General features: G+C 41.7%; 3 protein-coding genes across 10 annotated transcripts in view; 2 read left to right on the forward strand and 1 right to left on the reverse strand.

Moving 5' to 3' along the window:
• Positions 1–1,361: 1,361 nt before the first annotated feature.
• LOC110537139 (protein phosphatase 1 regulatory subunit 3B) lies at positions 1,362–37,509 on the reverse strand. Of its 5 annotated transcripts, none has more exons than XM_036937126.1 (2): positions 37,380–37,509; positions 1,362–3,616 (listed from the first exon to the last, which is right to left on the reverse strand). In XM_036937126.1, the coding sequence occupies exon 2, from the start codon at positions 3,567–3,569 to the stop codon at positions 2,724–2,726; it is 846 nt and encodes a 281-aa protein (XP_036793021.1). In that variant the 5' UTR covers positions 3,570–3,616; positions 37,380–37,509; the 3' UTR covers positions 1,362–2,723. The 5 variants fall into 5 exon arrangements, with proteins under 5 accessions (XP_036793021.1, XP_036793022.1, XP_021478617.1 ...); XM_036937127.1 differs by lacking the exon at positions 37,380–37,509 and adding an exon at positions 6,949–7,061; XM_021622942.2 differs by lacking the exon at positions 37,380–37,509 and adding an exon at positions 6,824–6,939.
• Positions 37,510–38,876: 1,367 nt separating this feature from the next.
• Positions 38,877–63,221, forward strand: LOC110537140 (G-protein coupled receptor-associated protein LMBRD2B). 3 transcript variants are annotated; one of them, XM_021622944.2, is made up of 18 exons: positions 38,877–39,015; positions 44,822–45,037; positions 45,679–45,794; positions 47,019–47,117; positions 47,339–47,506; positions 49,232–49,442; positions 49,563–49,637; positions 51,233–51,346; positions 55,034–55,211; positions 55,594–55,775; positions 55,988–56,121; positions 58,146–58,251; positions 58,342–58,439; positions 59,634–59,737; positions 59,833–59,879; positions 59,988–60,117; positions 60,557–60,683; positions 60,825–63,221. In XM_021622944.2, the coding sequence occupies exons 2-18, from the start codon at positions 44,864–44,866 to the stop codon at positions 60,886–60,888; spliced, it is 2,127 nt and encodes a 708-aa protein (XP_021478619.2). In that variant the 5' UTR covers positions 38,877–39,015; positions 44,822–44,863; the 3' UTR covers positions 60,889–63,221. The 3 variants fall into 3 exon arrangements, with proteins under 3 accessions (XP_021478619.2, XP_021478618.2, XP_036793023.1); XM_021622943.2 differs by having other exon boundaries at positions 38,942–39,089; XM_036937128.1 differs by lacking the exon at positions 38,877–39,015 and having other exon boundaries at positions 44,168–45,037.
• An 899-nt stretch (positions 63,222–64,120) lies between these two features.
• LOC110537141 (calcyphosin-like protein) overlaps positions 64,121–72,089 on the forward strand; it is a 10,437-nt gene continuing 2,468 nt past the window's right edge. The window contains exons 1-4 of one of the 2 annotated variants that reach the window (XM_021622947.2): positions 64,121–65,231; positions 66,739–66,880; positions 67,158–67,335; positions 67,447–67,656. In XM_021622947.2, the coding sequence (XP_021478622.1) occupies positions 66,744–66,880; positions 67,158–67,335; positions 67,447–67,656 (525 nt within the window). In that variant the 5' untranslated portion in view covers positions 64,121–65,231; positions 66,739–66,743. The remainder of the gene's footprint in view (positions 65,232–66,738; positions 66,881–67,157; positions 67,336–67,446; positions 67,657–72,089) is intronic. The other variant, XM_036937130.1, reaches the window with a different exon arrangement.

Consider the following 72,089-nt stretch of genomic DNA (forward strand, 5'->3'; position numbering starts at 1 on the left):
TTTTGCAACTGCACTTGAAGAAACTTTCAAAGTTCTTGAAATGTTTCATATTGACTGACCATGTCTTAAAAGTAATGGACTGTTGTTTCTCTTTGCTTATTTGAGCTGTTTTTGCATATGGACTTGGCCTTTTACCAAATAGGGCTACCTTCTGTATACCACCCCTACCTTGTCACAACACAACTGATTGGCCCAAACGCATTAAGGAAATACATTCCACTAATGTCCTTTTAACAAGGCACACCTGTTAATTGAAACACTTTCCAGGTGACTATCTCATGAATCTGGTTGAAAGAATGCCATGAGTGTGCAAAGCTGCCATCAAGGCAAAGGGTGGCTACTTTGGAGAATCTCAAATATATTTGGATTTGAACCCTTTTTGGTTACTACATGATTCCATTTGCATTATTTCATAGTATTAATGTCTTCACTATTATTCTCCAATGTAGAAAATAGTAAAAATATAGAAAAACCCTTTTTTTATGGAATATTTTATTGGCGTACAGAGGCCCATTATCAGCAACCATCACTCCTGTGTTCCAATGGCATATTGTGTTAGCCTTTTAAAATAAGCTTGGATTAGCTAATTGATCATTAGAAAACCCTTTTGCAATTAAATTAGCACAGCTGAAAACTGTCGGTCTGATTAAAGAAGCAATAAAACCAGCCTTCTTTAGACTAGGTGATTATCTGGAGCGTCAGCATTTGTGGGTTCAATTACAGGCTCAAAATGGCCAGAAACAAAGACCTTTCTTCTGAAACTCAGTCTATTCTTGATCTGATATAAAAATGAATAAATTATAAACCGGTAGACTAATAACTGACATCAACATTACTATTAAGACTAAGTGAGGTGTTTGTGTGTTTTGTTAATAAATGGCACAGTATGATTCTCTATCAAGTGTCTTTTAGATCTCCCAGTCTTGTTTCAGTTGGGAACTGACCAATAAAAACGTGTTAAACTAAAAACACCCTCAATAAAAACCGTCTAATTACAGAGCGCTGGTATAATGCCTATCGCTGTTGATCCTCCTACTTGTTGACACACCCACTTTCAGAAACTCCACATATGTATTTACCCATACTTGTAGCCATGTGCTACATGCATGCGCAGTTACAAGCCTGCTTGAGTTAGCGTCAGGCGGACAAGCAATATCCACTGTCGTATTACGGATGATGCCTGAGCTGGAATGTGAAGCTAACTGAAGCTGGATAGTTTTAGAAAACCCTGAGTAGATAGATATAGGTTGCTTCAAAGGATACCCGTTATCATTTAGCGATTTGTAATCATAAAGCTTTTCATATTACCCACAGCAATAATACCACCTCTGTACTTCAAAGAGTTTAAACTAACAAAATATTATTGATCTCTGAACATTTATTTCACATTTTCAAAATCAATATAATACAGCATCTTAAAAAGATAAAATATCTGACCTACAAAATCCATCCTAATACTTGTTTTTAAAAACATATCCAATGACATTTACATCAAGCAGCATAGTGAACACAGTAAAACATTTCAATTGGAGTAAATGAAAACATGAGCAGACAAATGTGCATTTCTTAAGTTGACTCCCAAATTAATTCCTACCATTCCCTCCTTTAAAAATGGAAGGAATTAATAACACAACCACACCAGAATGAACTTTGTACAAACGTATGGTGCAAATCCTGAAGTGACTTGAAGGCCCCTTTCCAATTCTGAGGTCTATTACTTAACAGACATAAAATTAAAGAACTCAAGAAATGTGACCTGAGAGGACATGGACATTTGGTTTCCAAATAGATTATTTAAAATCACAGAGTTTGACATCCATAATTAGAAACACTGTTCTTCCAATTATTCAGACATTTATACATGTTATGTGCATCACACAGATCATCATAAGTGAAAAGCTATACAAGTAGTTGTTTTTTGAACTAGATCAGCCATAGCTCTTTTCTCTTTCATGAGATAGTTGTTAAGCATAATCTCTTGTTTTGTTTCTTTTTTGTGATAAAAAATATATTTCATATTCAATAGGCTACATTGATATTATATTAATTAGTGTTACCAGTTAGTGTAATTTTCCTGTTGAGTCAACAATGGCTCATCTCAACACATAGAACAGTTACAAAAGATAGATGGTCCAGTAAAGACCTACACTGAGAAATTTCTGTTTATTAAACCGGTCATGCAATCAGTAAAATGTCCCGTCTAAGCATTGAAAATATGATCATCCACAGAGTATATAGCCCCCATCCAAAAACCTAAATATCCTTATAACACTCCCTTTCTTTTTCTTATTGCTTTTGTTCCACCGAGCATGGTAAGACTGGCCTCCTGTTGAGTGAATTTTAAAAGAAATTAAACATTTTCACAACTGATCTGGAACAGCCCTTTGAACAAAAACACACTCTAAAAGGATATTTTGGGATTTTGGCAATGAGGCCCATTATCTACTTCCCCAGAGCCATTTTTATGTCTGTGTCCAGTATGAAGGAAGTTAGAGGTAGTTTTGCGAGCCAATGCTAACTAGCATTAGCACAGTGACAAAGTCTATGGGTATCTGCTAGCAGATACGCGTAAGACTTCCAGTCATTGGGCTAACACTAGTTAGCAATTGCGCTAGCTAGCAACTTCCTTCAAACTGCACGAAGAGACAAATGGTATCTACGAGTTAACACGACTCTTCTTGCCAAAATCCTGAAGTATTCCTTTAAGAATGACTTTTTTTTTTTCAGTAGTAAGGTCGAATCTCCTCATATCCTGAATATCTTGGCCACTCTGGGCAGATCCCATGGGAGCACCTGGGACTACCGTAGTGATCGAAGTGAATTCCCAAATCAAAGGATTGCATCTGCTGGGTACTGCTGAAGCTACCCTGGCCATCACTCTTCAGAGCAGACCGGATAATCCTGTAGTTCTGGCCCTGGTTGCTGTCCCAGTATGTCTGCCCATTGACTTCATAGCAGATGGCAAACTCTACCTTCTCGTGTGGTATCAGTGCAGCTGGAAGGGAAACCTCAAAGGAGAAGGTATCACGGTCCGAGCCCGTGTATGTGTCCTTGACATAATGGCACTCCAAGTCGGTGTAGCTTTTCCAGGTGTCAAAGGTCAAACGCACCTTTAGAGACTTCTCGAAGGACAGGTTTTTTACCTTCACAGTTCCAGCCAATGCCCTCTTTTTCAACATGCAGTTTTCCAAGCAGACAAGCTCGGTCTCCAAACGCTGGCGGAAGAGCAGGTAGTCAGAAGAGGGCTGGGTGAAATCCAGCACCAGTCTGTCCTCATCTGTTAATTTGAGCGCAGTGCTGAACAGATCTGTGATGTTGAGTGGAATGTCAATGGCATCGTCGAACAGGGAATAAACCTTCACCTTGGTGAGGGCCAGGCCATTGTGGTCGGCAAAGGACACTCGCCTTTTGGGTTTCCCATTCTCCTCATGAATAGCGCCCTCTGATTTAATCTGTTTAGGAGAAGCAGAGGATTTGAACCTCAGGCAAGGGTTCAGACAGGGTCGTAGTGGTTTCAGTGATTTTGGGGTCCTGTAGCAGAAGTCATCGTTCGACAGGTAGAGCGGCATGGCAAATTCAATCAGCCTGGTAGACTTGAGGAAAAAGGCCAAATGCACTAAGGGAAGAAAAAAAAACATACCAGAAAGTTGTGGTGAAACAATTGTCATTCGACAAGTTACTTCAAACAATGTTTGCCAGAGAACAAATTCTCTAGTGAAATGCATACAGTATACTTGCTAAATTTGCACACAAAACATTATGCAACAGTAGGCTACATGTGTGGTCACAGAAACATAGCGTCTGACTTTCATTAAAGGAAATAGCTTATTTCAGCTGCTGACAGAGGTCCCGATTTATGTACAGCCATCACATGCCTCTGGTTGTATGTTGTATAAGATCAATTTTGAAGTTACCAAAAGGTATTCTCTAACCTTCCTTTTCAAGGTGAATAATCATGCCTTTACTATTTGTAGTCATTTGAAAAAAGGGAAGGTGATCATTTATAGCCTTCTGAAATGCTGTTTGTATTTTTCTCAAACAATCAATTAATTTGTTGTCTCCATACCTACATTTCATGTACTTGACACATTTGATTGGCTAGTCTTGTCTTGGTGGTGAAGCAGCAGCACCGTCATGAGTCCTCTGATATCTGACTAGGCAGCATACATTGCATTCGGGAAAGTTCACCTTTTCCACATTTTGTTACGTTACAACCTTATTCTAAAATGGATTAAATTGTTTTCCCCCTCAATCTACAGACAATACCCCATAATAACAAAGCGAAAATTGGTTTAGAAATGTTAACACATTTATTTAAAAAAATAACAAATACCTTTTTTTTTTTACAAAAGTAATTAAACTCTTTGCTATGAGACTCGAAATTGAGCTCAGGTGCATCTTGTTTCCATTGATCATCCTTGAAATGTTTCTACAACTTGTTTGGAGTCCACCTGTATTAAATTCAAATGATTGGACACGATTTGGAAAGGCACACCTGTCCATTTAAGGTCCCATAGTTGACAGTGCAGGTCAGAGCCAAAACCAAGCAATGAGGTCGAATGAATTGTCTGTGGAGCTATGAGACATGATTGTGTCGCGGCACAGATGCGGGGAAGGGTAACAAAACATCTCTGCAGCATTGAAGGTCCCCAAGAACAGTGGCCTCCATCATTCTTAAATTGAAGAAGTTTGGAACCATCACGACTCTTCCTAGAGCTGGCCGCCCAGCCAAACTGATCAATCAGTGGAGAAGGGCCTTGGTCAGGAATGTGACCAAGAACCTGATGGCCACTGACAGAGCTCAAGTTCTCTGGTCTGTAGGGACCAAGCTTGAACTTTTTGGCCTGAATGCCAAGCTTCACGTCTGGAGGAAATCAGACATCACCTGGCCAATACCATCCCTACAGTGAAGTATGGTGGTGGCAGCATCATGTTGTGGCGATGTTTTTCAATTAATCAATTTTAGAATAAGGCTGTAACGTAACAAAATGTGGAAAAAGTGAAGGGGTCTGAATACTTTCCTAATGCACTGTAGTTCCTGTAAACTTTGCATTAGCTATATGGTTGTTTTTGTCATACTACTTGGAGTTGTTTAGTATGTCTACTTTGTCTGTCCACATTGTTTACCTTTGAACAATGTGTGTGAAGGAACAAAGATGCGCTCTGAGTGATAGGCTTCACCAGCATTTACAGCGCACTTCCGGGTTTTCCGATCACAAGTAAAACCGATTACGAGTATCAACTGTGATAAAACGGATACGATAACGAGGAGATCGGCACAACGCTAGTGTTCACTTAAGACTACGGCAGCAGAGCGTTTTAGCAAATTCAGAGTGCAGGCTGACGTGGACTCAATCCTAGGTCTCCTTGCATGTCAGTGACAGAGCCAACAGTTTCTTCACTTGGTTGTGCTCATGGCCATTAGAAGATTATACCTATAGTCTGAAGTTGCAGGGAGAAACGGTGTGTGTGAACAGTGACAAACCTCACCCACAAAAGGCCCCAGTCCTTGACTCACAGCACTCTCCTTTACCCGCTGTCCTGTCTGCTCTGGGGCACCTGTGAGAGATTTCACCTCAAATGCCCACATTCATTTACTACTGTGGATGAACTGGGTCTCTGTCCTGCACTGTAATATTAGCGTCCACTTGAACCATTTTAGAAATCACTCAGTTTTCCTAAGTGCACCAATATTTCAACTTACATTTTTCAAAATACAAGGTAAATTAGAACATTTGGGAAAACGTTATTAAAAACAATTTTACATGGTATTACATTTTTTTAAAGTAAACATTTTAAATAGTGAAATACTTTTACGAGTGCGTCTGAACATTTTGATATTTAAACATACTAATATTATTCAATTTGAACGATCATATTCTATAATTGGATTGATAAGAGTAACACGCCCCCTTGGACTATACATTGTGTTTCAAAGCGATGTTACGTGCCGTCACCAACATGAAAATGGCTGCTGTGGCTTCTGTTACATAGTATGAGGACAAAAAAATGTTTTATTAAAAACTAGTAGCTAGTATTTTAATAATCTTCGATTTGATAGTCAGTGCGTTCCGACCTGTGGGGTTCTCCAGCTGTACTTACTGCTGAATACACAGGTCGAACCTATTCTGGCTAGCTCCTTGTATAGGGCTGGCTGTATGCCCCCATGGGTTCTCGAAAGCTTATATCTGACAGATTTATTTGGCTACACTACTAAACTTTAACCCCTTACATGGATTTCAAAACAGTAATGCTACCGATATGGCCATTATTTACTCAGTGTTACGCACATGTTGTCCTGTATTTAGTATTACGCCAGATTTAGATAGGTTTTCAGCGCTATTATTTCAGGGGTATATTCATTCCGCCCATTCGGTTGCAAAACGTGTCTTAAACGGAACCTAAGGAACGAAGCGGGGACGGAGCTAAATGAACTTGTCCAATAGAAGTTCGAGTTTTGCTCAGTTTGGTTCTTAAACGGTTTCCGTAATGAATATACCGCTGGTTTCAGCTTCTTTGAATATGGAACAAAAACGGAACTTAATGTTATAGGCTAGGTTATTAACCACTGCAAACTGGAGTGGTTAGTAACTAACACAAGTTATATTTTTATTCAGTCAAGAAACAAACTTACCTTGTGCAGTTTGTTAGAAATATTTGCAATTAATTAAGCGATAGGGTACGTCTACCAGTCAGAAATCACCATTGCACGGTCATCAGCGGTAAAAGCTCCTCTGCCGTGTCGTTTATATGTGGGCTACAATGTAGGTATAGAGATCACTTTTGCAGCAATGTTACACTATAATTGCTACAAATCAATTACCTGTCGCAACTTCACGAACTGTACCCAGTTTTAGTCATGCCACCGGCTCGTTGCTTTAAACGCCATACTGGGTTCATAGGGTATATAAATAAAAGAAAACATGCTTGTTTCACGTGAACGTGTACCTGTAACCAATCACAGTAGGCCGTGAAGGAATGCTCGGTGAATGATGGGGCACGTTCGAGACAGTGGATATATGGTTTTGTAGAACGACTGTGAGACCGTCAGTTCCGGTGACTTTTTCAAAGGACATTCTACTCCAAAATGAATGAGAAAAAAAACATCTCAATATAATAGCATTACACCAAATAACATATTGGTCCATATCAGATTATGCTGTTTTGCAATAAGCATTATCACCTGTAGCCCAACTGATCGTCAGTAGTGAAGGGGGAAATCAATAGTTACATGTTTATTTTAGTTTTTATTTTACCTTCATTTAACTAGGCAAGTTAGTTAAAAACAAACGTTTATTTTCAATGACGGCCTATGAACACTGGGTTAACTGTCTTGGGCAGAACGACATTTTTACCTTGTCAGCTCGGGGATTCAATCTTGCAACCTTTTGGTTACAAGTCCAACGCTCTAGGCTACTTGCCGCTCCATATTGCAGTATTATTTTGGATGATATTATATCGCTACTTGGACTCCGCTAGTATCGATTTGTAAAAATAGGTAGTGTTAGCTAGCGCTAGTCGGCTGTATCTGCTCCAGGACTCTGATATTTTTTATGTTTTTAAATAGTCAGCTCTTTTAGTTCCATTACTGATCAAAACGATTTTTCACGTCTCGCTGCAGCAGACATTTCGTGAGCAATATGTTTGGAACATCAAATCGCAGTATCGAATCACAATACATATACAATCTGTCACATACACGAAGGGAGTCAGGAAGCAGGTGCAGAAGAAGCGTTTAATAACAATGATGACAGGAAAATGAACATAACAAGGGATGCATACTGAACATGAAAGCAAACCAATACCACCTGATGACTGAGGCTAAATAAAGGGAAGGTAATCAAGGTGATGATGAAGTCCAGGTGTGCGTATTAATGGGGAGCAGGTGTGCATAATCAGTTGCCAGAACCGGTGGTTAGTAGACAGCGCTGGAGAGGGTGAGCGGATAGGAGAGCAGGTGGGGGTGTGACAGAATCTGAATAATTGCAATACATATTGTATCGGCACCTGAGATAACATCGTATCGTGAGGTCTCTGGCAATTTCCAGCCCTACTAATCAGTGGCTATAAATAAAAAGGCTGAAGGAGAGGGTTGCCCATCTGCATTTACACCAATGGGCTAGTCATTACCTAGTCCCAGATCAAACACTACAATTTATTTTGTTGTTAGTTGGCAATATATGACTTGATTGTCCCCCAAAAACATGTATTGAATGCTTTTAAACCTGTTAAACCCGATCTGTGTTACATTGGGTGTGTTTGAGCAGTAAGGCTAGACGAAAAGTAGACGACAGGTCAAGAAGTGAAGTTGGGGGAGGTGCATCTGCGACAGCTGAGAGTTGGACACTATTGTGGTTTACCAACAGCAAGACTCTGTGCAACATGGCAGTGTTGCCATTGTTTAAAAAAACAACATATTTGTAATGTCCAAATAAACACGTCTCCAAACCCCATATCACACACTTACAAACTGTAAATATACACTGAGTGTACAAAACATTAAGAATACCTTCCTAATATTGAGTTGAACCCCACCCCTCGTTTGTCCTCAGAACAGCCTCAATTTGTCGGGGCATGAACTCTACAAGGTGTCAAAAGCATTCCACAGGGATACTGGCCCATGTTGACTGCTTACCACAGTTGTGTCAAATTGGCTGGATGTCCTTTGGGTGGTGGACCATTCTTGATACACACAGGAAACTATTGAGCGTGAAACACCCAGCAGCGTTCTTGACACAAACCTGTGCGCCTATAAACTACTACCATACCCCTTTCAACCAATCATTAGGCTGTTTTTATTTGATCTCCGCAAACGTGACCAAAGAAGTGGCTGAAACAGGAACCAACTTTGGCATTCATGTATACAAATGAATGTGATATTTGAGGCTCTCTCTCATTAGTGGCAATTGTGCGTAACGATACCAGAATTCAGATATGTCATTGCACTATCGGCGCACACTATGCTTCATTGTGCCAATAAATCAACTTTTTAGTTTTTTTCAAATTGCTGGGGTCTTGAAGCTAAAATTGGGATCATGTGTGCTTTGCTAATAACCATACAAAAAAAAGAGCATTGTACGATACAGCGAAATTAGCAAAACAAGGAATTTGTGGTAAGTGCATTAAGGCCACCATCTTTATGCACCTCCGCTACTGATGGTAAAATGTACACACATTTATTTACAGTTTGTTAGTGTGTGATATAGGGGTTAGAGACGTGTTTATTTTGACAATACAAAGAAAAACGTGTATAAACAATCGCAACACTGACATGTTGCACTGAGCCTTGCTGTTGGAAAACCACATCAGTGTCCCACTTTCTGCTGTAATGGATGCACCTCCCTGACTTCCATCCCGCAGTCGGTTGCTTCAGCCTTACCACTCAAACAAGCCCATTGTCACTAAGCCCTTGCAGAGAAACTACATGATCAAAATCACATCACTTCATTGGTCTGACATCATATAGGGGGGAGGAGCAAGCTTCAAACTGGAAGTTCATCAAAGCACATGGTAAGAAAAAAAGCACATGGTAAGATCAGTGACATAGCTTTTTTTAATGTTTTAATGTTAAGGTTATAAAACTGTCATAACTAATGCACTGTGCCAAATTGTGATGTAAACATGCATACTATGTACTTGTAAAACAAAATAAATAAAAAAGTTGACAATATTATGTTTACATTTTCTAATTGAGTAATCTTTGTTGTCCCGCTTTACAAACTAAGGTAGGACAGTATTATAATTGGATCTATTTCCAATGGAGGAAAAATATCCAGTTTACATCAGGATTCCCTGTACTTAGGAGGATGTCTTCCCTGTAACGCAGTGTTGAGATTGCCTGCAATGACAACAAGCTCAGTCCGATGATGCTGTGACACACCGCCCCAGACCATGATGGACCCTCCACCTCCAAATCGATCCCGCTCCAGAGTACAGGCCTCGGTGTAACGCTCATTCCTTCGACTATAAACGCGAATCCGACCATCACCCCTGGTGAGACAAAACCGTGGCTCGTCAGTGAAGAGCACTTTTTGCCAGTTGAGTTTATTAACTAACATACAGTACAAGCAAAGAATTGGTTTTACCCCTGCTTTGGGCAACCACTCAACCTACTGCCAGTCAAGTCCATGGCAATGCAGACATAAGGATAACTAGATTTAGACACATTTTTACTCTCAATTCTAAGCTATGAAGTGTAAATGGTATTCATAAAGCTAGCCGGCTAGTTAAACATCCAAAAAACAATCTAAAACGAAAACAACATGTAAAATCTTCATGGCTAGCTAGCTAGCGAATTAGCCTGTTTGTCCCATTGACTTAGCATGGGTTGCGGTTAGCATGCTAATCAATTAGCATGAGCGCCACCTTGGACACAGTATGTATTTATTAACGTATTATGATATATTACACAAAGGGTGGGTCTAATCCTGAGTGTTGATTGGTTTACAACCGCATTCTAGCCAGTGTCTATTCTACAAGTTACCACAGGCTAAATCTATGCCATTATATGCCTATTTACTCTGTTCCATCTAACTGCGCAATCTACTATCTCATCAGCCCAGCCAGGGAATATATAAACTTGATCTCCACTATAAAAAGCATCTATTCATTATCTCACATTTCGTTCAGAGTAACATTTAGTTTTCAACATCAGAGATTTGTATAAACCTTGCTGCCTGTCTCTCCGATATTTGCAACATTATTTCAATATTCAAATTCGATCTCTAGCTGTCCTATAGTAATGTGGAATGTGTAGGGAGTCGGGATGAGACAGGCAGGCAGCTTTTCTCAGCCAATCAAAATCATGAATCAGCATATTTTTTATGGATATATATACAAAGGACTATCAATAGAAAACAGGTCAAACGAAACGAAGTGCAGCTAGTAGGCTCTTTCCAGCTTCAGTTTGAAGTTATTGTGTTAGCTCTGTTGTTGGCTAGCCCCTCTGAACAACAATGTCCTGACGAGAGCACATTTCCTACGGCAGGTGAAATCGCACATCATTAGCTCATTGTTATGGATGTATCCAAATAGATGTCATTAGAAAACAGCTTAGACAAACGCAAATGCAGCTACTTTGTTGTTATTCTGGCTGCACTGTTTGACATGACTGTAAGTTAGTTCTAGCTAGCTAACTATGGCTAAGGGATAAGAACGTTGCCAGCCAGTATGGCAATGGAACATTTAGAACGAACGACTGGGTCGCGTCCATAGATACAGAACAAAAAGACTGAACAACTGGGTCGCGTCTCTGCCAACCGAACCGATAGAACGAACGACCCGCTGGCTTGGGTAGCAACCCTAGATTTGTGTTGGGACTATATCTTGTGGAATAATGAAATAGTATTAATACATTAATCAATAACGTTTTTAATGAAAATGTGTATTTTAATATGTTGGTAAAATATGTATTTTGGTATGTTGGTAACAAACACTGTCTTTGAGGGCATTATCACTTCAATATTGTAGTGGAGCAACATATGAGAAGTGAATGGCCAACATTTCACTCCAACATGGGTGTTGATTTTCTCTCGCTACTGCTCAAAAAACGGTCACCATATTTTCCTAAATATTTTGAAACAACAGACTCATCACATGACCAATAGCTGAGCTCTGATTGGAGGATTCCTACAAAGGAGGAGTTGTCGATCAAGGGCGCGTTTGTAAATTCACTCATGCTATCTATGATTTCAGAGCACTCTCTTCTGAGTGTGCCAGAGCGCAGGCAACACCCGTCGAATATGACTGGTGTCATTAAAGTTGGCAAAAAAAACATCATTACATTGTTGCCAAGAGCACAGTTACATCATGACTAGACTGGGCACGTCGCGTGTGCGAGCGTCCCAAAATACATTTAGAAATCCATGTTATTCAGTTATTGCACCCACACTGCTCGTGCGTGCCAACGAGCGTCTGCGTTGCCAAGGGCTAAAATAGAAGTCATTCCTATTTCTGACGCAGATCGCGCTGCAAGTCCTGCCTCTCCCATCTCCACATTGGTTTATAGAAGCAGGTACCCACGTGCCATCTTCTCATTGGTTATACCCACGTGGGTGATTGAAAGACTAACTGTTTTGCCGGTTGTCGTGGTAGTACTATGAAAGTGTAGATGCCAATCACCATATAAGTTCAAAGGTGAAAAAGCCTGGAAGGAGGAGAGATGACTAGAAACGATTTGGTTGACCGTTTTATGTGTGGATTAATTGTCGAAGTTAATGTAATTGGTTCAGAGTTTGTTTTGATATTTTAACCTGCGTGTCTTGATCGCGTTTGATGTGGGGGGACAAAGTAAATTTATGCACGATGGCGCACACACGCAGCCGGTTTGGGTTCCGTGAAAACAGTCACCAACACTCTAGATAACATGAAAACAGACTAACCAGCTCTGCTAGGGCGAGTAAAATGGTCTGGAAGTAGCTAGCTAGCCAACTTGACCAGTTAGCTTGGTTGCTTGACTGCTGTTGTGAGGTCAGAACGCTTGGATCAACCCTACTCCTCAGCCAGACCATCCAGTGTGTGCTCTGAACGCTCAGAAGGGGAAATACTTTGAATTTATGGACAATCTGACAATGCTTTGAATTACAAATGCCCAGAGTGCCCTTTAAGGGCACTCCGGCACTACAGAGTAAATTTACGAACACATCCCAAGATTCCCCAGATATTAAAAGTTACTCATTTTCAATGTAAAATAGTAGCAACAACCATTGCTAGGCAATATTGCCTCTCAAAATTGCCAGTGTATCCAAGGGCCTTAACACAACTAAACCATGTTGCTTCTTACAACTCTGGTGTTAAAATGGCGCTGCTCGCTCAATTTTTAGGAGTTGAAAAATAATGTAGGTGTCATAGAAAGCTGTGATCCTCCTCTTTTAACAGTAACTGCTTTCAAATGTTTTTTCCCCGCAACTGCATTAAGAAATGTTGTGCAATGACTGGGCATGCATATTTCCCTTGCCGGGCTTTCAAATCCCTGGAGAGAAGAATATTATTTTCTTCATAGAATGCAACAAGCTGACCAATTGAATAGGTAAACTATTCTACTAAGGGTATTCTTATTTTGCTGTTGGTTGCTTGTGTGGCTGGCTGAGAAAAATGTAATGTGGACAACAATTTTTTTGTGTCAAATTGTTGTAGGTAAAATGTGCATAGCCATTGGTACTGGGGCTCTTGCCTGAAGACTGTTATATAAATATTCATACACATAGCTCATATAAACAAAGACATTCCATCGCAAGAACACATACACCCAGCCATAAGACTGACCCCCTCTGTTCTCTTCTTTCACGACCCCCTCTGCTCTCCGGTATCAGATTTCCAGACACACAAATATCTCCTTGTATAAACACACATCTCATCCCCCTCTACTGGCCGGTCCCAAGAGCAAAGGACTTTTGCTGTGCACCAATGGGGCCCGCTCTGGCTAGAGCAAGGCCCGCCTCCAACCCTCCGACCAGTCAGAAGACCGAAACGACAAGACTCCACCTACTTTATTCTATGTATAAAAATGAATGTAACCTTTGTATAAGGTCTCTTTTTCACCTGACTCCTTGCCGAGTTATGTGAACTAGATCCGTGCACGTAAAACTGCAGGACAAGATATCTTTGACTCATTAAAACTGTCTTTTGTTACAACTGAAATCCACTCTGTCCAGCGGCCGTGATTTGGTCTCAACTTTCCAGTATTTAAACACTAACAGAACTTGGTAGCGTGAGGATGGTTATTCTTGAATTCGATCTATGATAAGTTAGTGTGAGAGGACGAGACTGATCACGGCTCAAAAAATCAGACGGAAGAGTGAGCCATTCATCTTGCCTCAGGAAATCTGATCGGAGCGCTCTAAATAAGGTGAGCAGAGCCTGTTAAATCGAAATCTGCATATTGTATTATAGCCTAAACCAAATTTTGATCAGAAAGTACTGGGCGTGAGTATGAATCGTTGCCAAAAAATGTTTTACACAAGAACCTAAGGCATTGATTAAATATATCTTGTTTTGTATTAAAAAATAAAAATAAAAATAATTTTTTTATTTTTTTTATTAATTGGCCTATACTCAGTTATTTTAATAGGAATGTGTGAATTGTGATTGACCAATGTGTTAAATTCCTCCAGGGACCCTATTTGTTCTGAAATCTGCATAGAAAACTGTCCTAATTATATATGTATTGGGTTGTGTATAGAGGTGACGTTAAATATTGGCTGTGTTTTAACACGTAAAGGTGTGGTTATAGTTGAATGATAGATGAACCGAATCTGCAAGTAAAAATGTCCTATTTTGATACGTTCTGTACTATCGAATAAGGTCTTGTGGAGGTGTGGTTATAGTTGAATGATAGATGAACCGAATCTGCAAGTAAAATCTCCTGTTGATACATATAATATCGAATAGGTCTTGTGGAGGTGTGGTTGGATTGAATGAATCTGCATGAAAAATGCCCTATTAAAAAGCTGTGTATTATTTAATAGGTTATGTAAGAGGTGTAGTCGAGTAGATACAGGCTATGTAAGTTTGGCGTTCCACAAGACAGAGATCGGGAATGAGGTGGCTATTGCACATCAAACAAAACATATGAACCAGAGTTGACGTTCCATGATTTTAAGACCGGGGAAATTAAATTGAAAGAAACGTTTGTCGCGGAGTAAACCGCTAGGTTGGGATACGTAACTGGGCTATTATGCACACGTGCTGATAGACAAAGCTACCTTAGTAGTCGAATGGCCGTGCAACTTTGATTGACAGCAGCCGGGCTAAAACACTGATTTTCACTTTTTTCATTCCTGTTGATATTGCCTAAAGTTTAAAATTATTCTGACAATTGCTATAGAATCGCTGGAATTTACTGATATAAGTTCATAAAGGAACTTACTGAATTGTTTCTAGAAAGTATTTAAATAAGCCGCCGAGCTTAGTACAGACTTTGTTTGACAGATGCTAAAAGCTACACACTGATTTTTGTTTTTTTTATTCTATCCATATTTTCTAAAGAGATAGAAGTATTCTGACAATTGCTATAGAATCGCTCAAATTTACTGATATAAGTTCATAAAGGAAGTTACTGAATTATTTACAGAAAGTATTTAAATAATTCACTGAACAACTCTTAGTTTTCTAGAAATTCTATCTATCTTTCCTACAGAGCTAGAATTACTTTGAAAATTGTTATAGAACCGCATATATTCACTGATATATTGTTCCAAAAGGAAATCGCCGAATCATTTCTAGAAAATTACCTAAACAAATCGCTGAACAGATTCGAATTACATGCCGGAGAGGCACACACGTAACTGCAACCACATTACTGATCTGTGCGAGGGTGGAGGCGCATGCGAGGAGTCTGAGCTAACACCACAGTACGGGCTGGGTATACAAAGATAGAAATAAACACCACACAAAGGACTGACTAAAACTTAGATAAACGCATTATACACATTATCAGACGACTTAGATAAAATGTCTGCAGCCACCACGCCCAAACAAATGATTGCAGTAGAAACTCAAGACCAATGGGAGCAGCCAGATAACACTCAGATCGTAGCACAGATTGTCTCTCAGATGATCCAACAGCAGGCAGCCCCACCACCCCATTACCCTCCCCCACAGTGGTATATCCTGCAACAGCAACGGGCTCAACGAGGCCCCTACACTGGACCATACAGAGGGGGAAACTACCAGTGGTATAACTGCGGAATTCCCGGTCACTATGCCAGATATTGCACGAAACCACTCTCCCTGCAGCAACAGCAATGGAGAGAAAAAGGACGTGGAGGGGCACCAGGAAGAGGAAGAGGAGGACCCTCTCCTAGCCACATGCAGCAGGAGCAGCAAGATTACAACCAACCCTCCCACTTCAACACCTGATCGCCCAGTAAGAATGATGAGGATGCCACTCCTGCCGATGCCCACACTGTCTGAAACCCAAGAAGTGTACTGGCTAAAATGCCTACCCACAGGGCCTGCCACCCCTCACATCCAGTTTAAGTTCAACCAACTGAAAGCTCAAATCTACACTCTGCACCCATTTAAGACTCCCCAAGCTGAGATCCATTGCACACTCAATGCAACAGAAACTGATGACTGCCTCTACACTGCAGACTGGGACGAAGACATGATGCACCTGACCCCACCTATCAGCTGTTGTAACATTATGTGTGGCCCAGAGGGGGTGGCAGCACCGGTCATCCTACGATCAAGGAACCTCCATGCACCCCTGGCCTGGACGGCTGAAGCATCAACAGCCATAGCACTCCTGAAAACAGATATATCAGCGGCAGCAGCTCTGACTGCACCTGACTAAAAGAACAAGTTCCATTTGGATGTTTCTGAAAGGGAAGGATTCACCTCATCCGTCCTATTCCAGAAACAAGAGGGGGAGAGAAGGGTCTTGATGTACTACTCTTCAAACTTGACCACATTGAGGTAGGACAGACAACATGCTCCAGATACGTTGCTGCAGTAGCAAAAGCTATTGAAAAAACAGCTCACCTCGTAATGTCACCCTTCAATCAGCCATCATCCCTCAACCAGCATCGGCCCAATTAGCTGAAATCATCGGATTGACGCAGGCCCTCAGAGGAAAAGGAAAGACTGTGAATATCTATACAGACTCAGCCCATGCCCATGAAGCAGTCCACACTGATGGACCCAGAACTTTTATGAGAAACACATGGCCCCACACACGAAGGCAAACTAAAGACCCTCCAAAAGGCCTCGCACATTTGGTGGCACCCTCATATAAAAAATATGACTGACTTATTTTATGACGATGATTTATTTTGTGACGAATGCAATGTTTGTGACAGACACAACCCAAAGAAACCATATCGAACACCAATGGGCTCATACTTAGTACGTAATGCATGTTTTCAGGACATTAGTATAGACTACACCGACATGGGCCCCGACAATTTATCTAAAGGCAAACGCTATCTCCTAGTTATAGTAGATAGGTTCTCCAAATGGGTAGAGGCAATACCAACAAAAGGGGAGGATGCTAGTTCAGTCTTTAAGTGGCTACAAACCAAACTAATACCCAGGTATGGCATCCCAAGACAAATCAAATTTGACAAATGGCTCACATTTCAGTAACTAACACCTGAGACAGGTGGAAGAAAGATTTGGCATAACCCACAGATTTGGATCTGTGTACAGGCCCCAATCCCAAAATCTGGTGGAACGTCAAACTAAAAGCAAAAGCTAAGATAGCTAAAGTATGTGCCTCATGAGATAATGACTGGAAGAGTCATGCCTGGTTCACCAAGGGAGGGAGGTCATATGCCCGCTCTTACAACAAATTGTAATGTCTAATTATGTGAAAAAACTGACGGTTCTCTCTGCAGCAGTCTCTACCCAGGTTCACATGGTCCAGGAGGTGGAGCTGCCGGGGGACACGCCACTACTGAAGGTAAAAGTTGGTGACTGGGTGAGGGTTAACGTCCACAAGAGAAAGTGGCTGGAACCCAGGTGGACTGGACCGTACGAAGTGAAGGAGGTTACCTCACACTCAGTCCAGGTCAAAGATAAATCTGGCGCACCTTGGCACCACCTGACACATTGCACCCTAGCCCCAACTCCTTCCAGAACACTGACTGAAGTCAGAGCTGATTTTAGCGGCCTAAATTTGATTCCAAATGAAGACACTCCTTCCTCAGGTGATGCGGCATCAAACTCCGCCTCCCCTGAAAAAGGAGCCTCGCCCAGTTAGAGGGACATTTCTCCCTCCCTGGGTGAGGCTGGGGATATCTGGCCCTTTATTTGTGATATTCTTACTGATATCTGGGGTGTCCCTGGGCACTTTCACATGGTTAATTGAACAACTATTTCACCCTGCCACAACACGTACACCAACCCCTACACATGTCCCTAACTCCGTTCCTGATATCACTCCCTCCAATCACTCCCGTGCCAAACGTAGCACTACACCTACAGACCCACCATGCACACCAGACAAGGTTAGAAGCACCACCTTATGTATACCCACGAATGCAACCACCACCATTGCACTATAGTTTTCACATCTAATAGATGTGAAGAGGGGGATTTGTTATATAAATATTCATACACATAGCTCATATAAACAAAGACATTCCATCGCAAGAACACATACACCCAGCCATAAGACTGACCCCCTCTGTTCTCTTCTTTCACGACCCCCTCTGCTCTCCGGTATCAGATTTCCAGACACACAAATATCTCCTTGTATAAACACACATCTCATCCCCCTCTACTGGCCGGTCCCAAGAGCAAAGGACTTTTGCTGTGCACCAATGGGGCCCGCTCTGGCTAGAGCAAGGCCCGCCTCCAACCCTCCGACCAGTCAGAAGACCGAAACGACAAGACTCCACCTACTTTATTCTATGTATAAAAATGAATGTAACCTTTGTATAAGGTCTCTTTTTCACCTGACTCCTTGCCGAGTTATGTGAACTAGATCCGTGCACGTAAAACTGCGGGACAAGATATCTTTGACTCATTAAAACTGTCTTTTGTTACAACTGAAATCCACTCTGTCCAGCGTCCGTGATTTGGTCTCAACTTTCCAGTATTTAAACACTAACAAGACCCAAATTAAATTATTCCGCTGCTCTATAGATGGGTTATTTGACAGTGACGAAAACGCTTCAATGGGGCAGAAGTCCATGGGTTGTTGTGATTCTGGATAGCCGGATAGCTACCAACAAAGACAAGAAACTGCCATGTGGGGAATCGTAAGTAACTCGTTTCAGCTAGTGTCATCTTGTTTTGAGGTGTTTTGACTGATTTCATGTCAATATGGCTAAAATTCACTAGCTGGCTAACCAACAACTATAACAATGTATTTAAGAGACAACGAGTGCTACTTGTGCAAATGTATTTAAGGTTTCAATAAACATTGGAGATTAAATATAGTTTACATGTTGTCAACAATCTAAACCAACCCTGTCTGTTTTGCCCCATAGTTGTGCACGCATCGTTTGTGTTGCTAAATAACCAGTCTATGTTCGCTACATACTTCAGTCTGAGACTTGTCATGTTCAAAACAACTGGGGAATCGAAAGTTTCCGACTTCCGACATCAGTGCGTACAAGACAAAAGGGAACTGTTTAACCGTCATCCAACTCGGAAATCCAAGCCGGAAACTCTGGCATCTTTCTAGAGCTCCTACCTGAAGATCACTGACATGATTTGACCTCATTTTGAGTTCCCAGTTGTTTTGAAAACCCCAGCTACCCCTTCCATCACTCAGACACGGGCAGTACAGGAGCATCATGGCTAAAAGTAACAGACTGGCCTATAGCTTCTACCCACAGACAATCAGGCGGCTGAATAGCCACCTGCTCCCCCTGTCCCCTTCCTGCCCCTCCCTCCCCCTCAACAGACAATTACACTGCTCACACACCAATGGACATTTATATTGATCATTGTTACAGTTGTAAACATGTATACAGTATATATATATATTTTTTTTTTCCATTCACACCGGCACTGTTGGAGCTTGGAGCTTAAGTATGTCACTGTACACTGCAGCTACATCTGTGACCTGTGCAGGTGATCAAATACTAATCTAATCTTTGTTGTGATGTCAAAATGAGGGTTGTTGTAGCCTACAAAACAAACTCATCAGCGATTGGATAATCACTAACCAATCAGAGGATCAAAGCCAATTACGAATTTTCCAAACGCTGCTTTACCCATGTGTGTTCTGGTTCTGGCCCAACCCATCGGTTTCTGGGACCAATCAGGGGCCGGTTTCCGATAGCGATGGAATTTAGTGTTTTAATAATGCATCTTTCCTATGGCCGAAGATGTAACATGCATTTCCCAAAACATCATGCAGAGAGAACGGTCTCTAAGTGCGTTGTTGGAGCATGTGTCCATACTGATAGAATCAAAAGAAAGGGAGCTCTGTTCTCGGATCAGCTTTCAACATTAAAATCTTACTTTAACATTATAATTATTTCACAATACTGATGACGGATCAGATCCTAGGTTGATATTAGCACCTATGGCAGCAAATAAGGATTTACTAAATCAATGATTTGGCACATCATTGCGCACATATTAGGCTACACATTATGAAATATATTGAGACCAATTACAGACAGCCTACAAGTATAAAAATAAAATACAATAAATGTATTTCAATATGATTGAAATAGGTCTATAGTCTACGGTTTGTATTTTAATGCAGTCATCTCGGTCATTTGAATCATATTTTTAGACGTTGCTTGTTTGTATCAATTGCAAAGACATTGTCAACTTTGTATTTGGCAGTCACAGAGACCGATAGTCACAGAGACGGATAAACCATGTGATTCTATATTTAACGAAGATCTTCTTTGTATAAAGTGACGAGGGATGGCAAAAAGCATCGAGCGATGCATTTAGCTGTTCTACGAGTAGTCTGAGGCAGGCTTTAGATTACAAGGTTCTTCAAGTGCAACGTTAATAACGATGGTTTTGTGAAACAACTTGGAGATTTAACGATGCGCCTACAAAGGTTCTAATGATAAACTTAACCTTAAAATGCTTTTTGGAAACCGGGCCCAGAACAGTTAAAATTTGTTTGCGTTCTAGAAATTGCCAGGAAGGTACTCCAGACTTCCCTGCGGGTTCACGCTGAGTTCATTGTCGATAAAAGTGTCCCAGTTGTCCACAAATCCATCTGGAGTTACCTGGCTCGTTTGACTGGTAAGGCTGAATAAATAGACTGTAGCCGAAAGCGGAGGAGTGTAGTCAGAGGAGGTGCGGGTGCATCTGCGACAAGCGGATACTAGTGTGGTTTTCCGGTGGCAGGACTCAGATCAACATGGCAGTGTTGTCATTGTTTATAAAGGTTTATCTTTATACTGTTGAAATACACATGAACATTTTAGTCGTCACTCTTGTCCAGAGGAGCAAGTAGTGGTAAGTGCCTTGCACAACATCAGATTTGTCACCTAGTCGGCTCGGGGATTCGAGCCAGCGAACGTTTGGTTACTGGCCCAGCACTCTAAAATGCTAGGCTACATGCCTCCAACCCCCATATCACCAGTGGTGGAAAAAGTACTCGATTTTCATACCTGAGTAAAAGTAAAGATACCTGAATAGAAAATGACTCAATTAAAATGCTACTTGAGTAAAAGTCTAAAATTATTTTGTTTTAAATATACTTATCAAAAGTAAATGTAGTTGCTAAAATATACTTAAGTATCAAAAGTAAAAGTATGAATAGTTACAATTGCTTATATTAAGCAAACAAGACGGCACAATTAGTTATTTTTATATTTATTTACGGATAGCCAGGGTCACACTCCAACACTTAGAGATAATTTAAAAACAAAGCATTTGTGTTTAGTGAGTCTGTCAGATCAGAGGCAGTTGGGATGACCAGGGATGTTCTCGTGATAAGTGTGTGAATTGGACCATTTTCTGTCCTGCTAAGCATTCAAAATGTAACAAACTTTTGGGTGTCAGGGAAAATGTCTGGAGTAAAAATGACATAACTTTCTTTAGGATTGTAGTGAAGTAAAAGTTTTCAAAAATATAAATAATAATGTAAAGTACAGATACCCCCAAAAACTACTTAAGTAGTACTTAAGTATTTTTACTTAAGTACTTTATCACACACTCACAAACTGAAGTCAAATGTGTGTACATTGCACAATCAATTAGTGAGAGAGAGTGTAAAATATCACATTCATTTGTATCTATCCACTGTATACATGAATGGTGGCAAAGTTTGTTCCTGTTTCAGTCATGTCTTTGGTCAGGTTTGTGTAGGTCAAACAACAACACCCTAATTATTGGTTGACAATAGAACCACCCACCAGCTGGGTGAAGAGCATGGAGTACATTGAAGATAGACTCTAATAATCAACTAATCATGATCTTCAGCTGTGTTTGCTAGGGATGGGTGGAAAAGTCTGGCACCACTCCAGCCCCAGAGGACTGGAGTTGCCCATCCCAGTCCTATGCAGAGGCAATTAAGAGTTGTGAGAACAAGTGACGCTGTAGAAGATATGGTGGTGGAAGCCACAGCCCATTGAGAATGTTTGTTTCCAGTCAAAAAATTTAACTAGCAAGATGGCAGCAACCATGAATCGGAGTATGCAACCAAAAGTATATTATAAGTGCCTCCTCACCATCTTAAATAAGCATGCCCCATTAAAAAAACGTAGAACCAGGAACAGATATAGTCCTTGGTTCTCTCCAGACCTGACTGCCCTTGACCAGCACAAAAACATCCTGTGGCGTTCTGCATTAGCATCGAACAGCCCCTGTGATATGCAACTTTTCAGGGAAGTTAGGAACAAATATACACAGGCAGTTAGGAAAGCTAAGGCTAGCTTTTTTGAACAGAAATTTGCACCCTGTAGCACAAACTCAAAAAAGTTCTGGGACACTGTAAAGTCCATGGAGAATAAGAGCACTTCATCCCATTGTCCACAGCACTGAGGCTAGGAAACACTGTTACCACCGATAAATCCACAATAATTGAGAATTTCAAAAAGCATTTTTCTACGGCTGGCCATATTTTCCACCTGGCTACCCCAACCCCGGTAAACAGCCCTGCACTCCCCACAGCAACTCACCCAAACCTCCCCCACTTCTCCTTCACCCAAATCCAGATAGCTGATGTTCTGAAAGAGCTGCAAAATCTAGACCCCTACAAATCAGCCGGACTAGACAATCTGGACACTCTTTCTAAAATTATCTGCCGAAATTGTTGCAACCCCTATTACTAGCCTGTTCAACCTCTCTTTCGTATCGTCTGAGATTCCCAAAGATTGGAAAGCTGCCGCGGTCATCCCCCTCTTCAAAGGGGGTGACACTCTAGACCCAAACTGCTATAGACTTATCTATCCTACCCTGTCTTTCTAAGGTCTTCGAAAGCCAAGTTAACGAACAGATTACCGACCATTTCGAATTGCACCGTACCTTCTCCGCTATGCAATCTGGTTTCAGAGCTGGTCATGGGTGCACCGCAGCCACGCTCAAGGCCCTAAACATTATCATAACCGCCATCGATAAGAGACATTACTGTGCAGCCTTATTCATCGACCTGGCCAAGGCTTTCGACTCTGTCAATCACAATATTCTTATCCGGAGACTCGACAGCCTTGGTTTGTTTCTCAAATGATTGCCTCGTCTGGTTTACCAACTACTTCTCTGACAGTGTGTCAAATCGGAGGGCCTGGTGCCACGGGGTTCAATTCTCAGGCCGACTCTCTTCTCTGTACACATCAATGATGTCGCTCTTGCTGCTGGTGATTCTCTGATCCACCTCTACGCAGACGACACCATTCGGTATACTTCTGGCCCCTCTTAGGACACTGCGTTAACTAACCTCCAGACGAGCTTCAATGCCATACAACTCTCCTTCCGTGGCCTCCAACTGCTCTTAAATGCAAGTTAAACTAAATGCATGCTATTCAATCGATCACTGTCCGCACCTGCTCGCCTGTCCAGCATCACTACTCTGGAAGGCTCTGACTTAGAATACGTAGACAACTACAAATACCTAGGTGTCTGGTTAGACTATAAACGCTCTTTCCAGACTCACATTAAGCATCTCCAGTCCGAAATTAAATCTAGAATCGGCGTCCTATATCGCAACAAAACATCCTTCACTCATGCTGCCAAACATAACCTCGTAAAACTGACCATCCTACCGATCCTCGACTTCGGTGATGTCATCTATAAAATAGCCTCCAACACTCTACTCAACAAATTGGATGCAGTCTATCACAGTGCCACCGTTTTGTCACCAAAGCCCCATATACTACCCACCACTGTACGCTCTCATTGGTTGGCCCTCGTTTCATACCTGTCGCCAAACCCACTGGCTACAGGTTATCTACAAGTCTCTGCTAGGTAAAGCCCCACCATCCTACCGATCCTCGACTTCGGTGATGTCATCTATAAAATAGCCTCCAAAACTCTACTCAACAAACTGGATGCAGTCTATCACAGTGCCATCCGTTTTGTCACCAAAGCCCCATACACTACCCACCATTGTGACCTGTATGCTCTCGTTGGTTGGCCCTCGCTTCATACTCGTCGCCAAACCCACTGGCTACAGGTTATCTACAAGTCTCTGCTAGGTAAAGCCCTGCCTTATCTCAGCTCACTGGTCACCATAGCAGCACCCACTCGTAGCACGCGCTCCAGCAGGTATATCTCACTGGTCACCCCCAAAGCCAATTCCTCCTTTGGTCGTCTTTCCTTCCAGTTCTCTGCTGCCCATGACTAGAACGAACTGCAATAATCACTGAAGCTGGAGACTCATATCTCCCTCACTAGCTTTAAGCACCAGCTGTTAGAGCAGCTCACAGATCACTGCACGTGTACATAGCCCATCTGTAAACAGCCCATCTATCTACCTCATCCCCATACAGTATTTATTTATTTATCTTGCTCCTTTGCACCCAGTATCTCTACTTGCACATTCATCTTCTGCACATCTACCATTCCAGTGTTTAATTGCCATATTGTAATTACTTCGCCACCATGGCCTATTTATTGCCTTAACTCCCTTATCTTACCTCATTTGCACTCACTGTATATATATTTTTTGTTTTCTTTTTTTCTACTGTATTATTGACTGTATGTTTTGTTTATTCCATGTGTAACTCTGTTGTTGTATGTGTTGAATTGCTATGCTTTATCTTGGCCAGGTCGCAGTTGCAAACTTGTTCTCAACTAGCCTACCTGGTTATATAAAGGTGAAATAAAATAAATAAATAAAAATATTGTATTCTATACTATTCTACGTATCTTAGTTACTTAATAATGTTTACATATCTGGCATTACTCATCTCATATGTATATACTGTATTCTATACTATTATACTGTATCTTAGTCCGTTCCGCTCTGACATCGCTCGTCCATATATGTATATAGTCTTAATTCATTCCTACTTAGATTTGTGTGTATTGGGTATATGTTGTGTAATTTGTTAGATATTACTTGTTAGACATTACTGCACTCATATTACTGCACACATAACCCAACGTTTGTAGAACAACTAAAGTTGCATTAATAACATCAATAACTCTAAATAGAGCATATAGGAATACCTATTTCGTTGTGAACCGCTCGACACAGAATAGTGCGCACTCCCTGTGCACTACAGAATAGTGCGCACTCCCTGCGCATGTGCGCACTCCCTCAAATCGTTTGGAGAAAATATCCTTTCTATTTTATTCAACTTTGTTCAATTGTATTCTTCATACTATAAAATAATGCCACGGAATTCTAAGAAAATCTTGTCTGCTAAATGAACTTGTGTAGTCCACAGCCATTTGGCATAGCCAGATCAGAACCTAACATAAGGACAACTCAGTCTGCTATTCTGTTCTTCTGAAACGGACTACATTTTCTTCCAATCATGTCTAAAATAAATAATTGATTTATTGTGAAGGTGTAGCCTATATTACATGGATTTCTTTGACTTTTGGGTGTCAAAATAATTTTTCAATTCGCTTGATCAAACTTTCCTGTTTTATATTTGGGATGGCACGGTACCACGGATTGGTAGAAAACATTTATTTGGGCGGCACACAGCAATGCGGTACAGAGCTCAATTTGGCTTCTGCATGCCTCTGGAGGCTTCGCAATTGCGTCACACTATCCATATGGTGCCCCTGACCACATTTTCGGATCAAGTATAAATGGGCTTTTAGAAGAACAAGATGCTTTGTGACAGAGAAAGAAGAGAAGCCAGAGGGATCACTGGGCCCAAAATCTGTCATCTCCAGCAGGTAGTGTTTTTTCAGGATGTTTTTTTCTCACCAATCACGTTTTTGTATGAAGTTCAATGAGTGTTAAATTGTATTACCAAAAAATGTTCTGGCTTATTTGGTAAATGTGGCTTATTTTATCGAATAAAAGTTTCATAATGATTTAAGTTGTTATGAGTGTACTGGTATAAGTAGGACAAGTGACATCCTGGCAACTTTAAGAAACTTATTTTTCACTTCTTCACTTCTTTTTTATTTACCTTTATTTAACTAGGCAAGTCAGTTAAGAACCAATTCTTATTTCCAATGACGGCCTAGGAACAGTGGGTCAACTGCCTGTTCAGGGGCAGAACAACAGATTTGTACCTTGTCAGCTCGGGGATTTGAACTTTCCGGTTACTAGTCCAACGCTCTAACCACTAGGCTACCCTGCCACTCCAAAATGTTTGATGAGCCTTGCTGTTGGAAAACCACTAGTGTCCGACTTTCACAGATGCACCTACCAAGAGTTCATTCTGCTTCTATAGCGTACCATATGCTTCCCAGTCAAAACAGTTCACACACATATTGGGACAACATTTTAGCTTTTGTTCGTGTCGGTCTTCAGCATTTAATTTCTTTGGCTATTCGTGCATACATATTTGTTATTTTTGGCATTTAGCAGATGCTCTTATCCAGAGCAACTTACAGGAACAATTAGGGTTAAGTGCCTTGCTCAAGGGCACATTGACAGGTTTTCACCTAGTCTGCTCAGGGATTCCAATCAGTGATCTTTCAGTAACTGGCCCAACGCTCTTAACCGCTAGGCTACATGAGACAAGTCAAAGTTTGGACACAAGTTTTCGTCAGTGATTGGTCAAGGGTACTACTCCTAGTTTGTCATTCAACGAGAGTAGTAGTTTTTATGTTAAAAAAATTCACCTGAGAAACACTGCACCAAACCTCTTAGCTAGATATAAAATTGCATCACTAAGACCTCCTTTGCAAAAATTCAAAATGAATGACAGATTTTTTGATTTATCTTATATTAATTCTTACTATTCTGAGGAAGTGTTCCCGGTTATGTTGTTGCTATAGTGGCTCGAGAGGGACCAACAACGGTAATATTGCATTTTTTTTTCTTGTTTTTCAAACAACAGTGTTTTGGGAGTATGAGAGCACAGACGGTGTAACAGTTTTCTTCCGTTGAAGGAGAGGAGGACCAAAATGCAGCGTGGTTAGAGTTCAACATGTTTAATCAAGACCATACACGAGAACACTACAAAATACAAAACAACACATGTGAAAACCAAAACAGTCCTATCTGGTACAATGACACAAAGACAAAAGACAACCACCCACAAAGTACCCACAGAATATGGCTGCCTTAACATCGTTCCCAATCAGAGACAACGATAGACAGCTGCCTCTAATTGAGAACCAATCTAGGCAACCATAGACCTACAAACTACCTAGAAAGGAAACAGCCAAAGACCCCTAGACCAGACAAAAACACATAAATCCCCCATGTCACACCCTGACCTAACCAAAATAATAAAGAAAACAAAGATAACTAAGGCCAGGGCGTGACAGACGGTTGCTTCAACAAGCCGAGTTCGGCTAAGACCCAATCGAACCTATGTATGCGGACGCTTTTAGGTTTACTGCTCAAATACTCAGATTGTTTGCTACAAAACTATTTGGAAATGGTCCTTTCTATCACAATCCTTGGGACGTCCCTACCCCATTGAAGTTGACATTTAAAATGCTTAAGGTTAGGTTAAGGTTATGGTTTAGGATTGGGACTTGCTAGCCTGATGACTCCCTCTAAATTCTTCCACTGTTCTTCTTCTTAAGTATTATGAAAAAAAGTTTATAGGTGCATGCCACCACTGTGTTGGCTGTGTACCACACTACTATTCTGTAGTATGAATTCATTACACTTTGTGAAAAAATTGCCTTACCAACTAACCCTACACCCATTAAAACATCACTATTCCATTACTTTGGCTCTATCTGTTCCTACACCAGGCCAGCAGCCTGGGAGGATGGGACACTATCGTTCAAAACACCTTTTAACTCTTTTGCAGTAAACTCTCGTACACCTAAGTCCTTCCCTGCAGTTGCCATCACAACATCTATTCTCTGTGATTTTTGTTCAATTCCTGCAGTACAGTTGACAACCATGGCCATGAAGCCAAAAAAACAACCTTGGTGAAGGACATGCTATTCCTATCACTCTCTATTGACCTCAGCCTACTCACAGGGATCTTCTTAGGATCCCTCACCCTGGACCCATCTACTACACTCTTCAAATCAAAGTCTATTACCATGAAATGCTAAGTTACAAGCTATTAACCAACAATGCAGTTCAAGAAATAGAGTTAAGAAAATATTTACTAAATAAACCAAAGGGGGGATACATTTTTCTGCAGTCTTATGGCTTGGGGGTAGAAGGTATTAAGGAGCCTTTTGGTCCTAGACTTGTTGCTCCGTTACCGCTTGTCGTGTGTTAGCAGAGCGAACAGTCTATGACTTGGGTGACTGGAGTCTGACAATTTTTTGGCCCTTCCTCTGACACTACCTAGTTTTTAGGTCCTGGATGGCAGGAAGCTTGGCCCCAGTGATGTACTGGGCCGTACGCACTACCCTCTGTAGAGCCTTACGGTCAGATGCTGAGCAGTTGCCATACCAAGTGGTGACGCAACCATGCTCTCGATGGTGCAGCTGTAGAACTGTTTGAGTATCTGTGGAACCATGACAAATCTTTTCAGTCTCCTGAGGGGGATTTTTTTTTTTTGTGCCCTCTTCACAACTTTGTTGGTGTGTTTGGACCATGATAGTTTGTTGGTGATGTGGACACCAAGGTACTTGAAACTCTCGACCCGCTCCACTACAGCCCCGTCAATGTTAATGGGGGCCGGTATGGCCCGCCTTTTCCTATAGTCCACGATCAGCTCCTTTGTCTTGCTCACACTGAGGGAGAGGTTGTTGTCCTGGCACCACACTGCCAAATCTCTGACCTCCTCCCTTTAGGGTGTCTCGTTGTTGTCGGTGATCAGGCCTACCACTGTTGTATCATCAGCAAACTTAATGATGGTGTTTGAGTCGTGTTTGGACACACAGTCATGGGTGATAAGGAAATACAGGAGGGGACTAAGCGCACACCCCTGAAGGGCCCCAGTGTTGAGGATCAGCGTGGCAGATGTGTTGTTGCCTACCCTTCCTACCTGGGGGCGTCCCTTCAGGAAGTCTAGGATCCAGTTGCAGAGGGAATCAAATCAAATCCAATTTTATTTGTCACATACACATAGTTAGCAGATGTTAATGCGTGTATAGCGAAATGCTTGTGCTTCTAGTTCCGGCCATGCGGTAATATCAAACAAGTAATCTAACCTAACAATTTCACAACAACTACCTTATACACATTATTAAAGTGGCTTAAGAGTCAGTATGTTGGCAGTATGTTGGCAGCAGCCCCTCAATGTTAGTGATGGCTGTTTAACAGTCTGATGGCCTTGAGATAGAAGCTGTTTTTCAGTCTCTCGGTCCTTGCTTTGATGCACATGTACTGACCTCGCCTTCTGGATGATAGCGGGGTGACCAGGGAGTGGTTCGGGTGGTTGTTGTCCTTGATGATCTTTTTGGCCTTCCTGTGACATCGGGTGGTGTAGGTGTCCTGGAGGGCAGGTAGTTTGCCCCCGGTGATACCGTTGTGCAGACCTCACTACCCTCTGGAGAGCCGTGCGGTTGTGGGCGGAGCAGTTGCCGTACCAGGTGGTGATACAGCCCGACAGGACAGCCCGCTCTTGATCGTAAATCTGTAAAAGTTTGTGTGTTTTTGGTGACAAGCTGAATTTCTTCAGCCTCCTGAGGTTGATGAGGCGCTGCTGCACCTTCTTCACCACGCTGTCTGTGTGGGTGGACCATTTCAGTTTGTCCGTGATGTGTACGCCGAGAAACTTAAAACTTCCCACCTTCTCCACTACTGTGCCGTCGATGTGGATAGGGGGCTGCTCCCTCTGCTGTTTCCTGAAGTCCACAATCATCTCCTTTGTTTTGTTGACATCGAGTATGAGGTTACTTTCCTGACAGCACACTCTGAGGGCCCTCACCTCCTCCCTGTAGGCCGTCTCGTCGTTGTTGGTAATCAGGCCTACCACTGTAGTGACGTTTGCAAACTTGATGATTGAGTTGGAGGCGTGCATGTGTTAGGGAAGATTCAGAATTTGTTGGTAACATATGTAAGATGTTTTATATTCATCAAATGTGTGTAAGTTAATTCTCATCAGAATGGTATTTTTGTGTTATTCTGTGGTGAGGGTTGCAGTATCTGTTCTATGTCAAGACTAAGTTGCATGGCCGCTGAGAGGGGAGAGGTCAAAGTGTCATCATGTGTAAACATATCTTTCACTCTCTACCTTTCCCATAGTGGGGAAAGGAAGGTTGCAGTGTCTGGAATCATTCTATGCTCCCTCTTATGTTGTTTCTATCTTAACCTATAGCCTCACCCTCCTCTCCGTGAGTTTGTCCAGGAGTTTGTATTTAGAGTGGGTTGTATCTAAATGACAATTTGATATATGCCTGTTGTAATGGAGGATTGGTTTATGGTTTGGGAAAGGAGACAAAGCTGAACGATGAGTTATGTCTATGCTGTCTGACTATGTGGGTCTTTGCTATTAAAGGAACTCAGTTGCATTGTAAGGGGGCTCTCAGAGAATTCACTGAGAGACACTGAATTTATCTGAGAGTCACAGGGTTGTGATAGAGCTCATATAATTAAAGATGGACTTTGATAACTAACTCTGACTTGTGTGTGTGGTTTGCTCCCATGATGTGGTAAATAGAGGAAATTTCCACGACACATGGCCACACAGTCATGGGTGAACAGGGAGTACAGGAGAGGGCTGAGAATGCACCTACCCTCACCACCTGGGGGCGGCCCGTCAGGAAGTCCAGGACCCAGTTGCACAGGGCGGGGTTCAGACCCAGGGTCTCGAGCTTAATGACGAGTTTGGAGGGTACTATGGTGTTAAATGCTGAACTGTAGTCGATGAACAGCATTCTTACATAGGTATTCCTCTTGTCCAGATGGGTTAGGGCAAGTGTGATGGCGATTGCGTCGTCTGTGGGTCTAGGGTGTCAGGTTGGGTGGAGGTGATAAGGTACTTGACAAGTCTCTCAAAACACTTCATGATGACGGAAGTGAGTGGTACGGGGCGATAGTCATTTAACTCAGTTACCTTCGCTTTCTTGGGAACAGGAACAATGTTGGCCCTCTTGAAGCATGTGGGAACAGCAGACGGGGATAAGGATTGATTGAATATGTCCGTAAACACACCAGCCAGCTGGTCTGCGCATGCTCTGAGGATGCGGCTGGGGATGCCGTCTGGGCCTGCAGCCCTGCGAGGGTTAACACGTTTAAATGTTTTACTCACGTTGGCTGCAGTGAAGGAGAGCCCGCAGGTTTTGGTAGTGGGCCGAGTCAGTGGCACTGTATTGTCCTCAAAGCGAGCAAAGAAGTTGTTTAATTTGTCTGGGAGCAACATCGTGGTCTGCGAAGGGGCTGGTTTTTCTTTTGTAGTCCGTGATTGACTGTAGACCCTGCCACATACCTCGTGTCTGAGCCGTTGAATTGCGACTCTACTTTGTCTTTATACTGACACTTAGCTTGTTTGATTGCCTTGTGGAGGGAATAGCTACACTGTTTGTATTCGGTCATGTTTCCGGTCACCTTGCCCTGATTAAAAGCAGTGGTTCGCGCTTTCAGTCTTGCGCGAATGCTACCAACAATCCACGGTTTCTGGTTGGGGAATGTTTTAATAGACGCTGTGGGTACAACATCACCGATGCACTTGCTAATAAACTCGCTCACCGAATCAGCAAATTCATCAATGTTGTTGTTTGACGCTATGCGGAACATATCCCTGTCCACATGATCGAAGTAATCTTGAAGCGTGGAATCCGATTTCTCGGACCACGTTGAACAAACCTGAGCACGGGTGCTTCCTGTTTTAGTTTCTGTCTATAGGCTGGGAGCAACAAAATGGAGTCGTGGTCAGCTTTTCCGAAAGGGGGGCGGGGGAGGGCTTTATATGCGTTGCGGAAGTTAGAATAACAATGATCCAGGGTTTTGCCAGCCCAGGTCGCACAATCGATATGCTGATCAAATTTAGGGAGCCTTGTTTTCAGATTAGTCTTGTTAAAATCCACAGCTACAATAAATGCAGCCTCAGGATATGTGGTTTCCAGTTTACATAGAGTCAAATGAAGTTCTTTCAAGGATGTGCCTGCTTGGGGGGGAATTTACACAACTGTGATTATGGTCGAAGAGAATTCTCTTGGTAGATAATGCGGTCGGCATTTGATTGTAAGGAATTCTAGGTCAGGTGAACAAGGACTTGAGTTCCTGTATGTTATGATCACACCACGTCTCTTTTATCACAAGGCATACACCCCCACCCTTCTTCTTACCAGAGAGATGCATGTTTCTGTCGGCGCGATGCGTGAAGAAACCAGGTGGCTGTACCGACTCCGATAGCGTGTCTCGAGTGAGCCATGTTTCCGTGAGACAAAGAACGTTACAGTCTCTGATGTCTCTCTGGAAGGCAACCCTTGCTCGGATTTCGGTTACCTTGTTGTCAAGAGACTGGACATTGGCGAGTAGTATGCTCTGGAGCGTACCCATCAATGGAGCCTGACCAGAAGAACGCTACGTCTGCCCCCTCTTCGGCGCCGTTGTTTTGGATCGCCGGCTGGGATCCGATCCATTGTCTTGGGTGGTGGACCAAACATAGGATCTGCTTCGGGAAAGTCGTATTCCTGGTCGTAATGTTGGTGAGTTGACGTTGCTCTTATATCTAATAGTTCCTCCTGACTGTATGTAATAAAACCTAAGATTTCCTGGGGTAACAATGTAAGAAATAACACGTAAAAAAAACTAAATAGTCCCAGGGTCTATCTTAGCTTAGTGATGAGCTTTGTGAGCTTTGTGGGCACTATGGTGTTGAACGCTGAGCTGAGCACTATGGAGCACTATGGTGTTGAATGCTGAGCTGAGTTGTAGTAAATGAACAGCATTCTCACATAGGTGTTCCTTTTGTCCAGGTGGGAAAGGGCAGTGTGGAGTGTGATTGAGATTGCGTCATCTGTGGATCTGTTGGGATGGTATGTGATTTGGAGTGGGTCTAGGATTTCTGGGATGATGGTTTTGATGTGAGCCATTACCAGCCTTTCAAAGCACTTCATGGCTACCGATGTGAGTGCTATGGGACGGTAATCATTTAGGCAGCTTACCTTGGGGGAACAGAGACAATGGTGGTCTGCTTGAAACATGTAGGTATTACAGACTCGGTCAGGGAGAAGTAGAAAATGTCAGTGAAGACACTTGCTTGTTGGTCCAGCATGCTTTGAGTACACGTCCTGGTAATCCGTCTGGACCTGCTGCTTTGTGAATGTTGACCTGTTTAAAGGTCTTTCTCACATTGGCTACGGAGAGAGTGATCACACAGTCGTCCGGAACAGCTGATGTTCTCATGCATGCTTCAGTGTTGCTTGCCACAAAGCGAGCATAAAAGGTTTTTAGCTTGTCTGGTAGGCTCACATCACTGGGCATCTCGCGGCTACTGTAGGTTTTCCTTTGTAGTCTGTAATAGTATGCAAGCCCTGCCACATCCAACATGCATCAGAGTCGGTGTAGTAGGATTCAATCTTAGTCCTGCAATGACGCTTTTCCTGTTTGATGGTTCGTCTGAGGACGTAGCGGGATTTCTTATAAGCGTCCGGATTAATGTCCCGCTCCTTGAAAGCGGCAGCTCTAGCCTTTAGCTTGGTGTGGATGTTGCCTGTAATACAGTACATGGCTTCTGGTTGGGATATGTACGCATTGCCACTGTGGGGATGGCATCGTCAATTCACTTATTGATGAAGCCAGTGACTGAGGTGGTATACTACTCATTGCCATTGGATGAATCCCAGAACATCTTCCAGTCTGTGCTAGCAAAACAGTTCTGCAGCGTAGCATCCACGTCATCTGACCACTTCCGTACTAAGCAAGTCACTGGTACTTTCTGCTTTAGTTTTTGCTTGTTAGCAGGAATCAGGAGGATAGAATTACAGTCAGATTTGCCAAATGGATGGAGAGGGAGAGCTTTGTATGTGTCTCTGTGTGTGGAGTAAAGGTGGTCAAGAGCGCCCCTTCTGGATTTCCTTGTGTCATGATCGTCGAAAGAACATTCGCCCCAAGGTGCAGCGTGATATGGGTTCCACAACTTTTTATTCGTGAAACGCACAAAACAATAAAAAGCAAAAGATACGTGAAGCTATGGAGTGCTCACAGGCAACTACACATAAACAAGATCCCACAAAACACAGTGGGGAAATGGCTGCCGAAATATGATCCCCAATCAGAGACAACGATAAACAGCTGCCTCTGATTGGGAACCATACCAGGCCAACATAGAAACAAAACAACCTAGATTACCCACCCTAGTCACACCCCGACCTAACCAAAATAGAGAATAAAAAGGCTCTCCATGGTCAGGGCGTGACACCTTGTTTGCTTATGGCCTTATTGTCAGAGTCTAGGTGATGTGGGTAAGGCAGAGTCAGGTGCAGGACACAGAGATGAGTAGTAATAGTAACTTTACTCAAAAATAATCTTCCAACAAGGAGAACGAAAATCCAGAATCACATAAACTAGACAACTGACAACAATAAACAGGCACAAAACAATGATGGCTCCAGAGGGTTAAATAGGGAAATAATTCAAACGTAATGGGAACCAGGTGTGTACAATCAAGACAAAACAAATGGAAAAAGAAATGTAGATCGGTGGAGGCTAGAAAGTCGGTGACGTCGACCTCCGAACGCTGCCCGAACAAGGAGAGGTACCAACTTTGGCGGAAGTCGTGACACTTATACAGTTCGTTGAGTGTGGTCTTACTGCCAGCATCGGTTTGTGGGGGTAAATAGACAGCTCTGAATAATATAGATGGCAACTCTCTTGGTATATAGTGTGGTGTACAGCTTATCATGTGGTACTATACCTCAGGCGAGCAATACCTCGAGACTTCTTTAATATTAGACAGCTCGCACCAGCTGTTTTTGGCAAATAGACACACACCCCCGCCCTATGTCTTACCAGATGAAGCTGCTCTGTCCTGCCGATGTACGGAAAACCCAGCCAGCTCAATATTATCTGTGTCGTCATTCAGCCACGACTCGTGAAACATAATATATTACAGTTCTTAATGTCCTGTTGGTAGGATAGTCTTAATCGTAGATCGTCCAATTTATTTTCCAATAATTGCACGTTGGCCAGTATTACGGATGGTAGTGGAGGTTTACTCACTCGCCTACGAATTCTCACAACGCACCCCGACGTCCGCCCCTTTTTTCTCTGTCTTTTCTTCAAGCAAATGACAGGGATTTGGGCCTGGTCTCGAGAAAGCAGTATATCCTTCGCGTCGGACTTGTTAAATAAAAAATCTTTGACCATTTCGAGGTGAGTAATCACTGTTCTGATGTCCAGAAACTCTTTTCGGTCATAAGAGACGGTAGCAGCAACATTATGTACAAAATAAGTTACAAACAATGCTAAAAAAACGATGCAACCTCAGCATATGACACCTTCTGCACTACTCTGATCATGGCAATCTCAACCTGTCTTTCTCTCACCGGACACCTCTGATCTCCAGTACCATGGGTAGCCATACAGTTTACACACACAACTTTTTCCACCAATACTAGACATTCCTTTGTCTTGTGTCCTCCAGCACACTTCTCACATCTAGGAATTTCCCTTCTACACACTGCTTCCACGTGACCATAAGCTTGACACTGTCGTGTCTTTGGCTACGCCGGATTAAGTGAAATGACATGCTATTCTATAAAGTAATTTCTCCATAATTAATATTACCTGATTGAGCTAATCATGTAAATGTAATTAATTAAAGAGTCAGGGCACCACGAAATAATATTTATAGAGCTGTTATCTTCCGAATAAACTCTTAAAGACCTAGTAATATTTTACATCAATAGCAGTCAATATTAATCGTCACCTTAATTCAGTCTCATCTGAAAGTTGTAAATTCTTGGTTATCTTCACAAACCCTGGCTAACAAGTTGAATCAGCAATACAAAATTGGGTTTAATTATTTATTTATAAATACCTAACTAATCACACAGAATTACACAATCATAACTTGATTACAAATTGTCTTAAAGGAAAACGTCCCTAGCGGGCGGAACAGACATGACAGCTTGTTACACAAAAGAAAAGGGCTGGTTTTGAGTGAAAGAGAAGGAAGACTGAGGACCAAAGGAAGAAGCTGTGCTATCATAAATACAGTATCTTGTGCATTCTAAATTACCGCCCATTTGGAAAAGGAAAATGCAATAAATATTTACTCCGAGCTGCACTTCAGTAGGTTGGTGGTAGATGGAAGGCCGTGTTGCCCAACTGAGTCCTTTGAAGAATGTCTCTGCTGGTAAATTGGATATGTTGTGGTAAAGTCGTTGTGTGGTAGACAGGACACTCTGTCTGTTCCTTCCTAACCTCCGTTTGCAGCTGCTGTTGCTAACTCAACGGCTAGGAGGTATCACTTCTGTAGTGACTAAGAGTTCAAAGTTCATACCATTCGCAACCAAAGCTCACGCTGATGTTGGCTTCGTTCTGTAGTTATTATCTGAACCATTCTGACATCGGACCGTCGTCCTCACATCCTCGGAACAGGAGGTTATATTGTCATCAAGGCTTTATATAGGAAGGGAGAGGAGGGCGTGTTTGAAAAGTTTTATAGCCCATGTCCCTTCACAGGGGCGGGCCACTGATTGAGCAGAGCCTTATGAAAACCCAAATCTCACATTTTAGAAGCTAAAATCACATTTCATCCCATCAGGAATAATTTCATGTTCAAACATTTAAATTGAACAACAATTCCATGGGAATCCGATAACTCTGATGTGTAGACTTTACACTGTAGAGCTCGTCATCTTATCATTGATGAGAATGTCTCAGATGACAACCGAACTGACATCATATTCATTAAGTACCACTGCATATGTTCAATTGGTTGGATTACCAGAATATAGTTCATTTCCCCCCACGTTCTGATGTTCCCAGAATCTCTATGTTAACCAAAGGGTTTGCAAATGTAACATCAGTAGGGTAGAGAGAGGCCAATGTCATGACAACACCTAAAAAACTGTAATTCGGGATTCAGGACAAAAACTGACACATCATAACTTGACTTCATCTTGTATAAACTCTGCACCAAAACTCACTAGTACAGAGAGTGGCTTCTCTGTTTCACCAGTGGGTTCCACTGACTCCAAGTCCAACATCCATTCGGGTGTACCTGCCATCTTGTGACTCATCAGTTTCCCCTAAATACAGAGCCGCACATGGTGATCCTGCAAGGGAGGCTGGGTAAGACAAGACGTAACATCCCCAGTTCACGGGTTGTCCTTCCACTGCTCTGTTGTTCGCTTAATACTAAGAACAAAAATATAAATGCAACATGTAAAGTGTTGGTCCCATGTTTTATGAGTTGAAATAAAAGATCCCAGAAACTTTCCTTGTCACACAACACAATGCCACAGATGTCTTAAGTTTTGAGGGAGTGTGCAATTGGCATGCTGACTGCAGGAATGTTCACCAGAGCAGTTGCCAGAGAATGTAATGTTAATTTCTCTACCTTAAGGCACCTCCAATGCTGTTATAGAGAATTTGGCAGTACGTCCAACCGGCTTCACAACCGCAGACCACGTGTAACCACGCCAGCCCAGGACCTCCACATCCGGCTTCTTCACCTGCGGATCGTCAGAGGGGGGTGCAGAGGAGTATTTCTGTCTGTAGTAAATTCCTTTTGTGGAGAAAAACTAATTCTGATTGGCTGGGCCTGGCTCACAAGTGGGTGGACCTATGCCCTCCCAGGCCCACCCATGGCTGCGCCCCTGTCCAGGCATGTGAAATCCATAGATAGGGCATAATTAATTTATTTCAATTCACTGATTTCCTTATATGAACAGTAACTCAGCAAAATCCTTAAAATTGTTGCATGTTGTGTTTATATTTTTGTTCAGTATACTTTAGTCTGAGACTGCCATCATTGAAGTCGTCTGTGGTGACGAGGGGCATTGCACAAAACAATTGTCTCTAACCAATCAGATTATCAAAGCCAATGACACATTTTCAAACTACTGCTTTACCCATGTGTGTTCTGGCCCTGGCCCGACTCATCAGTTTCTTACCAATCATACGACCTCAAATGTGTTGGCATTCGGTGAAGTGTCAGGGAGATACTCAGATCCAGACTCATTGTGGAGAATAAATGAATGTCTGTGGGCGTGGCGTTTGGCTGGAGCAAGGGGGTTTTCTCATTTGGAAAAAGACCATCCTCCATCCTCTCTCCTCCATAACTTGGAAAGGTTGAGTGGTCGAGGATTGTGTCAATTCGTTAGTAGTCACATAGGCAGTGGTGGAAAAAGTTCTCAAATGTTATACTTGAGTAAAAGTAAAGACACCTTAATAGAAAATTACTCAAGTAAAAGTGAAAATCACCCAGTAAAATAGTACTTGAGTAAAAGTCTAAATGTTTTTGGTTTTCAATATACTTAAGTATCAAAAGTCAATGGAATTGCTAAAATATACTTAAGTATCAAAAGTAAATGTATGAATTATTTCAAATTCCTCATATTATGCAAACCAGACGGGTAGCCAGGAGCACACTACAACTCTCAGACATTAATTTACAAACAAAGCATTTGTGTTTAGTGAGTCCGCCAGACAAGAGGCAGTTGGGATGAACAGGGATGTTCTCTTGACAATTGCGTGAATTGGACGAGTACTTTTGGGTGTCAGGGAAAAGTAAATTATTTTCTTCAGGAATGTAGTGAAGTAAAAGTTGTCCGAAATAGTAAAATAAAGTACTTAAGTAGTTAATGTATATCCTCCAACGGAATAATTTGGAAATCTGCCAAACCCCCATATTGTTTTATCTATAAAATGTCTTGCACAACTAATTTCATTAGTTTTGATCACAATATGGGATCCACCCCTGTAAACATAATTTTGCCTAAGGACCATCTCATTTCATGCAAGCGCATTCACGTTCACTTTCCTCGATCAACTTTGACCAAAATCAAAAGTAGGCGAGAGAGCACGCAGTAGGTAAGCCTGGCTTATTGATAAAGGGCCAAGGTAGCAGGCTAGGGAAGGCTCAAGGATTCTGGATAGCACTAACCTTTTAGAAACGCATACACTACCCATCATCCCCAGCTGCCATTACACAAACCAGGAAGAACCAAGGACGTGACGCTAATTCTTCCATGGTACACGGTAGCTGTATTTTACAATATCATAACTGTGGTACTGTGATTTTGGCTGGATCCTTAACAGTCGAATGGTAAGATAATTAAGCGTACCAGAAACACTGCGTGTGCGCGAGTCGTGGGTCGCTTATGTTAGCGAACATTTCTCAATGGTCGTTTGTTGCTATTAAGTATTATTTCGACGGGGCCCCAAACGCGGTAAAATATCAAAGGGCAAGGCAAATGAAGCGTTAGCCTGTGAAATTAGATTATTTTTTGTTTTTTAACAAGTGTGAAAGCGTCTTTGCTTTTTTGTTATTGATTAAACTACCATACCAGCTAAATACGTTGTGTGAGTTACCGTAGCAAGGAAGGTGGCGCTGTCTTTTCTAAATTAACTTGAGTGAATTCTTACATGGGCTTACATTTCTTTAGTTACTGTAATGACCCTACACTGGTGATATCTCTCTCAATTTTAATTCAATTTCAAATTAAGGGGCTTTATTGGCATGGGAAACATATGTTTACATTGCCAAAGCAAGTAAAATATATAAACAAATGTAAGATAACCAAAGAATTTGCAGTAAACATTACACAAACAAAAGTTCCAAAATAATAAAGACATTTCAAATGTAATTGTCTATATACAGTGTTGTAATGATGTTCAATTAGTTAAAGTACACAGGGAAAATATATAAAATATAGGTTGTATTTACAATGGTGTTTGTTCTTCACTGGTTGCCCTTGTAGCAACAGGTCACAAATCTGGCTGCTGTGATTGCACACTGTGAACATGGGAGTTTATCAAAATTGGAAATGTTTTCTATTTCTTTGTGGCTCTGTGAAATCTGTCTCTATGGTCATACATTTGGCTGGGGGTTAGGAAGTGCAGCTCAGTTTCCACCTCTTTTTGGGTGCAGTGTGTACATAGCCTGTCTTCTCTTGAGAGCCAGCTCTTGCTTTCTTATGGAATGTTTGGGAATCGCTTCCTTTTAGGTGGTTGTAGAATTTAACTGCTCTTTTCTAGATTTTGATCATAAGCAGGTATCTGCTTAATTCTGCTCTGCATGCATTATTTGGTGTTTTACGTTGTATACTGAGGATATTTTTGCAAAATTCTGCATGCAGAGTCTTAACTTGTGTATGATAGGGCAACGGTGTCTAGATGGCATTTGTATTCCCTGTTTCACCCCCCTGGCCCACTGGAAAGAAATGTGTGTTTTTTGACCATTTTTAGCCGTTTTAGTTTTTCAATTAGGGTGTACGTGGTGAATATGTAGTAGCCACATAGCTTGTGCGCGAGTCGTGGTTCGCTTATCTTTGCTAGCTAGTATTTCTGATAGGTCGTTTGCTGCTATTATTTATTATTTCAACGGGGCCCCAAACGCGGTAAAAACCTCCAAGGCAAATGAAGCATTAGCCTGTGAAATTAGATTCATTTTTATTGTTTAACAAGTGTGAAAGCGGCTTGTGTTTTTTGCCAGTTTTAACCGTACACTTGTTGTTTGTATACATGGATTTTATGACGTCAGATGTTTTTCCCCCCAACACCACTTTGTCAATTTGTATAGCAGACCCTCATGCCAAATTGAGTTGAAAGCTTTTTGAAATCAACAAAGCATGGGTGAATACGTGGTCTGCCCTACTGTAATTTGTTAAAAAGCCAATTTGACATTTGCTCAGTATGTTGTTTTCACTGAGGAAATGTATGAGTCTGATGTTAATGATAATGTAGAGGATTTTCCCAAGGTTGCTTTTGATACATATCCCCAGGTAGTTATTGGGATTGGGGAGATAGTCCTTGGTTCCAAATATTGGGGTGACAGCTGAGGATGATGTTTAAGTATAGCCAATTGGAATTTGTGGTCTGTATATTTTATAATTTCATTTAGGATACCATCAACCCCACAGGTATTTTGGGGTTGGAGGGTTTGTATTTTGTCGAGTAGTTTTTTTCAATGTAATTACCAGAACCCACTGGATTCTCCAGTCTTTAAAAGTTGATTCTAAGATTTGTATTTGATCATACATATGTTTTTGTTCTTTGTTTGTTATAGAGCCAAAAAGATTGGAGAAGTGGTTTATCCATTCATCTCCGTTTTGGATAGATAACTCTTCGTGTTGTTTTATTATTTTCCAAGTGGTTATATTATTCAATTACATTGAGATGATTTCTGACGTGCTTTTCCTTTTTGTTTTCGTGATTTGCCATAGTTTTTCTGGGTCTGTATTAGGGATGCACGATATATCGGTGAACATGTCGGAATCGGACGAAAATTAGCTAAAAATGCTAACATCAGTATCGGCCGATGTCTAGTTTAACGCCCTGACGTGCAAAACTGATGTCAAAGCTGACGTGCATACTTATATAGCGTAGGTACATGACGTAATGACGCCACGTAAAATTTTGCGCTATAAGTGCAACACCGCATTCCTAAACTAGCCCACAATGTCTGCAGTGTGGATCGAGCAGTCATTTGAAAGAGTAACAACATTTCAATGAGACAACTCAAAGGCAAAATCCATTCCAATGACCAGTAGAACCTGCAGTCATTTTCATTATTCTTAGCAATGATTTAGGAATCCTTGGGCCTCCCGGGTGGCGCAGTGTCGTAACCGGCTGCGACCGGGAGGTCCGTGGGACGACGTACAATTGGCATAGCGTCGTCCGGGTTAGGGAGGGTTTGGCCGGTAGGGATATCCTTGTCTCATTGCGCACCAGCGACTCCTGTGGCGGACCGGGCACAGTGCACGCTAACCAAGGTTGCCAGGTGCACGGTGTTTCCTCTGACACATTGGTGCGGCTGGCTTCCTGGTTGGATGTGCGCTGTGTTAAGAAGCAGTGCGGCTTGGTTGGGTTGTGTATTGGACGCATGACTTTCAATCTTCGTCTCTCTCGAGCCTGTACGGGAGTTGTAGCGATGAGACAGGATAGTAGCTACTAACAATTGGATACCACGAAATTGGGGAGAAAAAGGGGGTAAAATTCAAAAAACAAAACAAAAAAAGGAATCCTTGTGAGTAAGTATTAGCTAGGTTGCCACTTGTTTTGAAATTGAACTTCAGTTCATGAAAATACATAGCTTGCCAACCCTGTTGCCCAAAGCTAACGTTATAAGCAGGCAGCTAGCTAGTGAGGCTCGAACGGACATGGTTATGTGTTGTGAAGCTAGCCACAATAAGGATTATGCACAATAGTGGAATTTGCGGTTTGCCTTCAAAATACACGTTTGTCATTGACAGTAATGCAAATTAATATAAATAGTAGAATTATGCCAAAATGTTATTTTGAAGGCTAACTGCAAAGTCCACTGTTGTGGTTTATACTTATTGTGGCTAGCTTCACATAGATGTGTCTGACCACCATTAATCAAATAAGAACTGTCTTATAAATTAGGGTTATTTTAGATGATGACACCTAGCTATATTGTTAGCTAGCTAACAAAAGCCACTGAAACAAATTGTCAATTTGCTATGTTTTTGGGGAAGAACATTGTTTGCATCCATGAACTAGCTTTTTTTTAATGACCAGCACTAAGTGCGTGAGACAACTTTACCAGCATCATAGCATACGTATCGATGAATCGTTGTGACATGAAATATGAGTGATAGTGTAATAACTATGTAAAAAATGTATGAACCCGTTAAATTATTATGTGACGAGCAGTCATATTCAGGTCCTGATTGGTCAACAAACTTATTTGACACGTCAAATAGTGTTAAATAGTATATTTTTTGACACACAAAGACCCAAACGGCGTTCCATAGAAATGGTTGAGAATGACACGACTGAACAAATTAACAACGAAACAAACAGCACAGAAAGTAAGTGAAAGAAATAGGTGCCAACAAAATAACTTGTTGGTCAGTGTGGTTGTGTGTGTGTGTAACCTTTATTTAACTAGGAAAGTCGGTAAAGAACAAATTCTTATTTACAATGACGGCCTACACTGGCCAAACCCGGATGATGCTGGGCCAATTGTGCGCTGCCCTATGGGACTCCCAATCACGTCCGGATTTGATACAGCCTGGATTCGAACCAGGGACTGTAGTGACGCCTCTTGCACTGAGATGCAGTGCCTTAGACCGCTGCGTCCATTTGTGTGTATGTTAACTATTTAACTGGACTAGAATGCTTAAGGCTGCTAAGATTTTAAATATTGGGTTTTTGGCAAGGAAAATATTGAGTATCGGTGCATCACTAGTCTATGTTTTTGGTTAGATAGGTTTCTCAATTTCTTACTTTGGTTTTTGCATACTTCATCAAACCATTTGTCAAGGGTTTGAATTTGTGGTTACCTTATTGGTTTTTGGCATATTTCCCCACTGTTTTCCTTCCATCTATAGCATTTCTTAATATTTTTAAGTTCCTATGGCTTTGATGACTCATGATTTGAGCAAAGCTCTGTTCAAATAGTGTGCTTTTTCTGTGATCTATTAGGGGTGTCAGTGGACTGACTGTGAAAGCTCGGAGTCTCTGGGTTAGGGTCAGTGATAAAGTAGTACTACTGCCAAGAGATGAGCTATAGGTGTACCTACCATAGGAGTCCCCTCGAAGCCTACCATTGACCATGTACATACCCAGCGTCTGACAGAGCTGCAGGAGTTGTGACCAGTTTTTGTTGGTTATGTTGTCGTAGTTCTTTCTAGGGGGGCATAAGGGGGAGGGATTGCTGTCACCTCCAGGCAGGTGTTTGTCCCCCTGTGTGCTGAGGGTGTCGGGTTCTGGAATTTAGGTCGCCACAGTCTAGTACATGTCCCGAGCCTGGAAATTGTTGATTGCCCCCTCTAGGATGGAGAAGCTGTCATCGTTATAGGTAGCACACATGAGGACATTTATCTCTGTTGAGATAATTTCCTTATTAATTTCTAGCCAGATATAAAATGTTCCTGTTTGATTAATTTAATAGTGTGGGTTAGGTCTGCTCTATACCAAATTAGCATACCCCCTGAGTCTTCTCTGTTTCACACCTGGTAGTTTGGTGGATGGGACTACCAGATCTCTCTAACCTAGAGGGCAACCAGTTGGTCTGTCTCCTTTATACCATGTTTCTTGTAGGATGAAAATGTCTGTATTTCCAATTTCTTTGAAGTCTGGGTTCCTTTTGGCCAAAGGCAGATGACCTTAGATCGTGTATATTCCAGGATGAGATAGTAAAAGCTTTGTGTTCCATACTGTCTAGTGTGGTTTAGGCACGGACCATCGCAGTAGGTGTGAGCAGAGCATGTTGAGCATCTGATACATACCTCTTAGGTCGCAGGATGGGGCTTGGGTGGGTGTATTAGTGCAGGTTGGGCCTGTTGCGCTGCTCACTGCCTGAGCATATGTCCTGTCATGTTGAGGTCCTTGTGGGGGGGGGGGCTAGCTAATGCCAATTAGCTGGCCCTGCAATGGCTTGTATTATGACATTGTTTTACCACAATCATATTCATTCATTCCATTTTTTGGATTGTTATTGTAAACGTTTGTTTTATGTAGAGCAGAACGTTCCCATTCTCATTTAATCATGCTCTAAAGGAGGAAAACAAAAGACCCTTTCAGACTCACAGACCAATAGGTCTTTTGTAGGAGACTACTCATGTCTTTGGAAGCCAATGAAAATGGGTTCATTATTTTCTCAAGTAATTGACAGAGGGGGAGGGGAGTGTGTGTCACTCAGTGAACATTATGCTCTGCCTGAAACTTTCAAAAGTAGAGCTACTTGTTTTCTCTCTTAGGAGTACATACATTTGTTTAGACCATGCAATATTACTTTGATGTGAATTTTTCTTTTACACCCATCTATTGAATAGTCTTGGGATTTATTTGAAGGATTTCTCTTTTCAGTAACTGCTGCTGGTTTCGAGAGCAATAAGAGAGGCAGTCAGGATGAGTGGGGCAGCGCTGGGCATTGAGATAGTGGTGGTGTTCTTCCTGGCTCTGTTCCTGTTGCATCGCTATGCAGACTTCCGTAAGCAGCAGAGGATGGTGCTGTTTGGCACCTTACTGGCCTGGTACCTGTGTTTCCTCATCGTCTTCATTCTTCCTCTGGACATCAGCACGGTTAGTACTATTGCCCTCATTCACCACCAAAACCCCATCTTATCCATTCTCTTTTTCAAGAAACACCTAACTTGGATGAAAATGGTGACCAGTAACTTGGTGTGTCTGTGTGTTTGCAGACCTTACTGATATCAAATACAATTTTATTTGTCACATGCTTTGTAAATAACAGGTGTGGACTTACGGTGAAATGCTTACTTACGGGCCCTTCCCAACAATGCAAAGAGAAAGAAAATAAAGAAATAATAGAAACACAATCAGTAATGATAACTTGGCTCCATATACACAAGGTACTAGTACCAAGTCAATGTGCAGGGGTACGAAGTAATTGAGGTAGATTGGTACATATAACTAGGAATAAAATGACTAACAGCAGCGTATGTGATGAGTCAAAGTTTGTGCAAAAAGGGTTCATGCAGATAGTATGGGTAGCTATTTAATTAACTATTTAACTAAACCATTTAGCAGTTTTATGGATTGGGGATAGAAGCTGTTCAGGTTCCTGTTGGTTCCAGACTTTATGCATCTGTACCGCTTTCCATGCGGTAGCAGAGAGAACAGTCTAGGACTTTGGTGGCTGGAGTCTTTAACAATTTTTAGGGCCTTATCTTCCTTTGTCTGTGTTTGTTTGGACCTTTCAGACGATCTACAAGCAGTGTAAGATTGATCATGAAGAACATGCCTCCGTATCCCTGGTGACCGCACTGATATCCAATCAAACTGCAGGAAACTCCACCACGGCCACACCCACTAAAAGGTTAGTGCCTGAGACCCTTAGTGCCTGAGACCCTTAGTGCCTAAGCCCTAGGGTCTGAGCCCTAGGGTTCACGTGTCATAGGATTAGGTTCAGCACTCAGGGACATGACAGGTCAGAGGTAAGGATTTGGTTGAACAAAACACTAGCATGTACAGTAGTTACCAAAGACCAGGGAAGAGGGTCCTAGACAGAATCATAAGGCAGGAACCATTGCTGTAATTCAAAACATGAGACTGTTTTAGCTGTCTTCTCAAAATGGTTTTGCACAAGCTGATCTAAATGGGATTATCAAGCAGATTTTGTTTATGTGCTGTCACGCATTCATTTGCAACAGCTAAAAGTCCACTCTCTTCCCATTGTGAAATGTCAAGTACATTGGGTCCTTTTTATACTGAACAAAAATATAAACGCAACATGAAACAATTTTACTGAGTTACAGTTCATATTAGGAAATCAGTGAATTTAAATAAATTCATTAGGCCCTAATATATGGATTTCACGACTGGGAATACAGATATGCATATGTTGGTCACACAATGGGCATCAGGATCTCATCACAGTGATTTTGTGCATTCAAATGGCCATCGATAAAATGCAATTGTGTTCGTTGTCTGTAGCTTATGCCTGCCCATACCATAACTCCACCACCACCATGGTGTACTCTGTTCACAACATTGACATCAGAAAACCGCACGCCTCCACGACGCCATACACGTTGTCTGTGGTTGAGGCCGGTTGGACTAACTGCCAAATTCTCTAAAACAAAGTCGGAGGAGGCTTATGGTAGAGAAATTAACATTAAATTCCTTAGCAACAGCTCTGGTGGACATTCCTGCGTCAGTATGCCAATTGCACGCTCCCTCAACTTGAGACATCTGTGGTATTGACATTTACTGTGGTATTTACATGTTGCATTTATTTATTTTTTCCAATGTAGTTTTGCTTGACTGTCATTATGTACAGTGTTTTCTCCCAGACAGTCTGATATATTATCCTGATAGTCTATACAAGGTAAACATTGGAGTTTCATTGCTTGACAATGAAGATCAACGTTTGTGCTTTGCTCCTGTATCTATTTCTTTGATTCCTCCTAAATAGGTCACGATCAGTATAGAATTAGGCAGTAGCTTTTGTCATTTCATTCCCCTCCAGATGTTAATTTCTTCAATGTTTCCATACCTTGCTAACTGCATATCAACACTGTTTGTATGTTTTCCATGACAGTGTTCCAAAGGTGTGTTACAAGCCGTGGAGCTACATTCCAGATGGAATCATGCCTGTGTTCTGGAGGGTTGTTTACTGGACCTCTCAGTGTCTCACCTGGTGAGTGCTTGACACTGTTTGGCCTTGTATTTAATTGTACTGGGAACACTACTGATCAGAACTGGTCTCTAAGTTTGTTCATTTTGACTGATATACTAAGAGACAGACAGACCTTCCTTACTAAGTCAACTATCTGCTTCTGTCCGTACTAGAAATGTTATCTTAAAACACACCAAAAAAGCTTTACAGCTGCCTTAATCCAGATCTTGTTGTCTTTGCAGGCTGCTGCTGCCCTTCATGCAATCCTATGCACGCTCGGGGGGCTTCTCCATCACTGGGAAAATAAAGACGGCACTGATAGAGAATGCCATTTATTACGGCACATACCTGCTCATCTTCGGATCGCTGCTTATCTACGTGGCCGTTCACCCTCAGTGGCACCTCTCCTGGTGAGTGCACAGCAACATGGACAAATTAGACTTGGAAAGTGTGCTTTTACCATTCCGCATTTAACCTCATTGTTCTCTATACAACACAGTACTAATATACACTGCTCAAAAAAATAAAGGGAACACTTAAACAACACAATATAAATCCAAGTCAATCACACTTCTGTGAAATCAAACTGTCCACTTAGGAAGCAACACTGATTGACAATACATTTAACATGCTGTTGTGCAAATGGAATAGACAACAGGTGGACATTATAGGCAATTAGCAAGACACCCCCAATAAAGGAGTGGTTCTGCAGGTGGGGACCACAGACCACTTCTCAGTTCCTATGCTTCCTGGCTGATGTTTTGGTCACTTTTGAAGTGAGACAGAGTCTACAACCCACACAAGTGGCTCAGGTAGTGCAGCTCATCCAGGATGGCACATCAATGCGAGGTGTGGCAAGAAGGTTTGCTGTGTCTGTCAGCGCAGTGTCCAGAGCATGGAGGTGCTACCAGGAGACAGGCCAGTACATCAGGAGACGTGGAGGAGGCCGTAGGAGGGCAACAACCTAGCAGCAGGACCGCTACCTCCGCCTTTGTGCAAGGAGGAGCAGGAGGAGCACTGCCAGAGCACTGCAAAATGACCTCCAGCAGGCCACAAATGTGCATGTGTCTGCTCAAACGGTCAGAAACAGACTCCATGAGGGTGGTATGAGGGCCCGACGTCCACAGGTGGGGGTTGTGGTTACAGCCCAACACCGTGCAGGACGTTTTTCATTTGCCGGAGAATACCAAGATTGGCAAATTCGCCACTGGCGCCCTGTGCTCTTCACAGATGAAAGCAGGTTCACACTGAGCACATGTGACAGTCTGGAGACGCCGTGGAGAACATTCTGCTGCCTGCAACATCCTCCAGCATGACCGGTTTGGCGGTGGGTCAGTCATGGTGTGGGGTAGCATTTCTTTGGGGGGCCGCACAGCCCTCCATGTGCTCGCCAGAGGTAGCCTGACTGCCATTAGGTACCGAGATTAGATCCTCAGACCCCTTGTGAGACCATATGCTGGTGCGGTTGGCCCTGGGTTCCTCCTAATGCAAGACAATGCTAGACCTCATGTGGCTGGAGTGTGTCAGCAGTTCCTGCAAGAGGAAGGCATTGATGCTATGTACTGGCCTGCCCGTTCCCCAGACTTGAATCCAATTGAGCACATCTGGGACATCATGTCTCGCTCTATCCACCAACGCCACGTTGCACCACAGACTGTCCAGGAGTTGGCAAATGCTTTAGTCCAGGTCTGGGAGGAGATTCCTCAGGAGACCATCCGCCACCTCATCAGGAGCATGCCCAGGCGTTGTAGGGAGGTCATACAGGCACGTGGAAGCCACACACACACTACTGAGCCTCATTTTGTCTTGTTTTAAGGACATTACATCAAAGTTGGATCAGCCTGTAGTGTGGTTTTCCACTTTCATTTTTGAGTGTGACTCCAAATCCAGACCTCCATGGGTTGATAAATTTGATTTCCATTGATAATTTTTGTGTGATTTTGTTGTCGGCACATTCAACTATGTAAAGAAAAAAAGTATTTAATAAGGATATTTCATTCATTCAGATCTAGGATGTGTTATTTTAGTGTTTAGTGTTCCCTTTATTTGAGCAGTGTAGAAAGGTAATTAGAAGGAACCATGTATGTCTTTGTCTCACTTAAATCTGGTTTGGTCTGTCCCTTTGTCTCTCTCAGGTATGAGCTCCAGACAATAGGCATCACTGCAGCCAACACCTGGGGCCTGTTCCTGCTGGTGCTGTTGCTAGGTTATGGCCTAGTAGAGATTCCGCGCTCGTATTGGAACGCCTCGCGGCAGGGTCACCTGCTCATCAAGACTTACTTCAAGGCAGCCAAGCTGATGACAGAGAAGGCTGATGCAGAGGAGAATCTAGAGGACGTCATGGAGGTAGGGAATGGTTCCTGCTCTGACTACAACATTTAAACATTATAGTGGTCTGTTTCTTAGAAACTGAGTTGAATTGTGTTTAATTGATGTCCTTCTCTATTTGCTGTTGATCTGTTTTAGGAAGTGAGAAAAGTCCAAGAATCCATCAAGTATAACCACCCACTGAGGAAGTACATCGATACTATTCTTAGAAAGGCAAGATTAAAAGACAAATCATCAAACAAAGAAACAATGGAGCCCAACTCCACAATGTTATTGAATGTGATGTGTGCACTCTCTCTATGTGCTTAAAGTGAGGATTAAACAAGTGAGGAATGTGAATTGTTTTTTTTATCCCCTCATCAATCTCTACACAATACCCCATAATGACAAAGCAAAACCAGGTTTTTAGACATTTTTGTTCATTTATGATTTTTTTAAACTATCACATTAACATAAGTATTCAGACCCTTTATTCAGTACTTTGTTGAAGCACATTTGGCAGCGATTACAGCCTCAAGGCTTGAGTATGACGCTACAAGCTTGGCACATGTGTATTTGGGGAGTTTCTCCCATTCTTCTCTGCAGATCCGCTCAAGCTCTGTCGGGTTAGATGGGGAGTGTTGCTGCACAGCTATTTTCAGGTCTCTCCAGAGATGATCGATCAGGTTCAAGTCCAGGCTCTGGTTGGGCCACTCAAGGGCATTCAGAGACTTGTCCCGAAGCCACTTCTGCGTTGTCCTGGCTGTGTGCTTAGGGTCGTTGTCCTGTTGGAAGGTGAACCTTCGCCCCAGTCTGAGGTCCTGAGCAGGTTTTCATCAAGGATTCTCTGTACTTTGCTCCGTTCATCTTTCCCTCGATCCTTCCTCTGAAAAACAAACCCAGAGCATGATGCTGCCACCACCATGCTTCACCATCGGGATGGTGCCAGGTTTTCTCCGGGCGTGACGCTTGGCATTCTGGCCAAATAGTTCAATCTTGGATTCATCAGACCAGAGAATCTTGTTTCTCATCGTCTGAGAGTCTTTAGGTGCCTTTTGGCATACTCCAAGTGGGCTGTCATGTTCCTTTTACTGAGGACTGGCTTCCGTCTGCCCACTCTACCATAAAGGCCTGATTGGTGGAGAGCTGCAGACAGGCTTGTCCTTCTGGAAAGTTCTCCCATCTCTGCAGAGGAACTCTAGAGCTCTGTCAGTGACCATCAGGTTCTTGGTCACCTCCCTAACCAAGACCCTTCTCCCCCGATTGCTTCGTTTGGCTGAGCGGCCAGCTCTAGGAAGAAAATACTTTATTTTTTGGTACCCTTCCCCAGATCTGTGCCTCGACACAATCCTGTCTCTGAGCTCTACAGACAACTCCTTCAACTCCATGGCTTAGTTTTTGATCTGACATGCACTGTCAACTGTGGGAGCTATATATAGACAGGTTCACACCATGTAACACACCATGTAAATAACTTTTTTTTTATTTAATTTTTTATATATATTGATCTAATGTGTACCTTTCCAACTCCTGTCCAATCAATTAAATTGACCACAGGTGGACTCCAAGTTGTAGAAACATCTCAATGGAAACAGGATGCACCGGAGGTCAATTTCAAGTCTCATAGCAAAGGGTCTGAATACGTATGTAAATTAAAAATGTATCTTATTTGTAATTATAGTGTCTTGTGTGTAGATTGAAAGATTTTTTTTAAAGTCAATTTTAGAATGAGGCTGTAATTTAACAACATTTGGAAAAATTCAAGGGGTCTGAATACTTTCCGAAGGCACAGTATCTGTCTATGATCCTAACAGAGTTTTCTCTCTTAGTGCCCTGTGGAGTACCAGGAGAAGATGGGCAGAAACATGGATGACTATGAGGACTTTGATGACAAACAGAACACCTATCCTAGTGAGAAGAACCTGGTGAAGCTTCACAAACAGGTATATTTAAGAAATGTACACATTATTAGCTAGTCAACAGTTGTATTTCGCGATTTTGTGTTTTTTGTCGTATTGCTGACTATATCCAGACTTCTTTAAAGGGTCAATCCATTTTGAGTTCAGTCACTTTTTGACAGCACCCCGTTTGATTTCAATGAAACCTTCCATACATACTAGAGGTCGACCGATTATGATTTTTCAACACCGGTACCGATTATTGGAGGACAAAATAAGCCGATACCGATTTAATCGGGCGATTTTATTTATTATTTAAAAAAAATGTGTAATAATGACAATTACAACAATACTGAATGAACACTTATTTTAACTTAATATAAACATCAATAAAATGAATTTAGCCTCAAATAAATAGTGAAACATGTTCAATTTGGTTTAAATAATGCAAAAACAAAGTGTTGGAGAAGAAAGTAAAAGTGCAATATGTGCCATGTAAGAAAGCTTACGTTTAAGTTCCTTGCTCAGAACATGAGAACATATGAAAGCTGGCGGTTCCTTTTCACATGAGTCTTCAATATCCCCAGGTAAGAAGTTTTAAGTTGTAGTTATTATAGGACTATTTCTCTCTATACGATTTGTATTTCATATACCTTTTGACTATTGGATTTTCTTGTAGGCACTATAGTATTGCCAGTAACAGTATAGCTTCTGTCCCTCTCCTCGCTCCTACCTGGGCTCAAAGCAGGAACACAACGACAACAGCCACCCTCGAAGCAGCATAACCCATGTAGAGCAAGGGGAACAACTACTCCAAGTCTCAGAGCGAGTGACGTTTGAAACGCTATTAGCACGCACCCCGTTAACTAGCTAGCCATTTCACATCACATCGTTACACCAGCCTAATCTCGGTAGTTGTTAGGCTTGAAGTCATAAACAGCAGAGCTGCTGGCAAAACGCATGAAAGTGCTGTTTGAATTAATGCTTATGAGCCTGCTGCTGCCTACCATCGCTCAGTCAGACTGCTCTATCAAATCATAGACTTAATTATAATATAATAACACACAAATACTGGTCAAATCCGGAAACTATCATCTCAAAAACAAGCCATTTATTATTTCAGTGAAATACGGAACCGTTACGTATTTTATTTAACAGGTGGCATCCATCAGTCTAAATATTCCTGTTACATTGCACAACCTTCAATGTTATGTCATAATTACGTAAAATTCTGGCAAATTAGTTCGCAATGAGCCAGGCGGCCCAAACCGTTGCATATACCCTGACTCTGTTGCATATACCCTGCGTGCAATGAACGCAAGAGAAGTGACACAATTTCACCTGTTTAATATTGCCTGCTAACCTGTATTTATTTTAGCTAAATATGCAGGTTTAGAAATATACTTCTGTGTATTGATTTTAAGAAAGGCATTGGTGTTTATGGTTAGGTACACGTTGGAGCAACGACAGTCCTTTTTCGCGAATGCGCACTGCATCGATTTATATGCAACACAGGACACGCTACATGAACTAGTAATATCATCAACCATGTGTAGTTATAACTAGTGATAATGATTGATTAAGTTTAATGCTAGCTAGCAACTTACCTTGGCTTCGTACTGCATTCGCGTAACAGGCGGGCTCCTCGTGAGGCAGGTGACAAGGTAAAAATCTGTCGTTCTGCTCCTGAACAAGGCAGTTACCCACCGTTCCTAGGCCGTCATTGAAAATAAGAATGTGTTCTTAACTGACTTGCCTAGTTAAATAAAGATTAAATAAAGGTGTAAAAATGTTTTTTTTTTTTTAATATCGGCGTCCAAAATGACAGATTTCGATTCTTATGAAAACTTGAAATCGGCCCTAATTAATCGGCCATTCCGATTAATCGGTCAACCTCTAATACATCCAGTATGTGGACACTCCTTAAAATGAGTGGATTCGGCTATTTCAGACACACCCGTTGCTACAGGTCTATAAAATGGAGCACACCCATGCAATCTCCATAGACAATCATTGGCAGTAGAATGTCCTTACTGAAGAGCTCAGTGACTTTCAACGCGGCACTGTCATAGGATGCCACCTTTCCAACAAGTCGATACATCCAATTTCTGCCCTGCTAGACTTGCCCCGGTCTACTAAGTGCTGTTATTGTGAAATGGTAACATCTAGGAGCAAGAACGGGACCGCTGAAGCGCAAGGAGCGTAAACACTGACTACTGAGGTCCAAACTGCATCTGGAACCATGTCAGCACAATAACTGGTGGAAGATGAATAATTGTCTGGGGCAATGACATTCTAGATGTTTCTGTGCTTCCAACTTTGTGGCAAACGTTTGAGAAAGGCCCTTTCCTGTTTCCTGCATGACAATGCCCCAGTGCACAAAGTGAGGTCCATCCAGAAATGGTATGTCGAGATCGGAGTGGCCTGCTCAGAACACCATTTGGATAAATTGGAACACCGACTTCGATCCTGGCTTGATCGCCCAACATCAGTGCCCAACCGTACGAATGCTCTTGTGGCTAAATGGAAGTAAGTCCTCGCAACAATGTCCCAACATCTCGTGGAAAGCTTTCCCAGAAGAGTGGAGGCTGTTATAGCAACAATGGGGCACCAACTGTATATTAATGCCCGTGATTTTGAAATGAGATGTTCGACGAACAGGTGTCCACCTACTTTTGGTCATGTAGTGTAGGAATGTCGTTTTTAAATTTAAACTTTCAAAGTGTACCACAAAGATGGTTGGTCTAAACTAAGAAAATGAATGGTTGTGTTCATATAGATAATAGAATAGACATGACCATTTTTAAGTTGACAGATGGTGGGTGGACCGGCAGCCTTCTTTGTGGTAGTAATGAAATGTTATAATTTAAATTTCAATTGTGTATCAGCTGAATTGCAGTGATCTAAAGGGATAAGTCCATTCTAGGAATTATTTTTCTATGATTGAAATGACACCCGATGGCAGACACCCAATGGCAGGCACAACTCAAAAACCACAGCTGATGTAAAGTAGGGTCCAAGATACAACAAATGTGAATATGGAAAAAAAATGGGAGTTTACACGTTTTTAGATAATTTACGTTAAATGTGAAATGTAATTTGTATGGAAAAAAAACATTGTTTTCAAGAAATTATAACATGGTTTGACAACCCTGTTTGTAAGCTTTTAAATTATATCAAACTCAACCGTTTATCTTTTCCAGTGATGAAGACATGGATGTGTCATGGTATGGTTGGGTATGCAAAATGGGTTAACTTTAAGCACCTCTATCTCCTAAATGCTTTGCCATTTAGGAGATAGAGGTGCTTAAAGTTAACCAATGCTTTCACATTTAGGTCTAAAAAGTAACTTTCTGACAACTTCCATGGGGAAACATGTATGTAAAGTTTGTAAAAAATTTTTTTTTAACAATAAATCAAAAGGGATGCTGTCAAAAAGTGATTAAATGCAAATGGATTTATGGGGATTCCGAGTGGCTCAGCGGTCTAAGACACTGCATCTCAGTGCTAGAGGCGTCACTACAGACACCCTGGTTCGAATCCAGGCTGTATCACAACCGGCCATCATTGGGAGTCCCATAAGGTGGCGCACAATTGGCCCAGCGTCGTCCGGGTTTGGCCGGTGTAGGCCCTCATTGTAAATAAGAACTTGTACTTAACTGACTTGCCTAGTTAAATACAAATTTACTCTAAACCCTAGTTTGAGGATGTGGTTCTTTTGTGAATGGTCAGGTGATCTACGCAGTGCAGAGGCACAACAGGACCCATGTCCAGTGGCAGATCCTCCTGCAGCAGGCTATGCACCTGGAGGACGTGGCCAAGAATGAGACCAGCTCAGCCCACCAGTTTGTTCACAGCTTCCCCTCCACAGAACCAACTAGCTGGCTCAGCCCATACACTCCTACTGTAGGTGGGTCACACAGATTCTCACAGTTCACAGCTGGGTCAACTCTACAACTGAGGGTTCACTCACACCTACAAACAAAGCACGAAGCAGGTTGAACTTCTTTAGGAAAACAGCCCTAATGTTGCAAACATCATCATTATGTTGTCATCTAGAATCACACTTATTTATTTTCCAAGCAATCGTGCAACATATTTTACATACAGCAGGTTTTTAAAGGATCAAAGAGTTTAGTCTGCATCGTGTTTTCATTTTTACCATCGACAAAATGATTCCCATAATGGTATTGTCACAGCCCTACAGTCTTCCATTCCTCTCCTCACAAAGAATTTTACTCAATTTCTAAGATCCTTGGAGAGCTCTGTGTTTTTATGTTGTTGTTCTCCAGAATGGTACTGGGAGTGCCTGCTGAGACAGTGGTTCTACCGGCTGCTGGCTGTGTTGCTGTCTCTGTTCTCTGTGGGTGTGGTGTGGTCTGAGTGCACCTTCTTCAGCACCCGGCCCGTCCTCTCACTCTTCGCTGTCTTCATCCAGCTCGCTGAGAGAGACTACAACTACTTGTATATCGAGGTGAGACGCCAATGGAAAGCAATTGCACCAATTAGTACAGTAGTACACCGGTATCTGGTAATATCTGTATAGAAAAGTTGCACACTACATGCTCCCAAAAACATTGTTATCTGATCAAATCAACATCCGGTGGGTGGGTTTCTGTTGTGTATGCATAATTCAATTAGAGGTTGTCGGGTCTCCCACATAAAGGTTATTGTTTTGTCCACTAGATGGCGTGCTTCATCACCATCTTCTTCCTGTGTACCTGCGTTTACTCCACTGTGTTCCGGATCCGAGTGTTCAACTACTACTACCTGGCCTCACACCACCAGACTGACGCCTACAGCCTGCAGTTCAGTGGCATGTGAGTGGGTGGGAGAGCGACGTGAATAGAGGAATGTGGTTCTGATTAGACAGCATTAGCTAAGTATTGATCTCGTAAACAGATATATTTAAACATAACTGGTACCGTCAAATCTGTCGGGAAGGAATGGGATGTGTGGGATTACAAGTAGTAGTATTTCCTGTGTTTGGGTTTTTCGTTGCTGATTATTTGGATAAATTGCGATTTCATAGGTGTTTGCGTCTTTCGAATTTCGAGAGGGGGGGGCTTTCAAAGAGTGTGTGGAGCTCCCCGTTCCGTTCCGCTCCTCGTTCTTTCATCTCTTCTCTTAACATGTATGGACCCTAACTTAACTGAGCAGCTGACCAATTACGTGAGACTTCAGTTCTGGTTTAACCATGATTAGCTAAGTATTAAAGAGACAAAACGTCTGTCGAAATCATGTATATGGTAAAAATTGAGGAAATTTATGTTCAGAAAGTGGTGTGTATTTTTGGTTTGGCTGTATCTGTGGACAGAACTAAACTAAAAAAGAAATGTCCCTTTTTTCAGGACCCTGTCATTCAAAGATAAATTGTAGAAATCCAAATAACCTCATAGATCTTCATTGTAAAGGGTTCAAACACTGAACATGCACCTGTGGAACGGTCGTTAAGAGACTAACAGCTTACAGACGGTAGGCAATTAAGGTCACAGTTATGAAAATTTAGGACACTAAAGAGGCCTTTCTACTGACTCTGAAAAACACCAAAAGAAAGATGCCCGGCTCATCTGCCTGAATGTGCCTTAGGCATGCTGCAAGGAGGCATGATGACTGCAGATGTGGCCAGGGCAATACATTGCAATGTCTGTACTGTGAGACGCATAAGACAGCGCTACAGGGAGACAGGACGGACAGCTGATCGTCCTCGCAGTGGCAGACCACGTGTAACAACACCTGCACAAGATCGGTACATCCGAACATCACACCTGCGGGACAGGTACAGGATGGCAACAACTGCCCGAGTTACACCAGGAACGCACAATCCCTCCATCAGTGCTCAGACTGTCCGCAATAGGCTAAGAGGCTGGTCTGAGTGCTTGTAGGGCTGTTGTAAGGCAGGTCCTTACCAGACATCACCGGCAACAACGTCGCCTATGGGCACAAACCCACCGTTGCTGGACCAGACAGGACTGGCAAAAAGTGCTCTTCACTGACGAGTCGCATTTTTGATGGTCGGATTTGCGTTTATCGTCGAAGGAATGAGCATTACACCGAGGCCTGTACTCTGGAGCGGGATCGATATGGAGGTGGATAGTCAATCATGGTCTGGGGCAGTGTGTCATATCGTAATCGGACTGAGTTTGTTGTCATTGCAGGCAATATCAACGCTGTGCGTTACAGGGAAGACATCCTCCTCCCTCATGTGGTACCCTTCCTACAGTCTCATCTTGACATGACCCTCCAGCATGACAATGCCACCAGCCATACTGCTCGTTCTGTGTGTGATTTCCTGCAAGACAGGAATGTCAGTGTTCTGCCATGGCCAGCGAAGAGCCTGGATCTCAATCCCTTTGAGCACGTCTGGGACCTGTTGGATCGGAGGGTGAGGGCTAGGACCATTCCCCCCCCCATAAATGTCTGGGAACTTGCAGGTGCCTTGGTGGAAGAGTGGGGTAACATCACACAACAACAACTGTCAAATCTGGTGCAGTCCATGAGGAGGAGATGCACTGCAGTACTTAATGCAGCTGGTGGCCACACCAGATACTGACTGTTACTTTTGATTTTTGACCCTCCATTTGTTCAGGGACACATTCCATTTCTGTTCATCACATGTCTGTGGAACCTGTTCAGTTTGTCTCAGTTGTTGAATCTTGTTATGTTCCTACAAATATTTACACATGTTAAGTTTGCTGAAAATAAATGCACTTGGCAGTGAGAGGATTTTTTTTGTTTTTGTTGCTGAGTTTAAATTGTATTTGGACAGCTGTATTTTGCACTAGGTATATGTTTGTAACATGATATAATGTTAAATGTCTAATGTAGTCTTGTTGCTCTTTAGGCTGTTCTGCCGTCTGACCCCTCCTCTGTGTCTGAACTTCCTGGGTCTGATCCACATGGACTCTGCCATCTCCCATCAACTGAAGGAGCAGACGGCCTACACCTCTGTAAGACACAGCACATCCTTCTGACACTGATGGAACATATTTGTTGCTGTATCATCAATATGAGGAAAATAACATGTCACTCCTCTGCAGATCATGGGTTCCATGAGGGTCCTATCGTTCATCGCTAATGGCTTCTATATCTACTACCCCATGCTTATATTGCTGCTCTGTATTGCTACCTACTTCAGGTGAGTCTAGCCTGCTGTTTAGATTATGAAATGACAATACATTCGTGGTGTAGACAAACACATCAATAATACTACGATACAGAATATCAACTTTCTCTTCTACAAGGAGTACTCCACCAATGACCCAAAAGGATTATCAGCATGCATAAGTTAGCCCTAAATATTTCTAAAACTAAAAGCATTGTATTTGGAACAAAACACTCACTAAACACTGAACCTCAACTAAATATTGTAATAAATCATATGGAAATTGAGCAAGTTGAGATGACTAAACTGCTTGGAGTAACCCTAGATTGTAAACTGTCATGGTCAAAACATATTGATGCAGTAGTAGTTAAGATGGGGAGAAGTCTGTCTATGATAAAGCGATGCTCTGCCTTAACAACACTATCAACAAGGCAGGCCCTAGTTTTGTCGCACCTGGACTACTGGTCAATCGTGTGGTCAGGTGCCACAAAAAAGGACTTAGGAAAATTCCAGTTGGCTCAGAACAGGGCAGCACAGCTGGCTCTTGGATGTACACAAAGAGCTAATATTAATAATATGCTTGTCAATCTCTCCTGGCTGAAAGTGGAGGAGCGATTGACTTCATCACTACTTTTATTTATGAGAGGTATTGACATGTTGAATGCACCGAGCTGTCTGTCTAAACTACTGGCACACAGCTCGGACACCTATACATACCCCACAAGACATGCCACAAGTGGTCTCTTCATAGTCCCCTAGTCCAGAAGACTATGGGAGGCACACAGTACTACATAGAGCCATGACTACATTGAACTTTATTCCACATCAAGAAACTCATGCCAGCAGTAAAATTAGATTTTTAAAATACGGATTAAAAAAACACCTTATGGAACAGCGGGGACTGTGAAGCAACACAAACATTGGCACAAACACATAGACACACGATTAACATACGCACTATACATACACATGGATTTAGTACTGTAGATATGTGGTAGTGGTGGAGTAGGGGCTTGAGGGCACACAGTGTGTTGTGAAATCTGTGAATGTATTAAAATGTTTTTAAAATTGTATAAACTGCCTTCATTTTGCTGGACCCCAGGAAGAGTAGCTGCTGCTTTGGCAGGAACTAATGGGGATCCATAATAAATACAAATGCATACATACTGTGCAAGAACAAGTATTTATTTATGACAGATCATCACTGATTCTGTATGACCCCTTTAGCCTGGGTACCCGCTGTCTGAACCTCCTGGGCTTTCAGCAGTTCGTGGGAGACAATGAAATGACCTCTGACCTGATTGATGAGGGCAAGGAGCTCATTCGACGAGGTTTGTCCCCCACTTGATCTGAATGAAAACCATTTGACAGTGGAAGAAATTTGTGTTGTCAACTCAACCCACTGATTTCTCTGTGTTTCTGACAGAGAAAAGAAAGCGCCAAAGGACAGAGGATGGAGAGAACCGGCGAAGGGTGAGTCCCTAGATAAAATGTTCCATGCCCTTTTTAGTATATGTTGGTTGTTATTTTTGCAGAGTAACGGATCAAGGCGTTAACGTCAGGCTTGTGCCTGTGTTTTAGGAGTGGAAGGAGCGTTATGGTAACACTCGGGAAGACACTGCCAGGAACAGGAATAGAAATGAAGCTGCAGAAATGACGGAGACCAACTACTCTGATACTGTGCCTATCCCTAACACTAGTCCTAACAGACGTAAGTGATTGGTCGCAAAACCTACTTACATTACATTGTGCTTGTTTTCTACACTTAAGCTAGATTTTACTCATTGCTTTTGTTAAACAATGAATCAATGTTTTGTTTGCTCTCGTAGAGTCATGGCTTATCTTGATGACACGAAGGATACACCCCAACTTAATAAAATAAATAAGTCCCTTATTACATGTATCTGAATTGAACTGCGGAAGGCAGTTGCTTTTAGTTTTAGAAATATTTAGGGCTAACTTATGCATGCTGATAATCCTTTTGGGTCATTGGTGGAGTACTCCTTGTAGAAGAGAAAGTTGATATTCTGTATCATAGTATTATTGATGTGTTTGTCTACACCACGAATGTATTGTCATTTCATAATCTAAACAGCAGGCTAGACTCACCTGAAGTAGGTAGCAAGTGTAATTGTTTTTTTCTTCAACAGAGGTGAAGTACTCTCGGACTGGCAGAGGAACAGAGAGAGATTCTATAGAACTTCTCGAGGACGCAGAGCCTTTGGACTTCAATGCAGAGACTCTTTCAGACAACCCTCTTGAAGCAGACTCCACCAGGTAAGAGGTCCTCCACTCCCCACTTTATCTAAATAAGTGTGTTAGTTTCACTTTCTGCTCTGCTGTGGCTGATACCTGTAAGCAAATAACACAGTGTGTGCTGTTAAACATATATGTGTTCTGTGCCTCTCCATTTTGCAGGCATGTACCAGGCAGGTACCTGTCCATGTCCTCGTCACGGAGCAGAATCTTTGATGATGTTTGAGAAGAGTAGCGAGGGAGAGTCGAAGGAATAGGAAAGCTAAATATTGCACATTAATTTTCATCCTCCACTCATCCACGTTGTAGGGAAGACAATACGAAGGAGAGAGACTCTCAGGCTCTGTGAATGTAGCACGACCTCTTATCTTCCACTCCACTGTTGGCATGATGTATCTGCTGCTACTTGTCTCCAATAGCTTGTCTTCTGTCAGAACACTCCAGTGGCTGTTGATATACACTTCCCCATTAGACCGATAGCTGTCCTCCCCTGTGCAGCATGTCATGAATGCAGATCCGTACCCCATTTGGGCTCATCACTTTCTCATCCGTTAAACCACTTCGTCATTTCTGTTATTACTTATGCATGAATTTCCGTTCAAGGTCCTCTTCCTGTGGTATCCCCTGTGATCTTTACAATGGATGTACAAAGTGTCTTACCTCAAAAATCTGGTTGATGGGCTGATTACATTGTTCATCATTTTGATGAGAAGATAAGTAATTACTACTAATTTAAGGATATTTTTGGAGGAAGACTTTAAAATGTAAAAATTTAAAATGTATGAAGTTGTATTTAACCCACTACAAATTACTAACTTTCTACTTATTTAACTGTCAGGAAAATAGAAATAGTGGATAAAATTCCCAATGTTTCAATGGAGCGGCAGGTAGTCTAGTGGTTAGAGCGTTGGACTAACTAACTGAAAGGTTGCAAGATCAAATCCCCAAGCTGACAAGGTAAAAATCTGTCGTTCTGCCCCTGAACGAGGCAGTTAACCCACTGTTCCTAGGCCGTCATTGAAAATAAGAATTTGTTCTTAACTGACCTGCCTAGTTAAATAAAGGTTAAAATTATTATATATATTTTTTTAAATGAGTCTTGTGTTGCCAGTCTTGTCCTATTCTGGTATATGGACGGAAGGACCGTTGCTTAGGTCTATTTCGAAAGCTGCTACCATAGAAACTGAGTGTACCGTATTTAGACCCACAGTCCTCTATTTAATGTGCAATCTATGTGATCCAGCCCACACTGAGTTAACTCAATTAACAGTGTTTGTACTGCCCATAGATCCTGCCCTGAGATACAGTATTTGTTCTTATCGTTCACTTGAATTGATGTGAGATTTGTGCAAATTGGATCTCAAGTTGGAATTTGGCTCATAATGCTCGAGATGTTGTTGAAATTGGAGGTCAACTAATACAGCCGATACTAAAAAAACGATTTACCATTGCTCTTAATTGAGATATGTTCTCTATGTTCTATTCCGAGTGTCAAAATGACCTTAAGTTTGTTTGAAAATAGTTTTTGTGGATTCTGTTGAAAGGCCTGTTTAAAAGTAATGTTCTATATTGTGTCATTAGCGATTAACTGCTTGACATAAGTAACGCCTTATTTATTGTCAAACTATTTGAATTTTAGGTGTTAAATTATCTACTGAAGTCTTTTTGGGATATCATTGTGCCATATTATTTTGTTTATTTGACTGCATTACAAAAATGGCAAAGGCATATTTTTTCCAGTTATGATTTCATTATTTTTGGTTTAATTACTTGGATCAAGTGAACTTTTTTTAAATGTATTGCATTGAAATATTTATTCTTACGTTGTTCAAGAGGTCTTGCTGGAAGGAACTGTGAAGCAACAGGTCATTGTGTCACTGAAATACATTGTCCTAGAAATATGACTTCATATTGTGTCAACTTGAAACTACTGTAACTGTATGAGCTTGGTTGGATGAGGAATTCAGGTAAAAACGGTCAGAAGCATGCAGGTTAAATGCATGGTATTCACCATTTTGAAGGAGTTGGACAATTATTATAAAATTGTAATCTGTTGTAAATAATATTTTAGATTTAACCAGTCCCCTGTCTCTCAATGTATTTGTTAATGATGCTCTCTTATTTAAAATTGTATTATATGGTTCTATTAATCTAGCAGACAAAGGTCAACACATGTACAACATGTTATTTATTCTAAATTAATTTAACTGCATCTGTTAAGGTCACTGGTAACCATGGGCTAAAAAAATAGTCTTGTCAGGTTAGATGCCCCTTGAACTCCTTACAATCTCTTTTTGTAAAAAGTAAGAAATTAATTAAATTTATGCTCCCCAACTTTTGTATAATTTCAGCCACTAGTTTTGAAAGTGGTTCGCCCAAGTTAAACAGGTCCCAGTTTGTGTACTACGTAATCCAATTTTGTCATCCATTTTGTATGTTACATTCTGATTTTGTATTTTTTGTTGTAATTCCTATATGTTATGAATACAATATGTTACAAAATGTGTTGTGCTTAAGATCCTGGACTGCATCTTTTAAAGTAAAGTTCCTAATGAATTATACAGACGTGTAGTGTTATTGAGATACTTTTGGTCATGTAGTGTATGTGGAAACCTGTTCGTCGAACATCTCATTTCAAAATCATGGGCATTAATATGGAGTTAGTCCCCCCCCCCCTCCCCCTTGAGGCTATAACAGCCTCCACTCTTCTTGGAAGGCTTTCCACTAGATGTTGGAACCAGTGGTGTAAAGTACTTTCAAGTATTTTTACTTAAATTGTTTTTTGGTATCTACTTCACTATTTATATTTTTTACAACTTTAACTTCACTTACATTCCTAAAGAAAATAATTTACTTTGTACTCGTTACATTTTGAATGCTTAGCAGGACAGGAACATGGTCCAATTCACACACGTATCAATAGAACATCCCTGGTCATCCATACTGCCTCTTATCTGGCGGACTCGCTAAACACATGCTTTGTTTGTAAATTATGTCTGCATGTTGTACTGTGCCCCTGGCTATCCGTAAATTTAAAAAAACAAAAATTGTGCCATCTGGATTGCTTAATATTAGCAATTTGAAATGATTTATACTTGTTTTTTTACATTTAAAACCAAGTACTTTTAGACTTAAGTAATATTTTACTGGGTGACTTTTACTTGTCATTTTCTATTAAGGGATCTTTACTTTTACTCTATGGTAATTGGGTAATTTTTTTCCACCACTGGTTGGAATATTGCTGCCATTCAGCCATGAGCATGAGTGTGGTCAGGCACTGATGTTGGGTGATTAGGCCTGGCTCACAGTCAGCGTTTCAATTTATCTCAAAGGTGTTTGATGGGGTTGAGGTCAGAGCTCTGTGCAGGCCAGTTAAGTTCTTCCACACTGATCTCGACAAACCATTTCTTTCCACTGCTCCAGACTCCAATTGTGGTGAGCTTTACACCTCTCCAGCCAATGCTTAGCATTGCACATGGTGATCTTAGGCTTGTGTGCAGCTGCGCTGCCATGAACCCATTTCATGAAGCTCCTGACGAACAATTATTGTGCTGATGTTGCTTCCAGAGGCAGTTTGGAACTCCGTAGTGACTGTTGCAACAGAGGACCCTATTTTGTTCGCTCTTCAGCACTCAGCGGTCCCTTTCTGTGAACTTGTGTGGCCTATAACATTGCGTTGTTACTCCTAAACATTTCCACTTCACAACAACATCCTATGACCGTGCCATGTTGAAAGTCACTGAGCTCTTTAGTAAGGCCATTCTACTGCCAATATTTGTCTATTGAGATTGCATGGCTGTGTGCTTGATTTTATACGCCTGTCAGCAATGGGCGTGGCTGAAAAATACGAATCCACTAATTTGAAGGGGTGTCCACATACTTTTGTATATATATATATATATATAATGTTGATAGGTAACCTCACACTGATTTTGGTGAAGATGTTTGGTTTTTCTTTATTTCATTTTCCCTGCACATGTACTCTGATGCTGGAATGTTATAATTTATTAAACCCTGGTGTTGGTCCTCGTTTTTTTTTTTTGACTAAAATAGCATGTATTATACCACTGTTGTGCAAAGAAATAAACTAAAGCATCCTTAAATTATGTATTCGGCTCAACATATTTTGTCTAGAGGACTGGCAAAGTACAGCCAGGATCAGGGGCACTTATGGTGCACTTGAGTAACCTTACATTACAATAAGGAACACTGTATTTCTATCTTTGTTGGCTGGCTTGCCCTGACCTGGGTATGACTGCAGCGCCTAGAACAATGATGGTCTAGTATCTTTGTTTAGAAACTCTGGCTGTGTAATAGAGGATCGAACCCGTAATGTATCATGGGGAAATTGTGACTGACCGATCTACAAATAATGATCAGTTATTTATGATGCAAGTCAGTCAGTCGGAGCAAGCCCTGTGCCTACAATCTACAGTAGGCGACCTGGAACAAGGGGAGAAGGCAAGCCCGCATTTCTATGGAAACTGTAACGCAGGTGGGGAGAGGAGCCGCTGATCTTTGTTTGTGTTGTTTGACAGTTGGCTACAGGTTGCTTTACACATTTGTAAGGTAAGTTTCTCGCCTCTACAGATAAAGTAGCAAACAAACTCGAAAAAACGTGTTTGGTATTTAGGAATCTAATTATCTAAATGTATACAGTCAGACTTTATTGTAAGTACGGTCATAATGCAAGATACTTGCTAGGTTAGGTTGACCGTTCAGCTAGCAAGCGCCAGGGACGTGTTCAGCAGGATTTAACGTTTTGGAAGGTTCATATATAAATATGTAGAACAAACGAGTTTGGGCAGGGGTGTCAAACTTATTCCATGGAGAGCCAAGTGTCTGCAGGTTTTAGTTAATGCCTTTAAATTAAGGCCTAGACAACCAGGTGAAGGGAGTTCTTTACTAATTAGTGACCTTAATTCATCAATTGACCAAGATATTTTGTGTGTATGTATTGATATGTACGGTATGTGTGACTTTTAAAAAAATGTATGTAATTATGTCCTTGAGCTGTTCTTATCAATTAATGTCTCTTCTGGCACGTATTATGTAATGTTTTGTGTGAACCCCAGCTTCATGGTCTTTCGCAATGGCTAATGGGGATCCTAATAATATAACAAGTGCAAGGGAGGAGTGAAAACCTGCATACACTCAGCCTACTGTGGAATGAGTTTGACACATGTTCCCTAAGGCTTTGTCACAGAGCCAGCTCCAGGCATAAGCAACACAAACAGTTGCTTAGGGCCCCCGGCCTCTAGGGGGCCACAAACCCACCAAAAATATATCTTTTTTTTCTTTTATGAACTCAGTCAACTTACTATTGAGAGTAAGAATAGGAGACTGCACCAGGTGCAATTTAGAATTTTGGTTGAACATCATTCAGTGGTTTTTCTCTTGTTATGTCAGTCACTGACCGTCACTCAATTAGCCTTGCCAGCTAACCATTTTTAGGTTTTTAGTTCGTCTAGCCAGCTATCTAAACTTGAAGTAATCATGGCCAAATACCAACCAGGCAAGCAGGGCCCTGACCTCCAGGGAGCCCCCATTTGATTTTGTTAGTAATTCTCACTCAGATATCATAACATGTCATAAGTCATGGCAAAATGTGTATAATTACAGGAAATTAGCTTTAAAACTGCTAAATGAGTTCTCCACCCCATTGGTAAAATGGATAGAATTACAGGAAATTAGCTGTGAAACTGAATCTTTTTCTGTCTGCCCCATGGCAAAATGAGAAGAATTGCATGACATTTTTATGAAATTGCTACATTTTGTTTCTGCCCAATGGCAACATGTTTAGAATTGCACTTTTTATCTCTCTGCTGTTGAGGGGGGCCACTAAAATATTTTGCAGCAAGGTGGGAGGGCCCCCAACCAAATCTTGCTTAGGGCCCCTAAAGGCTAGAGCCGGCCCTGCTTTGTCACACAGCTCTAGCATTATGTTTAATTTATCTTTGTCTACAACATCACTCAAAAACTGTACTAGACATCACTAAAATGTGTCTATGTTTTCGGCATCAAATCGCACTGTATGCATGCAAATCAGTGATGCAAATTGATTACCTGACTGCAGGTATCATGGCAGGGACGTCACGACATGATCGGGAGATGGCGGTGAACGCCAAAAAACAGCTGGCTGTCTGCACAGACCCTGTGGATCGACTGAGGATGCAGTGTCTCGCACGAGGCTCTTCTGGCATCAAGGGTCTGGGCAGGTGAGAGAGAGACTAGTATACTCTTATGTGAAGGGCACAGGTAATGGTTCTGTATCAAGTGATGTGTTGCCCAGGTCATCAACATCAAATGTTTGATATAGTAGCAGTAGTGATTGATCAAACATTGAACTATAGGCAATCCTGTCAAGAAGACAGCTCTAGATTGGCTTCCAAGATGCAAGGATTGTTTTGACAACATAAACTCCAAGAAATTAATTATTTTCTTCAACTGGCACCCATTTATATATATTTTCTTCTTCAATGGTTTATCTGTCAGAACATTCAGGATAATGGATGATGACAACAACCGTACATTGGATGTGAAGGAGTTTATGAAGGGGCTTAATGACTACGGTGTCCTCATTGATAAAGATGAGGCCATGACAATGTTTCAAAGTTTTGACCGGGACAACAGTGGACTCATTGACTTTGATGAATTTCTCCTCACTCTCAGGGTAAATATGAGTGGTAGGGGTAAGCCTCTGAATTACATGATACATTTGATCATACTTATTTAATCTGTGATTTTTGTCCATTATTTCTGGTTGTCCTGGTTATGATCACAGCCCCCGATGTCCAATGCCAGGAAGGAGGTAATCATGCAGGCCTTTAGGAAGCTGGATAAGACTGGTGACGGGGTGATCACTATTGAAGATCTGAGTGGGGTTTACAATGCCAAGTACCACCCCAAATATCAAAACGGGGAGTGGACAGAGGAGCAAGTATTCCGCAAATTCCTGGACAGCTTCGACTCTCCTTACGACAAGGACGGAAAGGTAATACTGATAACATTACACCATACTGACCTGGTCACTTTCAGGCCTTGGGGTTGTAAAATATGGAAATGTTGGATAGAGGTTATAGTGGTCTTATCAGAGGAGGCTGGTGGGAGGAGCTATAGGAGCACAGGCTCATTGTAACGGATGGAATGGAATTAATGGAATGGAGTCAAATGTGGTTTTCATGTTGTTTTTGTTTTTTTATGGGGTGGATCAGCTTTAATATTGCGGATTGATTGGTGCTTCCATCAATGTAATTGTCTGCATTATTTCCAATCCCCCATATATTTTTGGGGTAAATAAACACTTCCGTTCCAAAGTTTGGGGTCACTTAGATAAAGTTTGGGGTCCTTGTTTTCGAAAGAAAAACAACTTTTTGTCCATTAAAATAACATCAAATTGATTAGAAATACAGTATAGACATTGTTAATGTTGTAAAATACTACTGTAGCTGGAAATGGCAGATTTTTAAAAATTGAATATCTACATAGATGAACAGAGGCCCATTATCAGCAACCATCACTCCTGTATTCCAATGGTACGTTGTGTTAGCTAATCCAAATTGATAATTTTAAAAGGCTAATTGATCAATTGAAAACCCTTTTGCAATTATGTTAGCACAGCTGAAAACTGTTCTGATTAAAGAAGCAATAAAACGGGCCTTCTTTAGACTAGTTGAATAACTGGAGCATCAGCATTTGTGGGTTCGATGACAGGCTCAAAATGGCCAGAAACAAAGTACTTTCTTCTGAAACTCGTCAGTCTATTCTCATTCTGAGAAATGAAGACTATTCCATGTGAGAAATTGCCAAGAAACTGAAGATCTTGTACAACGCTGTGTACCACTCCCATCACAGAACAGTGGGAGGAGTGGGAGGCCCCGGTGCACAACTGAGCAAGAGGACAAGTACATTAGCGTGTCTAGTTTGAGAAACAGATGCCTCACAAGTCCTCAACTGGCAGCTTCATTAAATAGTATCCTCAAAACACCAGTCTCAACGTCAACAGTGAAGAGGCGACTCCGGGATGCTGGCCTTCTAGGCAGAGTTGCAAAGAAATAACTCCACCAGTCCCATTTATGATATAATTTACTAAGATTATATATTTTTGTATGTTATTGAATTATTTTTTTTTTTTTATCAATTAGTGTATTTCAGTTTAACCACAACATTGTTGTATTATTTGTTCTGTCTTTTCAGGTGGATTAAACTGAAATTGCAACCAACTTTCTATGGCTTGTCTAAAAAATAACAATATTTTGGAGATTTCATTTTAAAATAACCGAAAGTAAGCGGTTGTAATCTGGATAAAGGGGAAAAGGCCATTCTTGAACATGGGGTGAGACATTCTTACTAATTTACTAGAGAACCATTTTGGATTTAAGTATAACTTTTGTATGACTGATGCCTTTAGTGAGAGTTCTAATACTTTAATATTTAATAATTTCTGCCCTCTGAATTCTTATTCATTATATAAATAGGCCCTTTTAATTTTATCTGACTTGCCATTACAAATTAAATTGAATATTGTTGCTCATAGAATTTAAAAAGCAGGTCGCTAGGCAAAACCATACACAAATAGGTCATATGTGATATGACTAAAGAGTTAATCAGTGTGATTTTTCCACAAATAGACAGGTATTTTCCTTTCCATGGTAGCTATTTTTGCTAACTTTCAATTAAAATTTATTGACTGAGATAATTTCTTTCTTTCAGGATATGTATACCGAGTATGTCCACATCCCCGTCAGACCATTTTATTGGTAAACTACACGGTAATCCAATACGTAATATAGTACACTTATCAGAATTTGGTTTTAATCCAGAGAGGTTAGAAAAAGTATCTAGAGCCTCTAAGAGGCTGTGGAGGGATTCTATTTGTAGATTTAAAAGAAAACATGAATCATCAGTGCAAAATGACACCTTTGTTTTTAAGCCATGGATTTCTAATCCCTTATTGTTGTTAATTTTAACAGCAAACATTTTGATGGCAATAATAAATAGGTGTGCCGATAGTGGACAACCTTGTTTTACTCCTCTTGACAGATTAAAACTTCACTATTTTACTCCTAGGGTTACTATACATAACTTTAACCCATTTTTAAAAATATTTTTATTTTATTTTTGTAGAATTTTTACCCCTTTTTCTCCCCAATTTCGTGGTATCCAATTGTTAGTAGCTACTATCTTGTCTCATCGCTACAACTCCCGTACGGGCTCGGGAGAGACGAAGGTTGAAAGTCATGCGTCCTCCGATACACAACCCAACCAAGCCGCACTGCTTCTTAACACAGCGTGCATCCAACCCGGAAGCCAGCCGCACCAATGTGTCGGAGGAAACACCGTGCACCTGGCAACCTTGGTTAGCTTGCACTGCGGCTGGCCTGCCACAGGAGTCGCTGGTGCGCAATGAGACAAGGATATCCCTACCGGCCAAACCCTCCCTAACCCGGATGACGCTAGGCCAATTGTGCGTCGCCCCACGGACCTCCCGGTCGCGGCCTGTTACGACAGAGCATGGGCGTGAATACTTTAACCCATTTTATAAGAGATTCTCCAAAGTTGAAATATTCCAAGCATTTATATATAAACTGCGGTTGTACTTTATCAAAAGCCTTTTCAAAGTCGGCTATGAAAACCAGGCCTGGTTTCCCAGATATTTCATATTGTTCTATTGTTTCCAGTACTTATCTTCAATGTATCGTCCATGTAAAAAAAAAAACTGTCTGATTAGGATGAATAATATCTGACAAAACCTTTTTAATTCTATGCGCTAAGCTTTTAGCTATAATTTTTGCATCACAACACTGAAGTGTAAGAGGCCTCCATATTTTTTAATGGACTGGAGCTTTATACAGTGAGGCAAAAAAGTACAGTGGGGCAAAAAAGTATTTAGTCAGCCACTGTAACTTCTTCTTCTGTCCTCCACTCACTGTATTAATGGCACCTGTTTGAACTTGTTATCAGTATAAAAGACTCCACTATGGCCAAGACCAAAGAGCTGTCAAAGGACACCAGAAACAAAATTGTAGACCTGCACCAGGCTGGGAAGACTGAATCTGCAATAGGTAAGCAGCTTGGTTTGAAGAAATCAACTGTGGGAGCAATTATTAGGAAATGGAAGACATACAAGACCACTGATAATCTCCCTCGATCTGGGGCTCCACGCAAGATCTCACCCTGTGGGGTCAAAATTATCACAAGAACGGTGAGGAAAAATCCCAGAACCACACGGGGGGACCTAGTGAATGACCTGCAGAGAGCTGGGACCAAAGTAACAAAGCCTACCATCAGTAACACACTACGCCGACAGGGACTCAAATCCTGCAGTGCCAGACGTGTCCCCCTGCTTAAGCCAGTACATGTCCAGGCCCGTCTGAAGTTTGCTAGAGAGCATTTGGATGATCCAGAAGAAGATTGGGAGAATGTCATATGGTCAGATGAAACCAAAAAAGAACTTTTTGGTAAAAACTTTACTCGTCGTGTTTGGAGGACAATGAATGCTGAGTTGCATCCAAGGAACACTGTGAAGCATGGGGGTGGAAACATCATGCTTTGGGGCTGTTTTTCTGCAAAGGGAACAGGACGACTGATCCGTGTAAAGGAAATAATGAATGGGGCTATGTATCGTGAGATTTTGAGTGAAAACCTTCCATCAGCAAGGGCATTGAAGATGAAACATGGCTGGGTCTTTCAGCATTACAATGATCCCAAACACACCGCCCGGGCAACGAAGGAGTGGCTTCGTAAGAAGCATTTCAAGGTCCTGGAGTGGCCTAGCCAGTCTCCAGATCTCAACCCCATAGAAAATCTTTGGAGGGAGTTGAAAGTCCGTGTTGCCCAGCAACAGCCCCAAAACATCACTGCTCTAGAGGAGATCTGCATGGAGGAATGGGCCAAAATACCAGCAACAGTGTGTGAAAACTTTGAAGACTTACAGAAAACGTTTGACCTCTGTCATTGCCAACAAAGGGTATATAACAAAGTATTGAGATAAACTTTTGTTATTGACCAAATACTTATTTTCCACCATAATTTGCAAATTCATTCATTAAAAATCCTGCAATGTGATTTTCTGGATTATTTTTTCTCATTTTGACTGTCATAGTTGAAGTGTACCTATGATGAAAATTACAGGCCTCATCTTTTTAAGTGGGAGAACTTGCACAATTGGTGGCTGACTAAATACTTTTTTGCCCCACTGTATATATCACCTGGATCCTGTTTCAGTAATATTGAAATCAGACCACCTTGTTGAGTGTCCGATAATCTACCATTTATATAGCAGTGGTTAAAACTTACTAATAATGGTCCTCTGAGTATATCAAACAAGTTTGGTATTCCTCCCCTGGTATGCCATCCAGCCCTGGAGTTTTCCCATCCTTAAAGGCTTTAATTGCATCAAGAAGTTCCTCCTCTGTAATTTGGCCT

Source organism: Oncorhynchus mykiss, chromosome 12, assembly GCF_013265735.2.
Source record: "Oncorhynchus mykiss isolate Arlee chromosome 12, USDA_OmykA_1.1, whole genome shotgun sequence".
Lineage (NCBI taxonomy): Eukaryota > Metazoa > Chordata > Actinopteri > Salmoniformes > Salmonidae > Oncorhynchus > Oncorhynchus mykiss.

What these genes read in the sequence shown, in the direction of transcription:
- LOC110537140 (XM_021622944.2), top strand. Translation starts at nt 44,864, where the DNA reads ATGAGTGGGGCAGCGCTGGGCATTGAGATAGTGGTGGTGTTCTTCCTG. An exon ending in TGGTGAAGCTTCACAAACAG is followed by an intron (nt 51,347 to 55,033) that starts GTATATTTAAGA and finishes GTGAATGGTCAG; the next exon opens with GTGATCTACGCAGTGCAGAG. An exon ending in CCCATACACTCCTACTGTAG is followed by an intron (nt 55,212 to 55,593) that starts GTGGGTCACACA and finishes GTTGTTCTCCAG; the next exon opens with AATGGTACTGGGAGTGCCTG.